Here is a 70,869-nt window from a genome sequence, read left to right on the forward strand (position 1 = left end):
TATGTCTTCCATTCAGCCTAAAGGCTTAATTTATAGAGTTTACAAAGGTCAAATTCGCAGCTCCATGGGCCCCATAACCTAATAAGCCCATTTAGCCTTATTTAAGTACTAATAAGCATAAAACAAAGGACCAGCCCAATACAAACCGTTTTGGGCGTTTTAAATAACATGTCTTGGCCCAAATAACATAAACTGAAAATAGGAAAATAGGAATAGTTTGACTAATTCAATTCAGCCCAAATAACGTTCTTCATTGTTGTTTCTTGGCTTCCTTGAATCCTCTCCTTTGCGAGCTTGTCCCCTTCTTCATCTTGGAGCTTGATGATCAGATTGTTAAGCTCCTCCTTGAATCTCCTCGCTCGAGCTCTCGTCACGGGTCCTTCCGGCACTTGGTATTTTGCTTGCGGCTCTTTTTTGGGGCATGTCCTCATCAGTTGTCAATGGTGCCCACAAGAAGAGTTGTATTTTTTAATTTTATACATTTGATGTAATAAAAGTCTCACGAAGACTCTTGCTTGTAATTTCTTATTTATTAATAAAAGTTGAAATGTTTATTCAATCTTCCTTGTCTGAAGATTTATGATAAAACCTTAGTCTTTTAGTCCATAAACAAACCTAACAGCACATTAATAGACAAATGTAGATTTGCATGAACAAACTCTTCGTAGTTTGCTTAAAACGATATATTCGCAATCTAAGGGTCAAAGGACTATTGACCTCAGTACGATTGTTAGGATAATCTATGATGTCTGGTTATGGGGCATTGAGAGTTGGAGACTCTATAGTTCTTCTAGGCATCTTCTGGAGGTACTGAATTGACCAGTGCACTTCTAGAGCCAAAATAAGAACAAACCATTTAACCTCTTATGTCTCGAAATCACTACGTATGAATTGCATCGTGCTTACCTTAATCCTAAAACGAGACATGCCATTTCATAGCTTACGTATTCTCATTTGAGAAAGTCAGAGTTCGGACTCACTATGTGATTCCGAACAGGACCTATTGGTGAAGTACTAAGTTATGAAGATGTCATGACTAACTTTGTGAAGTTCTCATAGATATTGAATTCATGTACAAGATTGCTGAAATGCAATGTATATCACATCATGCTTTATTCCTTGGAATGTGAACAAATGAACTGGCCAGTGTCCAAACTGAGTCTTGACTCTTTTGGATGAAACAATGTGACTTGTTAGCTCCTCGTCAATACATTGTTTCTAACTTATTCACAAACGACAAAGGAGTTGAGGAAATAACAGCTATAAGCGTAAAATGGTAATTTCGTAAATCCCGACTAGCTGATGATATTCATGAAGGGTAAAACATAGATATATTCAGTGGATTCGCTCATCATAATTTGGTTGAATTCTTGAGTAGAAAATAAATTCATTTGAACCGAGAGATTTTCAGTGTCAACTCTTTAGTGGAGTCAGTTGACATTAAGCTAAAATTGGAGAAGGTTTGTGAACTTTTGAGTCCAAGTATTTAGCCCAACCTTTGTTCATTTGGATCCATGAGGTCACTGTCACAAATCACATCGAGTAGGAATAGTTAAACTAGAAGCTAAGTCAAAACAAGAACGAGAAAAGTTTTACGAAAATTGTCAAAAGGGTATTTTGGTCTTTTTGGACACGAAATGAATGTCAATAATTTTTTTTTGATGTTGTCGCACGAAAATGAACAACTATTTAAAACCTCGGGCGGTTCGATCCAAGGCCGGACCAAGTGATCGCACCCGGGCCAAGAGTGTGAACTCGATAGTCTCGAGCTAGGGTTTTCTCCGATTAACCCGCCTCTCGGGAGAGGTAGGGGGTGAGGAGGAGGAGTGACCGTGCCTTGGTTGTCGGCTGCCTACGTACCCGTGTGTGGGATCAGGTCAGAACGTAGTTCAAACGTGTAGGACGTTATATGAGCCACGGAGCCTTGGTGGAGGAGCGTGCTCGACGAAGGAGACGGGGCGCGAGGAGTCCTCGGCGGCGTCTCAGGACTTCGGAGATCGTGAGCGCGAGAGAGAATGTGTGTTTTTTCTCTTTTGGAGACGTGGAAGACTCTAAGTCAAGAGTTCCTTGTTGTGGCGGAGATTCCGGACGCGTAGGCGATTCCTAGTTGGAAATGCCGGACGCGTAGGTCGCGCGTGTGTCTAGTGTGTTAGACGCGCGAGGGGAACTCTAGTCGAGAACCCTAGGGGCGTGCTTGAGCACCGGAGAACGTTCGGTCAGAGGGAGCGACGTCCGGGAAGTCCCCGTGAGTGCTTCAGAACCTCTGAGAACGAGAGAGAGAGGAGAGAGACTACTTCAGGCCAAATATGGCATCCAGAGAAGTAGTTGTGAGTAAGAAATCGAGCGTGTCGATAGGAGATGAAAGGATTTATTGGATCGCTTTCCCCTCAATGGGATGGGGTATTTATAGGTGTTTGGGGGCCTTAGAAGGCTTCTTTTTCGTCCATGTGGGACTAGGAACGCATGTGGCATCAAGTGGAGGCGCACGGCGCGCGCGGCGCGCGGCGCAGGGGGCGCGGCACGCGGGTCACCAGGCGCGGCGCGCGATGCGCGGCGCTGGATGTGCGGCGCGGGATGCGCGGCGCGGGCGTGTCATCGCGCGGCGCGCGGTCTGCCTGGCGCGGTCTGCCTGGCGCGACGCGCGGCCTGTCTGGCGCGGCGCGCGGGCTGCTGCGCTTGGTTGGCCGGCGCGGCTGCGCGCGCGGCGCATGGCCCATCTCGTCAGGCTCTTGCGGGCCTTCGAATACCATTCTTGCCACATGAAATATGAAGGTTTCCCCTGGGCGAGAGTGACTCGATTCGAGGAGCGACTCGAGGCTCGACTTGAGGAGTGAAGCTCGACTCGAGGAGACCGACTCGAGGCTCGATTTGAGGAACAACCCAAGGCTCGACTCGAGGAACGACTAGGGGCTCGACTCGAGGGGCATGAGGATTTGGCACGAGGACTTGTCAGTTGACTCGTGAGAGAAGGCTCGCCGCTCTTTAGGACCTCCGGCCTGACCATCGGCCCTTTGAATGGCGTGTCTTCTTGGCGTCTCGGGTTTTCCGAAAACGACCGACAACATTAGCCCCCCAAGTTCATTGCTCGGGAGGCCCCGGGCGGTCAACTTTTAGTTGTTTCCGCCGGGTGTTTGAGGAAAATAGACTCCCCAGAGCTTCACTGTTGCGAAGCCTTTGTGATTATAAAGAATACTCTCACAATTGTAAGTGCTCTTTCTCGCTTTTCCATCTTTCTCGACACGAGTGTGTGATCGACACGTGGAGGAGGATCCAATCGGATAAGAGACGTAGCTCGACGTGGACGAGGCAAACGCGTTTGCGTCCGTCGCTCTAGCCCCGGAGCAAATGGGATATGCATGCGCAAGTGGGGCATGCATTTGTGTAGAGGCGTATCGGCACGTTACGGCCAGTTGATCTTTGGGCGAGGTCATGCCCAAGTCTTTCTTCGATGGCGTTTTGTTTGATGATATCATCAACCCGGAGTCCATGGGACTCGACGGTGACTAGCAGGGTGACGATTGCGTAATCGTGACCCCTTAGGGGAAGATCATGGCTTCCGTCTCGGCCAGCTTGGAAGGCGACTGCACTTTTTCATTTTGCAAAGGCGTGCTCATTCCGAGGTCTCGAAGACGGAGGTTGATGCTGCGGGCTGATGCTTCGAGAAGACGAAGTGGCACCTGGCGGAAGGCTCTGCCGCACCGGAGGGCTTCGACTGCTCGGGGATAAACGCTAAAAGTTTGACCATGCATCAAGCATAAGTCGGCCTCACGGGGCATCCGCCATTCCCGCCTTGGTGACACTTCTTCGTCTGCGTTCGGAAGATCGGCCTTTATTCCCCAGGCGCGAGCGCGGGTCTCTATTTTGGCTGACCTGTTCTTCAGGTCGCTCCAGGTGTTTGTTCAAGGAGTGGGACTCGACTCGAGGAGACTGACTCAAGGCTCGATTCGAGGAGCGGAGCTCGACTCGAGGATACTGACTCAAGGCCCGACTCGAGGAGCGAAGCTCGACTTGAGGAGACTGAATCAAGTCTCAACTCAAGGAGCGAAGCTCAACTCGGGGAGCCGACTCGAGTCTCAACTCGAGGGGCTAGGCTCGACTCGGGGAGCCGACTCAAGTCTCAACTCGAGGGGCTAGACTCGACTCAAGGAGACTGGCTGGTCATTAAGGAATATGACTCCACTCGAGGAGCGATGCTCGACTCGAGGAGTATAACTCGATTCGATGAGCAAGACTCAACTCGGGGAGAATGACTTGATGAGTGATGCTCGACTCGAGAGGGATGACTCGAGGAGAGTGACTTGACTCGAGGAGCATGGCTCGATTCGAGGAGGGTGTGACTCGACTTGAGGAGGATGTCTTGACTCGAGGAGCAGCGCTCGACTCAAGGAGAATGATTTGACTCAAGGAGCAAGACTCGACTCAAGGAGCGTGACTCAACTCGAGGAGCGAGGCTTGACTCGAGGAGAATGACTCGACTCAAGGAGCGAAGCTCGACTTCGAGGAGAATAACTCGACTCAAGGAGTGAAGCTCGACTCGAGGAGGATGACTCGACTCGTGGAGCGAAGCTCAACTCGAGGAGAGTGACTTGTCTCGAGGAGCAAAGCTCTACTCGAGGAGACTCGACTCAAGGCGCGAAGTTCGACTCGAGGAGAATGATTCGATTTGAGGAGCAAGGCTCGACTCGAGGAGACTCACTCGACTCGAGAAGCGAAGCTCGACTCGAGGAGGATGACTCGACTCAAGGAGCGAAGCTCGACTCGAGGAGACTGACTCGACTCGAGGAGCGAAGCTCAACTCGAGGAAAATGACTCGACTCGAGAAGCGAAGCTCGATTCGTGGAGGATGACTCGACTTGAGGAGCGAAGCTCGACTCGAGGAGAATGACTTGACTCGAGGAGCGAAGCTCAACTCGAGGAGACTGACTCGACTCGAGAAGCGAAGCTCGACTCGAGGAGCGAAGCTCGACTCGAGGAGAATGACTTGACTCGAGGAGCGAAGCTCAACTCGAGGAGACTGACTCGATTTGAGGAGCAAGGCTCGACTCGAGGAGAATGACTCAACTCGAGGAGCGAGGTCTCAGCTAGTTCAGGCCGAGCGAGGTTCTTGCTCAGAGGCGGGTGTGATTGTGCTTAGTCGGCGGTGGTGAAGATGACATGAGTTGCGCCTTGTATGGCTGTTCAGGTGCGTTCCGATTAGTCATCATACATAGCGCCTTGCGGTGACTCAGAGCGCATCATTAGAGACGGCTGCGTGCGTTGTTTTAGGCATCGTAGGCACGTCGTGAGGGATGGCCTAGATGCGGCATGTAGGTTACTTAGGTGTGTCACGAGGGACGACTTGGTTGCGCCATGTGGGCGTCTTAAGTGCGCCATGTAGGCGTCTTAGGTGCGTCATGTAGGCGTCTTACGTGCCCCATGTAGGCGTCTTAAGTGCGCCATGTAGGCGTCTTATGTGCGCCATGTAGGCGTCTTATATTGCGCCATGTAGGCGTCTTACGGGCTGCGCCTTTACGCGTCTTATGTGCGCCATGTAGGCGTCTTAGGTTGCGCCATGTAGGCGTCTTACGGGTTGCGCCTTTACGCGTCTTACGTGCGCCATGTAGGCGTCTTAGGTTGCGCCATGTAGGCATCTTACGGGTTGCGCCTTTACGCGTCTTACGTGCGCCATGTAGGCGTCTTAAGTGCGTCGCGAGGGACGGCTTTAGCCTGCATCTCGGGGATGTCTCTTGGGCGCGCCGCGGAGGCGTCTTTAGCCTGCATCTCTGGGATGTCTCTTGGGCGCGCCGCGGGGGCGTCTTTAGCCTGCATCTCGGGGATGTCTCTTGGGCGCGCCGCGGGGGCGTCTTTAGCCTGCATCTCGGGGATGTCTCTTGGGCGCGCCGCGGGGGCGTCTTTAGCCTGCATCTCGAGGATGTCTCTTGGGCGCGCCGCGGGGGCGTCTTTAGCCTGCATCTCGGGGATGTCTCTTGGGCGTGCCGCGGGGGCGTCTTTAGCCTGCATCTCGGGGATGTCTCTTGGGCGCGCCGCGGGGGCGTCTTTAGCCTGCATCTCGGGGATGTCTCTTGGGCGCGCCATGGGGGCGTCTTTAGCCTGCATCTCGGGGATGTCTCTTGGGCGCGCCGCGGCGGCGTCTTTAGCCTGCATCTCGGGGATGTCTTACGGCGCGCCACGGAGGCGTCTTACGTGCACGCCTGTTCCCGTTTTGTGTTCGGGTGTTTTGTTTGGATGGAGCGTGCTTTCTTTTTGTGGAGCGTACTTTCTTGAGGATTTTGAGCGTACTTTCCATTGCCTATGGCACTAGCCCCCCGAGTTTTGGGTTTACAAGTGTAATCTTTGATGATTAAAAATCTTTGATAAAGTGGATTTTGAAAGAAAAACATTGAACTTTATTAATATTGCAAAAAATTTGAAATCCTAAAACGTTGGCTCGTAGGCCTTATTGAATGTTTAGAAAGCAAAGAAATAAAATGGGGGGATCGCTGGCTAGTGGTAGTACTCTCTTCCAGTGTTCCGCATTCCACAGGCGATAGATCGGTGTCTCGTCCATGTATGACCTGGTAGACCGTGTGGGCTCCCTGATGAGGACGCCGTTACCTTGCACTTGGGTGTCATGCAGGTGTCTTTATGGACTTCGCGGAGGACCTTGGTCGACTCGACGCTATCTCTAAGTTGAGAGATCGTGTTAACCGTCTTTTTAGCGGTCTTTCCATCGATTCCTTGGATGTAACATATTCTGGCTTGGGATTGGTCTCCAGCCATGATGCCGATTCCATTCTTGGTAGGGAACTTCACCAGTAGGTGGTATGTTGAAGTGATTGCCCTTAGCCGGTTCAACGTGGGTCGCCCAACGATTACGTTGTAGGGGGACTCTTGGTCGACCACTAGGAATGGGACCATGAGAACGACTTCAATGCTTCCGGGAGTTCCGAAGGTGACCGGTAGATCGATGATGCCTTCGGTCATGACTCTCTCCCCAGTGAACCCGAATAGAGGCGTTTGGGTCGGAGTTGGGCGTAGCCCCCCGAGCTTCATGCGCTCTAGGGTGGACTTGAAGATTATGTCGGCAGCACTGCCGTTGTCGATGAGAACTCTTTTCACCAAGTTATTAGCTACTTGGGCTTTGAGCACAATCGCGTCATTGTGCGGATGCACAACTCGCTTGGCCTCTTTTTTGGTGAAATGCATTGTCTCGTGAGGCACGGACAGAGGTTCTTCATACGTGAGGTTGACGTGTATAGCAGCGTCTTCTTGAGCCACGGCCCTTAGGAATTTTTTCCGTTGTCGGGCCGAATCTCCATCTTGTGGACCTCCCAATATGGTGGTCACAACGTGGAGTTGTGGATTGGCATTGGCAGTAGCCGTGGTTCGGTTGGCAGAAGCGGCTGTTCCTCCTCCCCTGCCAGACTGTGGTCTGCTCGAGGTGGGGCCCGCAGCGCTAATCATGCGTAACACGAACTCTTTTAGCTCACCCCGTTGGATCAATGCCTCGATCTGCCTTTTAAGACTATAGCATTCAGAGGTCAAGTGACCGTATTCCTGATGGAACTCGCAATATTTAGATCTATCGCGAGTCGCGGGATCTTTGTTTATTGGAGCCGGGGGAGTGAACTTGTCACGCGCTAAAGCTAGGATTTGCTCCGGCGTTGTGTTCAACGGTGTGAACGACGAGTAGCCCTTAAAGTCTTCCGCAAGTCGCGGCTTCTAGGGCATCGGAGGTCGTCTATTAAAAGTCTGACCTCCTCTGTTTCGCCTTTTACGGGAGTTTCCTTGCTCGTTGCTAGGCTCGTCTCGGTGGTGAGGGCTTTGATCATTGCCCTTGCGACCATCGAGGTAATCTTCGACTCCCATGAAGGTCTTGGCTCGAGTCATTAACTCGGCCATGGTAGAAGGGACACGGCCGACAATGGACTTAAGGAAGTCACTTGTGCGCAAGCCTTCAGTGATGGCGGTGATTGCGTCTTTGTCGTCAAAGCGGTCGACCTTATTCGATTCTTCAGTGAATCGGGCGAGGCATCGTCTAAGAGACTCGCCATCCTCTTGCCTGATTGACCACAGGTACATCTTGGTCTTCTTTTGGACCATAGACGTAGCGAACCGTGCTAAGAACATGTCCTTCAGGTCTTTGAACGAGCGGATGCTTCCCGGCCTTAAGTTCTTGAACCACTCGAAGCCGGGTCCGACGAGCGTAAGACTAAAAGCTTGGCACATAGCGCCAGGAGTGACACCCTGCATCGTCATCCAGGTTTCATAGTGCTGGATGTGGTAAACCGGATCTGCTTTTCCATTATATGGAGCGAGGTTCGGGAGTTTGAAATTTCCTGTACATACCTCGGCCAATATCTGAGCCGTGAAAGGCGAGGACTTCTCCTCAACGACCCCATAGGCACTTCCGCCTATTCCGTGTTCTCGGAGATCTCGTACTTCATTTCGAAGATTGTGGATCATTGTGATCACATCGAGACCGGTAGTCGGAGTAACTCCCTGTTCGGGAGGAGTCACCTGTCGTCTTTCATTTGACCCTTGACCCGTGCGGCGGTTCCCGTTAGTTGGGGCTGCTACGGGGACGTTTGGCCGAGAGCTTAGTCGCTCTCTTAAGTCATCGCCACGCTCAATGCGTTGGGCGGTGAGGTGATCCCTAAGATCGGGGCTGGACATACGGAGGCGCAGGCTTCGTCTGCGACGGCGCGCTCTCCGCGTGCCCTGACTCTCCGTAACATTCTCCCTTTGACCTAGTCGGTCGAAGGCCGAGCGTCGGGAGTTTCCCTCTTGAGAAGCAGCCGGTGCGTCGCCTTTCCGGGGTAGGGGATTCGAAGGACCGGCTTCAAACACGGCGGGGGGTTCCCCGTCCTTCGTGAGAGAAGTCTCGATACCCTCCGAATCGCCAGTACCCTCGTAATCAGGGTCGCGGTCACGGCTTTCCTCGTTGAGGTTCTCAGGATCCTTGTTGGGGATTACCGTGTCATGCATAGGTTGCTTCGCAGCCAGTCGGCTGTGGTACCTCGCGTTCTTCGCCTTTAGTTGGCGGACATTCTTCTCCAACTCCATGATGCGGTGGTCCCTGCTATCTGGAGATGGAGATGGTGAGCGGGTCGAGCTCTCTTCATGGAGCGACTCTTCGTCACCATGCGCTCGGGAGCGCAAGAAGTACTTTTTGGTCCCAGTGACGTTATCGGGGTTGTTAACGCCCTCAGAACGTACGGGTGGTTGGCTACTCATCGTCTCTCAAGTTCGAGAAAGTTGAGTTTGTAGAAGAAAAGAAGAAGATGAACAGAAGGGATTTCAGGCTGAACAGGTCGGGAAGTCCCCTCCTTCTAGCGTCAAAATGTTGTCGCACGAAAATGAACAACTATTTAAAACCTCGGGCGGTTCGATCCAAGGCCGGACCAAGTGATCGCACCCGGGCCAAGAGTGTGAACTCGATAGTCTCGAGCTAGGGTTTTCTCCGATCAACCCGCCTCTCGGGAGAGGTAGGGGGTGAGGAGGAGGAGTGACCGTGCCTTGGTTGTCGGCTGCCTACGTACCCGTGTGTGGGATCAGGTCAGAACATAGTTCAAACGTGTAGGACGCTGTATGAGGCACGGAGCCTTGGTGGAGGAGCGTGCTCGACGAAGGAGACGGGGCGCGAGGAGTCCTCGGCGGCGTCTCAGGACTTCGGAGATCGTTAGCGCGAGAGAGAATGTGTGTTTTTTCTCTTTTGGAGACGTGGAAGACTCTAAGTCAAGAGTTCCTTGTTGTGGCGGAGATTCCGGACGCGTAGGCGATTCCTAGTTGGAAATGCCGGACGCGTAGGTCGCGCGAGTTAGACGCGCGAGGGGAACTCTAGTCGAGAACCCTAGGGGCGTGCTTGAGCACCGGAGAACGTTCGGTCAGAGGGAGCGACGTCCGGGAAGTCCCCGTGAGTGCTTCGGAACCTCTGAGAACGAGAGAGAGAGGAGAGAGACTACTTCAGGCCAAATATGGCATCCAGAGAAGTAGTTGTGAGTAAGAAATCGAGCGTGTCGATAGGAGATGAAAGGATTTATTGGATCGCTTTCCCCTCAATGGGATGGGGTATTTATAGGTGTTTGGGGGCCTTAGAAGGCTTCTTTTTCGTCCATGTGGGACTAGGAACGCATGTGGCATCAAGTGGAGGCGCACGGCGCGCGCGGCGCGCGGCGCAGGGGGCGCGGCACGCGGGTCACCAGGCGCGGCGCGCGATGCGCGGCGCTGGATGTGCGGCGCGGGATGTTAGGCGCGGGCGTGTCATCACGCGGCGCGCGGTCTGCCTGGCGCGGCGCGTGGTCTGTCTGGCGCGGCGCGCGGCCTGTTTTGGCACGGCGCGCGGGCTGCTGCGCTTGGTTGGCCGGCGCGGCTGCGCGCGCGGCGCATGGCCCGTCTCGTCGGGCTCTTGCGGGCCTTCGAATACCATTCTTGCCACATGAAATATGAAGGTTTCCCCTTGCCGAGAGTGACTCGATTCGAGGAGCGACTCGAGGCTCGACTTGAGGAGTGAAGCTCGACTCGAGGAGACCGACTCGAGGCTCGATTCGAGGAACAACCCAAGGCTCGACTCGAGGAACGACTAGGGGCTCGACACGAGGGGCATGAGGATTTGGCACGAGGACTTGTCAATCGACTCGTGAGAGAAGGCTCGCCGCTCTTTAGGACCTCCGGCCTGACCATCGGCCCTTTGAATGGCGTGTCTTCTTGGCGTCTCGGGTTTTCCGAAAACGACCGACAACATTTGACATTGTCATATGATGACAAATGAAATAAATATTACTCAGCCATATTAGTGTAATTGGGCCTTGAGGATTAATTTCATTTCATAGAATTTTACTTGAAAATTCTTAATGGGATTTTCTTATGTTGTCATGAGCAAATGAAGAAACATCTAGAAGCTCAAATTTCGTCCAACCCAAGGAAAATAAGGCTGAATTTCGTTTATGCCATAGTACGAAATAGAGTTTATTTTGTGCATTGATGTATGAAGATACTTGCCAAAAGAAAAAGAGGAAACAAATTTCCTTTAGAAGGAAAGTGCATTTTCGGCCAACTAAGAGAGAAAGCAAATGAGGAAACAAATCCAAAGGCTTCTAGAAGCTCATTTGGACGTGCAAGGGGTATAGAAAAGAGGAAACTACCTTTTGAAGGTAATCCTTCTCTCTCTAGACATTATGGCCGATCCTCTCTATGACTTGCTCTTCGACTCTATGACTTGTTCTCGAGTCGTCGTGTTTAAAAGTGTCCACTCACTAATTCCTTTCTTTCTCGAGTGATTCATGTGATAAAAACTTTCGTGGTTGCTCGAGTTCTCGAGGAAAGAAGAGAGACGTGCTGCGAGGGGAGACAAACGTTATCAACCTTCCAAAGGCTCATCAACGTTCAAGCTTCTAAAAAGGTTAGTAAATTTATTATGCTCATAATAGTTTTTATTCACGTGTACTTGCTCTTTGTCTAGGTTAGTAAAATCGTTTTACTTGTTAAAAGAAAATTTTTAAAATTCCACCGCTTACCCGAAGCGTTAAACTTTTTCTTAAACCCTAGATCAATTCCAACATAGAGCCAGCACGAGGAATCATCAGTTGACTCGTGGACTCGGAACTCAACTCGAGGAGTCGTGTGTAGAGTCGGCACAAGGAATTATCGGTCGACTCGTGGACTCGGAACTCGACTCGAGGAGTGACGTCAACTCGAGGAGTCATGTGTAGAGTCAGCACGAGGAATCTTCAGTCGACTCGTTGACTCGGAACTCGACTCGAGGAGTGACCTCAACCCGAGGAGTCACGTGAAGAGTCGGCACGAGGACTTATCAGTCGACTCGTGGACTCGAAACTCAACTCGAGGAGTGACTTCAACTCGAGGAGTCATGTGTAGAGTCAGCACGAGGAATCATCAGTCGACTTGTGGACTCGGAACTCAACTCGAGGAGTGAACTCAACTCGAGGAGTCATGTGTAGAGTCTGCACGAGGAATCATCAGTCGACTCATGGACTCGGAACTCAACTCGAGGAGTGACCTCAACACGAGAAGTCATCGGTCGACTCGTTGACTCGGGACTGAACTCAAGGAGCGAACTCAACTCAAGGAGTCGTGTGTAGAGTCGGAACAAGGACATGTCAGTCGACTCGGGGACTCGGTACTCAACTCGAGGAGTGGCCTCAACTCGAGGAGTCGTGTGTAGAGTCAACACGAGGAATCATCAGTTGGCTCGTGGACTCGGAACTCGACTCAAGGAGTGGCCTCAACTTGAAGAGTCATGTGCAGAGTCAACACGAGGAGTCATCAGCCGACTCGTGGACTCGGAACTCAACTCGAGGAGTGAACTCAACTCGAGGAGTCGTGTGGAGAGTCGGCACGAGGACTTACCAGCCGACTCGTGGACTCGGGACTCAACTTGAGGAGTGAACTCAACTCGAGGATTCGTGTGTAGAGTCAACACGAGGAGTCATCAGTCGACTCATGGACTCAGAACTCAACTCGAGGACTCAACTCAACACGAGGCGTCATTTGTTAACTCGTGGACTCGGGACTCAACTCAAGGAGTAACCTCGACTCGAGGAGTCTTAAGTAGAGTCGGCACAAGGAATTATCGGTCGACTCGTGGACTCGGAACTCGACTTGAGGAGTGACCTCAACTCGAGGAGTCATGTGTAGAGTCAGCACGAGGAATCATAAGTCGACTCGTGGACTTGGAACTCGACTCGAGAGTGACCTCAACCCGAGGAGTCACGTGACGAGTCGGCACGAGGACTTATCAATCGACTTGTGGACTCAGAACTCAACTCGAGGAGTCATGTGTAGAGTCAGCACGAGGAATCATCACTCGACTTGTGGACTCGGAACTCAACTCGAGGAGTCATGTGTAGAGTCAGCACGAGGAATCATCAGTCGACTCGTGGACTCGGAACTCAACTCGAGGAGTGACCTCAACACGAGGATTGATAAGTCGACTCGTGGACTCGGGACTCAACTCGAGTAGCGAACTCAACTCGTTGAGTCGTGTGTAGAGTCGGCACGAAGACTTATCAGTCGACTCATGGACTCGGTACTCAACTCGAGGAGTGGCCTCAACTCGAGGAGTCGTGTGTAGAGTCAACACGAGGAATCATCAATCGATTCGGGGACTTGGAACTCGACTCGAGGAGTGACTTCAACTTGAGGAGTCACGTGAAGAGTCGGCACGAGGACTTATCAGTCGACTCCTGGACTCAGAACTCAACTCGAGGAGTGACTTCAACTCGACGAGTCATGTGTAGAGTCAGTGTTGTCGGCCTGTCAACGGTCGACAAGGGCAAAGTCACAACGCCGACTCTAGGCCGGCCAAATCCCGACCGGCCGGCCAAGGCCCGTCCGGCCGACTCCCGGCCGGCCAAGGCCCGTCCGGCCGACTCCCGGCCGGCCAAGACTTGTCCAGCCAGCTCCCGGCCGGTTAGGTCCCGTCCGGCTGGCCAAGGCTCGTCCGGCCGAATCCCGGGCGGCCAAGGTCCTGTCCGGCCAGCTCCCGGCCAGTAAGGTCCCGTCCGTCCAGCTCCCGGCCGGCCAAGGCTCGTCCGGCCAGCTCCTGGCCGGCCAAAGTCCGCCCGGTCAACCCCCGGCCGGCAGCCTCCCGGGCGGCCAAGGCTTGCCCCGGCCATTGGCCGGCCCAAAGGTTATCCGCGGCCATTGGTCGGCCCTTATCCCCGGCCATTGGCCGGCCCTAATATCCGCGGCCATTGGCCGGCCCTAATATCCGCGGCCATTGGCCGGCCCCTATCCCCGGCCATTGGCCGGCCCTAATCCCCGACCATTGGCCGGCCCTAATCCCCGGCCATTGGCCGGCCCTAATATCCCCGGCCAAATCCCGTCTGGCCGACTCCCGGCCGACCAAGTCCCATCCGGCCAGCTCCCGGCCGGCAGCCTCCCGGCCGGCCAAGGTTTACCTCGGCCATTGGCCGGCCCAAAATCCTTCTCGGCCAAGGGGTGCCTCAATGACCCGTTGGTCGCCTATAAATAGAGAGGTCCGCCCTCTCCCAAAGGTAATCCATTTTTTAGTCCCGAAAGGCTGTCGAACTCATACTTCACTCGTTTCGCTCATCTTTGGCCTCTCACCACCTCTAAAACCTCTATACTCCACCTCAATCCTACTAATGTTGAGCGTCGGAGAGGTAAACAGAGGCACCCCCTCTGTTTTCCCTTCCTAGTTCACCTGGTTTTTCTTCTTTTTCAGGTACTTGGACGAACTCAAGGAACATTCACAGCTAAGGGACGACATGGGATACCATGTCCGACACGCTCGAGCCGAAGTGAGACCACTTGGTCCGGCCTTGGGTCTAACCACTTTGGGCTAGTAATTAGTTGTCCGAAAACGAGCGACAACATTTTGGCGCTAGGAGGGGGCCTCCCGACTTTGGCGTCGCTCTCCCTTCCATTCCTCTTTCTTGCTACTTCTACGACTCTCGAGAGATGAGTCAAGTTCCCGCCACCTCTGTGGGCACCCGAGCGACTAGCTCGGGGTACGGCCTCAGGAACCTAACGTATCGTCTAGGAGGGAAACCTCGTGACAACGAGAGCCAGCCCCAAGACTCGGAAAATGACCCCGAGGCCACGCTCCGAGAGGACGCGGCTCGAGGGCTTGCCGAGCTCCTAGACCGCCCCGGCATCGATGGCGCACTCAATGCCGACCTCCTCGGATACCGCATCGAGGACCATGTCAACCATGACAAGAAACATTTTAATCTTACACATCATGTTTATAATCATATGAAAAACATTTTTGCTCAAGAAAATTTTCTCATTTGAGTTCTATAACTCATGGTAGTGGGGTTTGAAAATCCGGATTTCTAAAAAACTGGAGTTTCAGACAGCCGCGCACCTCAGAGTAAAATCGCCATATCTGGCGGCTCCGATGTCCATTTCAGCCGAAACCGGTGGCATTGGACAGAGGACAGACAGAGCTTTAATTTGATTCAAGAATCATCAAATTTCGATTTCTTAGCAGAGAGTTATGCCACTTTTAATGCGGGTTTACTCCAGCTCTAAGAAAAAGAAATAAATTAAAGCTTGGTCCTACTTAGGTGCGAAAAAGAATCAAGTGTAACGGAACGTTTTAAGATGTTGTTTAAAGCTTTTATTTGTGTTTTATTAGCAGGGTAATAACATAGAATAAAAGAGATAACAACAAGCATAAAACGAATACGGTAAATAAAAGAAACTAGAAAGACAAAGTAACTAGTCACAAAATTTACCGAAATTTCTCAAACCTTTAAAACACGTTTTTCAATATAAAAAATTAAAAACTTTTAGAACTGATTCTAATGTGTTTTAAAAACATCCCAAACTCATAGAAAATCAACATGCTTTTTAATTTAAAGACAAGAGCATTAAATTAAAAAAAAAATCTAAGATTACAATTCTAGGAGTTTCGAGTCCACGAGTCGACTAATGCTCCTCGTGCCGACTCTTCACGTGACTCCTCGAGATGAGTTCATTCCTCGAGTTGAGTTCCGAGTCCACGAATCGACTGATAAGTCCTCGTGTTGACTCTACACATGAGTCCCCGAGTTGAGGTCACTCCTTGAGTTGGGTCACAAGCTCATGAGTCCTCGTGCCGACTCTACACATGACTCCTCGAGTTGAGTTCACTCCTCGAGTTGAGTTCTGAGTCCACGGGTCGACTGATAAGTGCTCGTGCCGGCCAACAGTAGACTCACATGACTCAATGATAAATCTAAATGCCCTCCCACGAGCAACAAAAATCGTCCTCAACGACATACTTAAGTCGCCCCTAACGGCGCGCCAAAACTCACTCTACGACGCTCTCATATGAGAAAGAATTGCCCAATTAAGTCCCCAAACGTGACACGCATGCCACGGCGTCACGCTCATAAGGGCACAAGACTCGACCCAAGAGACTCAACCCGAAAACGCGACCAGCGCACTATGTGCCACACTCGCCGGGGGATCAAGTCTACGCCTAACCCCGCCTATCACATGACACGCGCACCCAATGGTGCCACGCTAATAAGATGGTGTGGTCACGCTCGCCACCCAGCTCATGGGCCAATAGGCAGCGAGTCACAAATGGGTTTCAAAGGCCTGCTTCCGCCGGACGAAACTGGTCTAGCCAGCGTCCACGGAAAACTTGGTCACACAAATGTGGCACCACGCTTGCCGCCCAACTCGTGCGCCAACGGGCAGCGAGTCACAAATGGGTTTCAAAGGCCTGCGTCCGCCGGACGAAACTGGTCTAGCCAGCGTCCACGGAAAACCTGGTCACACAAATGTGGCACCACGCTCACCGCCCAACTCGTGCGCCAACGGGCAGCGAGTCACAAATGGGTTTCAAAGGCCTGCGTCCGCCGGACGAAACTGGTCTAGCCAGCGTCTACGGAAACCCTGGTCACACAAATGTGGCACCACGCTCGCCGCCCAACTCGTGCTCCAATGGGTAGCGAGTCGCAAATGGGTTTCAAAGGCCTGCGCCCGCCGGACGAAACTGGTCTAGTCAGCGTCCACGGAAAACCTGGTCACACAAACGTGGCACCAAGGCCCCGCGAGGCCCAAGCCGTGCAAATCGATCACGCCTTCATTAGTAGGTCGAGAAAATAAGCCACGCACAACCAAGCCGCGCAAATCGATCACGCCCTCGTCGGCAAATCGAGAAAATAAGCCGCGCACAACAAAGCCGTGCAAATCGATCACGCCTTCATTGGTAGGTCGAGAAAATAAGCCACGCACAACAAAGCCGTGCTAATCAATCACGCCTTCATTGGTAGGTCGAGAAAATAAGCCGCGCACAATAAAGCCGTGCTAATCGATCACGCCCTCATTGGTAGGTCGAGAAAATAAGCCACGCACCCCCAAGACGTGCAAATCGATTACGCCTTCATTGGTAAGTCGAGAAAATAAGCCGCGCACCTCCGAGACGTGCGAATCGACGACGCCTTCGTTGGTAAGTCGAGAAAATAAGCCACGCAAAGCAAAGACGTGCAAATCAATTACGCCTTCACTGGTAAGTCGAGAAAATAAGTCGTGCACCGACAAAACCGTGCGAATCGACTACGATAGTATGTCGGGAACATAAGACACGTAAAAAGCCGTCCCTCGCGACGCACAAAAGCCGTCCCTCACGACACACAAAATCCATCCCTCGCGACGCACAAAAATTGTCCCTCGCGATGCATTAAAAGCCCTTCTACGATGCGACCACAAACTCGAGAGCGTTTGTCTTGGGTCCGCACGTCAGCTCAAGTACTGAGTTTCCGCTCGACCCACGCTAGACCAGAAACTCGGGGGGCTAATGCTGTCGGCCGGTCTCGGACCGACAAGGACAAAGGCGTCACTTCGACCCACGCGACCGGCGCGAGGCCTCGGACGGCGAAACCTTGCCTCGGCCATTGGCCGGCCCAAACCAATGGTCGGCCCAAGGTTGACTCAGCCATTGGCCGGCCCAAACCAATGGCCGACCCAAGGTTCAGCCGGCCAATGGCCGGCCAAATGCTCAGCCGGCCAATGGCCGGCCCAAGGGTCAGCCGGCCAATGGCCGGCCCAAGGTTCAGCCCTTTCACTCGGCCAATGGCCGAGTGAACCTTCAGCCAGCCACAGTTCACTCGGCCAATGGCCGAGTGAACCATCCAGGCAGTTCACTCGGCCATGCAGTTCACTCGGCCGAACCTCCCAAGCAGTTCACTCGGCCATTGGCCGAGTGAACCTTCAACCGGCCAAGAACTTCACTCAGCCAATGGCCGAGTGAGCCTTCCAAGAAGTTCACTCGGCCAATGGCCGACCCAAGAGACTCACTCGGCCAAGGGGTTCCCCAAACACCCCTTGGTCGCCTATAAATAGAGAGGTCCACCCTCTCCCAAAAGGTAATCCATTTTTGAGTCCCAAAACGCTGTCGAACTCATACTTCACTCGTTTCGCTCATCTTTGGCCTCTCACCCTCTAAAACCTCTATACTCCACCTCAATCCCACTAATGTTGAGTGTCGGAGAGGTAAAAAGAGGCACCCCCTCTGTTTCCCCTTTGTAGTTCACGCGTTCTTTCTTCCTTTTTTAGGTGCTTTGACGAACTCAAGGGACATTCACAGCTAAGGGAAGACTCGGGATACCGATTCCGACACGCTCGAGCCTGAACGCGACCACTTGGTCCGGCCTTGGGTCGAACCGTTTGGGGCTCCTAAATCGTTATCCGAAAACGAGCGACAACGCTATCTTCCGAAGGTACTGAATTGACCAGTGCACTTCTAGAGACAAAATAAGAACAAACCATTTAACCTCTTATGTCTCGAAGTCACTACGTATGAATTGCATCATGCTTACCTTAATCCTGAAATGAGACCTGTCATTTCACAGCTTACGTATTCTCATTTGAGAAAGTCAGAGTTCGGACTCACTATGTGATTCCGAACAGTACCTATTGGTGAAGTACTAAGTTATGAAGATGTCATGAGTAGCTTTGTGAAGTTCTCATAGATATGGAATTCATGTACAAGATTGCTGAAATGCAATGTATATCACCTCATGGTTTGTTCCTTGGAGTGTGAATAAATGAACTGGCCAGTGTCCAAATTGAGTCCTGACTCTTTTGGATGAAACAATGTGACTTGTTAGCTCCTCGTCAATATATTGTTTCTAACTTATTCACACGCGACAAAGGAGTTGAGGAAATAACAGCTAGAAGGGTAAAATGGTAATTATGTAAATCCCGATTAGCTGATGATATTCATGAAGGGTAAACATAGATAATATTCAGTGGATCTTCTCATCGTAATTTGGTTGAATTCTTGAGTAGAAAATAAATTCATTTGAACCGATAGATTTTCAGTGTCAACTCTTTAGTGGAGTCAGTTGACATTAAGCTAAACTTGGAAAAGGTTTGTGAACTTTTGAGTCCAAGTGTTTAGCTCAAGCTTTGTTCATTTGGATCCATGAGGTCAATGTCACAAATCACATCGAGTAGGAATAGTTAAACTAGAAGCTAAGTCAAAACAAGAACGAGACAAGTTTTACGAAAATTGTCAAAATGGTAATTTTGTCTTTTTGGACATGGCATGAAATGAATATCAATAAATTATTTTTTGACATGGTCATATGATGACTAATAACACTCCGCCATGATATGTTCATTGGGCCTTGTGGATTAATTTCATTTCATAGAATTTTGCTTGAAAATTTTCTGATTCCTGATCCGACATTAATGCCAGGATGGTATCTTTCATTATTTATGATATTAGTATGAAGTGCATTTTTATATGAGTACACCATATTAGTACACATAAGTAAATATTTTTTAACTTTAAGACGATATTCTACTTCACGATGCAAGTTTAGTGCAATATAAGTACAAGGGCCATATAGAATATACCAAGCATATATGTTGTTAGATAAGATGAAGTGGTTCATTGTAGAACTAGAACTATCATCTTGTCTAGAACTTTTCTTGGGTTCTTCTTGGCTAGAACTAGTATTAGGTTCTTCTTGGACCTTATTGTTATTAGAATTGCCAATAGAAGAATGAAAAGAAACGATGCAGTTAATACGGCTTGTTAATAGAAGCCAGAATGAAGAATAATACCATGGGAATCAATGCTTCATAATGTTTGTTCGTGAGTTGATATAACGGACTCTATCATTAATGTATAGAATTGTTATCATGATAGTCTGTATATCTTAATTAAAACCTCTAGATCTTCTTAACATATGAGTTATTCTCTTAATACCTATGTCTAATACTTGTCCTCACCAGTTGATATAATGAGGCATTGCAATTTCATGGATGGGCTTTTCTTATGTTGTCATGAACAAGTAAAGAAAAATCTAGAAAGACTTTCTAGAAGCCTTTTGGCCGTCCAACCCAAGAGAATGGGAGACTATAATTTCGTGCAGCCCTAGTGTGAAAGAGAGATTATTTTGTGCATTAATGTATGAAGATATTTGCCAAAAGAAAAAGAGGAAACAAATTTGCATCTAGATGCATTAGGGAATTCGGCCAAGTAAGGAAGGGAACAAAAGAGGAAACAAATCCAAGGGCTTCTAGAAGCACTCTTGGCCGTGTGACTCTAAGGGAAGGAGAGCAATATTTGCTCATGAATATATGATATTCAATAAAAGAGGAAACTACCTTATTGAAGGTAAAACCTCTCCTATAAATAGAGCCCTCATTCCCTTCATTTTATTCATCCAAAGTTTTAGAGATTGAGGGCTTCTCTCTCTAGACTTGGTCGATCCCCTCTCTCTCTCTCTAGTTATTTTTCGTTTTTGTTTTGGCACTTAGGTCCACATTTGACCTAGTGTTTTAGCTCTTCGACTTTGAGACTTGTTCTCGAGTCGTCGTGTTTAAAAGTGCCCACACACTAATTCCTTTCTTTCTCGAGTGATTCTTGTGATAGAAACCATCGTGGTTGCTCGTGTTGCCGAGGAAAGAAGAGAGACGTGCTGCGAGGAGAGACGAACGTTGCAACTTTCCGAAAGCTTCTCAACGTTCAAGCTTCTAAAAAGGTTAGTAAATTTATTATGCTCATAATAGTTTTTATTTACGTGTGCTTGCTCTTTGTCTAGGTTAGTAAAATCGTTTTACTTGTCAAAAAGAAATTTTTTAAAATTCTGCCGCTTACCGAAGCGTTAAACTTTTTCTTAAACCCTAGATCAATTCCAACAGAAACTTCATCGCCACTTTGGCTGCTCCAAGGATTCGACGACCAGGACTTCATCCTCACCGTCAACGATTTTCAATCGCTCATCTCCGCCATCTCCGACTTGAAATCCCACCTACAATTCGTCGTCGCGCCCTCGCCGTCGGCTTAGTATCTACCGCCTCGCGAATCCCTAATTTTTTTTTTGCATAGGTTAGGTCGAAGAGAGAGAGAGAGAGAGAGAGAGAGAGAGAGAGAGAGAGAGAGAGAGAGAGAGAGAGAGAGAGAGAGTAGAAGGTGAAGTGAAGATGGAAACAAAGAAGAGAAAAAAAAAAAAAAAAAAATAGGGAGGGCAAATTTTATTTGTGCATTGGACTTGTATATTTGTTCAAATTATACTTTTGGTGGCAAACGAGAAAAATGTTATCAAGGATAGTAATAATAGTCACTCTCTCTAGATTATTAGATGGTTGTGAGTTGTGTGAATACGTAAGAGCAATCATTGTCTCTTTTATTACGAAGACCACCGTGTGTGTTGCATCATGTTTATCGTGTGATACCAGCCAGATTTGTACCTGTAGGTTCAGCTAAAATTGGAAAATAAATTATAAGTCTAGTGATGATTTTTTGCTTGTACATGCCCCCATGAGGTGATAATGTTCTCCAGCAGAATTGGAACATATATTTCTTTTCCGTGCATATTTATATGTTTGTCAATAGTGGGTAATTTATGGTCATATTCGTACACGCTGCTATAAAGTTTCTGTGATACTTTACTCTTTGATCATATGAAAATAGAGCCCACTTTAGGCACATAAGATACATCTATAAAAATGAAACAAGTATTCAGTACATCTGAGCAATAAACTTGAGCCACCATAATCTTCAAGCTCGTGTTCACTCCTTAGGCCCTCATTTCTGCGCAGGTCTGTTCAAATCAACACCGAACTACACTGGCACCGGTATCTGATAAGAAGATGACATCTAGATTAGTTGATTACAACGAGCATTTCCACAAAGATTTTATCGATTTTCTCGGCAGTATAGTATATACCTTCTACAAAGAAACTAAACAGCATCTACAACTTTAATCCCAGCACCCTTGTCCCAGTCCTCTGGAGGCGCCACGTCAGACATTACTTTTTCTTGACCGCGCCAAAGAACCTACATGTATATTAACACATTTTGTGGGTCACTCTACCAACCGAATTGTAAAAGACGGAGACTCGCCTCGTGAACATACCTTGTCAATTACTCCGAATTTTTTAGCTTTTGTAGCATCCATGTAATACGGTCTTCTCATCACAGTGGCAACGGTCTCTTCGGACTAATATAAGATAACATGAAAATATGTTACTTAGGACTCGTATTTATTTATTACATTTGAGATCTGTAGCGATGCTTACATTTCCCGTGTGTTTAGCCAGGAGTTCTATGAGAGTATCCCTATTCGTAATTACCTGCAGAATTGTGGGAATCAATATTGTAATTTTGAAGTAACTTACAAAAAATAAACATAAAATAAAAATTTGAAATAATGCGGTGGTCAGTGTTTTCAACCCCAAGACTGTATAATCACTAACCTCCTTTGCTCGAATAAGTACATCACTAGCAGGCATCAATCCAGATGATGGGACACGAGGTTGTTGGATCATCGCTAAAACACGAAAGTGAAAGAAATGAAAGCTGATACTTAAACTTATAACCTAATCTTAAGTAGAAGAACAACGAGTCACACACACATGTATATATATATACATATAATCTAAACCAGAGTGAGTAAGCATACATATCTGCCAATCAGCGTCATTTTTTTCAGGGAATTATTATCGAGCACTTGGTGGGCCAAGCACACCATTTTTGAATCAGAGAAAGAAAAGCCGGGAAAAAATAAAAACAAGAAGAGTAAGTATATACATGTACCAATCCTTCGTGTTCCAATTTATCACCCTAAAACTTCCAAGACAACATTTGAACCGAAACTTTAATGTGTCAATCTATCTTATTTTCTCTACTCTTAACATGTTTATCTAGACCCCAAGTAAAAAATAAAATTAAAAACTATTTTGATATACATGTTCCAGACTTGTGTCAAGATACATTACACTATAAGAACCTTAAAAAAGCTTGAACAAAAGACTAAGATCCTATACTGCAAAGTACACGAATCGAACTTCAAAATATTCGCATAAAAGGGAAAACGTCAGTGCAAGAGAAGCTTGGACGAAATTACAGAGATATTCTTAAACAGTCACAACAGCCATATAAAAGCACATATACTTTGTCTAAAACACAGAGCACAAAAAAATTAATGGGGACACATAATTGGTAGGGAAGGAATGGAAGGACCATTGATGAAAAAAATAAAAATAAAATAAATTACGTCCTCCATATTCAAGTATTGATGTGATTTTATCTTCTAATGCCAAATTGTGTTACATAAATCCGGCTAAAACTAATGTTTTTTTTTTCACCAATATATTCCAGAAAAAACACACAATATTAGTCACAAGTGTCAAAGTGAAATCCAAGAAACGAAGAATCCATGAAATCACTGATCGCTCAATTTTGGAAATAGTTTAGATATAACAGCGAGAAGAGAAACGAAATTAAAGAAACAGGATCAGAGAAAAACCACTGATCGCACAATTTTTTTCCACTGAAATGAAGAATCCATGAAATCCAACGATTTAAGAACCCAGAAATAAAAAGGAAAACATCAGTGCAAGAGAAGCTTGGATTCACATTCTTACGTGATTGCTCGGACACCGTAGCTTGGTTAACGCTGAAGAATTTTGAAGCAAAAAGAGGAAATAAAAAATGGAGTGGAGATTAAATTAGGGAGAGAGAGAGAGAGAAGATCGACGGAATTAGAGAAAATGGAAACCGATGATGGAGAAAGAGAGATAAAGACAGTTATTTTTTTCTTTTAATGATGCTAAAGGTTTTTGTTTTGTTTGAAAAATAATTAGAATACGAAGAGTGGCGTCTAAATGATAAAAAAAAAAAAGCTACGATGTGTCGTGATGTAATAGGTTAAAAGGATAATGAACAGTCTATGAACAGTGATTTTGTTATTCTCACTTATAATATATTATAGATATATATTTATATATACCTTTGGCATGTGGCATCATGAACCTTTTACCCTTTGTCCCTGCTGAGAGCAGTAGACATGCTTGCCCAGTCGCAGCCCCAACCCCAACTGTGTGGATCTAACAAAACCCAGAAGAATAACATAATGGGATCAATCGAATACAGTGTTCCTGCGAGGAAGGTAATTCGACAGTGCAACTAGAAGCACAGCAAGAGGAATGTTATGACAGGCTCTGATTTAGTGTCCACCGAAATAAAATAATAAGCTTGTGATGTATTATTCATTCCTCTGTTGCTCGTGAAAATATTTAACCAATTTTTTACTGAAAAAAAATTACACCCATCGCATGGTAATTGCTTCCAATTGCAGTCACAAATACAGCACACTTTCGGATCACCATAATCCTATTCGTATCCAACAAATTCGATGAAACGGAAACTGGAAGTGACACTGCTATTTGGAGAATTCATGTAACCATGAAAAAAAATAATAATTTGAGAAAACAATGCTAACCTCGTTTTTCAGCTGCATCATAGCATCATATATAGCGAACCCCTCCGTCTCCATCCCAACCTAATTAGTTTTTTATTTTCAAGATAATAGACCAGTAAGTTAAAAAACAGCAAAAGAGAGAAAAGATCTTTTATTCAGTACCTAAAAAATCAAAACAAAAAAGATGAACTTATAAAAATGGCCAAGGCAAATCTTACCGTTTCGCCGTCATCACGAGTTGTTCCTGTAGAGTTTATATATATATAGATTGGTTCTTTAGCATCGACCCATTGCAGATACATCAATTCAGCGACCACAAGCTCTGTGACTGCTGGCACCAACTGATGCATTATAAATAGTTAGGCAGTTGTACGAACTTATCGACATACCAAAATCACTTGTCAGGTTCACAGAGCTACTATTTCGAAATGTCATGAAACTAGTAAGTGTAGATAATAAATACTTTACATCATTATCCCACATTGTCCCGGATTAAACAGTTTCAACTCGTTTATAAATCATCGAGTAATTTGTTTTCAAAGTTCACCGAACTTCTCTGTCCATACCGGAAGGCAAAAGCCACATTGCATTTTGTTGCTAGTTTTTTTTGTTGAAATTCCAGCAAAGTCCGAGTTTTAGCATTTTTTTTGGTTATTTTTAAAAGCTTACTGTTTTAAACCGGCGAAATGCCATACAAAACCAGCGAAAAATTAGTAAGAGAAAAATCAGCGCTATAAATTTCCACCGGCTGCCGCATTTTAATCCTTGCTATAAATGTCGCAACATACAAATAAGTAATGATGATTCAAATACAATCGCATAAGGAAAAAGGATAACAGCAATGATAGACCCACCCGCACTGCTGGCATATCATACACGCAAGGGCAAAACGGTCATATAAATATGCTTTATTAAAGTTAAGTCTATCAATTAAGTTTTGAGGATTATTATGTTATTCCTATATATAATAGGGATTTAATTATGCAATTAGTAATAAGATATGTTGGTAGTAAATAGCCATCGGCCGCTATAGAATTAGGTTAAGTTTTGATTAGCCACTACCACTTGGTATTTGAAGTTTCTAGGGAGTCTAGGTCTTACACTCGACGGGAAGGCGAAACCTTTTGTATTTGAAGCTTGTGATGTATTATTCATTCCTCCCAGAAATTCGATGTTCTTTTGACAGTAAATTGCCCTGAGTCCTATCGAATTAGAATTTTGAGCAACATGTTCCAGAGTCGTGTTCTTAAAAATAAAAAAAATAAAAAAAAAATAAAAACGAACTTACATACGTGGAACAGGATTACCAGAAACCCTACCGCACACCGAAGCATCCAGAAGAGGAAGGAGAATGCAGCCGGGGCGACCGAATCGGACGACGGCAACCAAGAGTCCGATTTCTGACCGCGTCATCGGCCAACAATAACTACAAGAGCAATTGAAGACGTTGATGGCCCGATTGGCGGAAACTCTCCGTGTCATCGACCAACGAGGGGTCTGTCTCCACCAGTGATTGCTGGGTCCCAACCAAAAACCCAACGAAAGTCCCGACCATCGAAGCAGCAAACTGCGAGCACATTCAAGACTCACGTAGACCATGTATGCTACCAAACCAGCCTGCGACCTATGCTTCCGGTGCGACAACAAACTCACCCTAGGACATCGCGGCATAAACCCTTCAATATAAGTGCTCATGGTAGAGTGGGACGCGACACCAATCGGCAAGGAGGAGCTCGACATTGAAGCCACGGCAGAGTAGATGATCCACCCACCTCAACCGCATCCAAGACTCGCTGCGCTCAGCCACGGGATTTACAACTGGACAGACCATCAAGATGCGGAGCTCCATTCACAACCACAAAGGCGGACTTTGAGCGGATTTCCTCCCACTGGAGTTTGGCGAAACCGATGTGGTGTTGGGAATGCAGTGGCATCAGCGTCTTCCGGAGGGAAACTGGTGGCCTTGGACCTATGTTGCTCCATATTATCCGTGAGAGCTGTGCACGTTAGATTCTGAAGGCCGTGTGTGGATTTCTGTTTCAAACTCCGACAAGATCCAGCCCGATGAGGGAAGCACAGTAGCAGCAGATGGCGCCGATCTCATTGCCAAATATGCCTTGCCTCCAGGACTATTGCCGCAGCACAATCACGACCACACCATTGTCAGGAAAATCAGTGCCCAACCATCAGTGTGCAACCCTAACATATCCAAATAGATGAAATTTAATGCTTAGTCTGCGAGATACTCGAGGCCAGCATTGTTCGACCCAGCGTGAGCCCGTTTTCAAGCCCTGTACTATTGGTCAAGAAGGACGGATGTTGGTGCTTATTCATTGATTACCGTGCTCAGAAGGAGACGGTCCTCGATAAGAAGTTGATCCCTGTCATCGACAAGCTGTTAGATGAGTTCCAGGAGTAGATGGTCTTTACAAAGATCGACCTCAAGTCCGAGTATCACGAGATCCAAATGCGACCTATCAACATCAAGGTCTACCGGACCCACGACGGCCACTATGAATTCCTGGTCATGTCGTTCAGCTTGAAAAATGCCCGACAACATTCCAATCACTAATGAACGATGATTTTCGGTCCTACTTGCGCAAATTCGTCCTAGTCTCTTGGATGACATCCTCATCTATAATAGGACGCGGGCTGAACACCTGCAACACCTAGAAGTGACCATTCGCATGGTGAACCACCAGCTTTAATCCAACCAAAAGAAATGCTCCTTCGTACAATTCCAGGTGGAATATATCGGTCACGCGGTGTCTAGTGCTGGAGGTCACAAACCTGCCAAAGTAGAGGGATACAGTTCTACAGCGGGGCCATTAATGGAGCAACTAAATGGCCCTGTCCATTCTTTTATAGGGTCACTCAATCACTCATCATGGTTGGTGGCCCTGTCCATTCTTCTATGCCTTGACCATGATGAGTGACTTTGTCTAGCGATTAGCGTCGACAAAATCAGGCCAGGGCGGACTTCGAAGAAGAGGTGTTGGTGGCATGGAAGAATCTCCCACAACACGACGCGGCATGGCAGGTGACAGCGTGAAAAAGTAGTTTAAATATGCTTTATTAGGGTCAAGTCTTTTAATTAGGTTTTGAGAATTACTATTTTATTTCTTTATTAATTATGGATTTAACTATGCAATTAGTGATAAGCCCTCGGCCACTATTGGATTAGGTTATGTATTTATTAGCCTACTTGGGATTTGAAGCTTCTCGGGAGAGTATAGATCTTACTCTCAAAGGAATGGCCAAACCTTTTGTATTTTCTTAATCAATTAATAAAATAATTACGGGAACATCTTGTTCGTTTTCCCCAGATGTTCGAAGTTCTTTTTTACAGTAAAATGCCCCAGGTTTCATCAAGCTCTTATAACGTCTATGACAAAACCCAGATTTAAATGAAGAGAAAAGAATTAGCTTTTGGATACTCTATATATATAATATATATGTATAGCCAAACACAGTAGGTCGAAAAACTCACAGGCATGCCAATGTACACAATTCTACCGTGGAGCAACAGCGACGGCAAGTCTGGAGGTGGCCTCCTCGGCCGATGCTCATTGTATGAAACTGATCTTTCAACCTATTTAGGGCATTCAATGTCATCACTATACAAAATACATATACAGAGATTAAATTTATATACAATGCCAAGTTACGCATTTTCTTCCGAATTCCATTACTCCTTTTACCTAGAAAGCATTGGAGCACCAAACTCTACCTTGTTTTATTCGAAACCATCATCTCACAAACAAGAAAATGGGATACTAAAAAAATAAAAATAAAACCCGTTTAAATTCTTTTTATAAGACGTTTTTTTTATCGTGGCCATCAGCAGCGAAAAGAGACAATCAGGACAAAGAAGACAAAGAATATATGTACTTGAGCGAGAAGCACATGTTCCATTAGAAACACAACCAAATCCTAAAACTAGAGGTTATAAAGTGCGTATGAGAGAGAGAGTATATGTACTTGAGCAGGCATGGCCATGAGCTTGGGAGATTCGAACAAGTCCAAGTACGGAGGTGTGTTGGAGTTAACAGGGCGGTTCAGAAGCGTCTCCGGCGAGCTCTCCGCCACGGAAGCGAGCTTCGACAGAAACGGGTCTTTAGGGTTAAGCGGAGGGAATGGAATATTGGCTTTGGCTTTGGCGTTGAGGGAACAGGAAGCTCTCAGGCTTCTGGGACCGAGACATGTTGAGGAAGACGATGAAGAGGGAAGCGAGGTAGAGATGGGTACTTGCAAACCGAACACCATTGTTGGTGGTGTGGGATTCTTCGTTTCTTCTGGGGTATGAATATTGAAGGAAATGGCTGGACGACAACGAAGGAGTAGAAGAAGAAACTTGCTTGGGCTAGGAATTCACCGGCCTAGCCCACTTAAGTTGTCGTATCTATTCAGAACCCAAGCTAATTAAATGGGAAATTTGCGTCAATGTCACAAATTCGTCGGGTTTTTGCATTTGTGTCACAAAATTGTCAAAATTGCATTTGTGTCACGTATTTACATTCGCGTCACATGTGCAAATTTCAAATTACTCCCTCTCATCATTTAATCTTTTTATTAGTTACTCAATGTCTTCTGAATTTTTACAATACCTCATTAAAAATCACTTCATCTTCCTCTAAAACTTTCTAAAATTTTTGCATGTGACTTATTTGCAATTGGATTGCCAATTTGTGACATAAGATGCAAATACCACTAATTAAATTGGGTTATTAAGTTAGTGAATTGAGATATAGCTCACTTTTCGTTAATTTCTTGTAAATAGTTAAGTTAACTTATTAACAAATTAATAAAAGACTTATTTAATCCAGTCAAACATGTAAAAAATGTAGTTAATAGGTTGCCACGTATGCAAGTTGACTATTTACAAAGTATTTACCAAAGGTTGGCTAATTTACAATTCATATAGTTTAGGTGGCTTACGTAGCCAATTTTTTGAATTAAATTTTGTCAAAAAAAGTTTAACAAGTTCACTAAAAAAAAAAGATGTTACAACTAGTCACTCTCACTCTCACTCTCATTTAGCACAAATTTTATTTTATTAAAAATATAGTAAACCTAAAGTAAATTAAATTATTAAAAAAATTAATAGAGTTAATTCAATTAATTTTTTAGAGGACTAGCCATCTAACTTAAATTGAGCACCTCTTTTAAAATTTTAGTCCAACTATCACTTAAATTAGGTAACTAGTCCAATCTACTTATAAACAATAACATATTCCTATATTGCCCCTGGTTAATTCGTGCGCACAATTCTCCAAACCATCAGAACTTCAAAACACGATTCCAGACTTCTCGAAACGAAACCCTAACAACAATCTCCCCGACCGCCTCTTTGGCCAGCGATTTTCTGATTTAACCACTTCTGAACTCTAGAAGTCATTTACGACCTCCGACACGACGAAAATGGTAAGCTATTCATATTAACTATGCAATTAATCCTGTAATACAGTATCGAAACTTTAGAAATTATCGCAGTCCTCCGATACGACGAAAATATTAAGTTAATATCATTTAGTGTTAGATTCACCCTAGAATCCAATTATCGAAACCATAGAAGTCGTCTCCGGCCTCTTTTTCTAGGGAAATGTTTAGTTAATACTATTTACTGTCTGATTAACCTTGGAGTATATTTTGTAGAAACCCTAGAATCATCTCCGCCCTCTGACATATCGAAAATGATAAGTTAATCCTATTTACTGATTGAGCAATTGTTAATCAGAATGATATTTGGTGTTAATCTTATATACTATCTGAATTAACTATTAACGTGAATTAACTTTGAATTTGAATTTAGGATGAACTGATTGATTGTGTTAATATTAAGTTAATCTTATTTACTATCAGTTTTGATGCGAGGATCAAAACTATTAACGTGTTAATATGTGTTAATCTTTTATTTACTGTCTAATCAAAATAATTAACTCTCTGATTTACTGTCTCTTGTTATGTATTAATATATGAATGTTGTTTTTACTTATTGATTATCTGTTTTGATGCGAGGATAAAAACTGTTAACGTGTTAATATGTGTTAATATTTGATTTATTGTCTGATCAAAATTGTTAACTTTGTGATTTACTGTCTCTTGTTATGTGTTAATATGTGAATGTTGTTTTTTTTTATATATGTAGGGATGAGAATATGTGTTGGATAAAAAAATGATATAAGCACTAAACGATCAGCAACTAGAGATGTTCAGGGACAACATATTTGGTCATATAATGACAATTCGCAAATTCCCCAAGGAAGCTGACAAAAAGTATTGTTACCGGTAGTTTTCGGAAAACCGGAAAAGCAAAAACAACATTCCGCCGGTCGGGCTTCGCCAGCCGGACCACCTGCCGGGCCCCGGCCCGCGCGCGCACGGCATCGCCGGGACCTCGGCCCGCGCACACGCCAGCGCTCCCGGCCCACGGGCCCGCGTGCGCCTAGCGCCCCCGGCCCACGGGCCCACGCACGCCCTAGCACTCCCGGCCCATCGGCCCGCGTGCGCACCTGTGCCCTCCGGCCCACGCGCGCACCTGTGCCCTCGCGCCCCTGGCCCTCGCGCGCGCACCTGCGCCCTCGCCCTCGCGCGCATACCTGCGCCCTCGCCCTCGCGCGCGACCTGCTTCCTCGCCCGTGCGCACCCCCTCACGCGCATCCTGCTCCGTTGCCCGTGCGCGCCCTACTGCCTCGGCCGTGCGCCCCAACGCCGGTCGGACCTCCCTCGGCGAGCGTCGGCACATCCCTGCCGGGATGCCGACCTGATCATGCTCCCGACCGGGCTCCAGGCCCTGCCGTGCCCCGCGCCCGGCAGGGCCTCACGCCCGCGCGCGCCCCTGGCCAAACCGGGCGTCATGCCTCGCGTGCCCCGCGCCCTGGCCGAGGGCGCCCCCCGCGCGCACGCCGCGCCCCCCGCCCTGCCATCCGATGGGCCTCTAAGAGGCCGGCCCAAGGCCTCCTCCAACTCTATTAATACCCCTATCCTCTTCACTCGAGGGGGACCTTTGGCTTTGAGAATTGTTGTCGCAGTTTTTCGGACAACGATTTAGGAACCGGAAATGGTTAGACCCAAGGCCGGACCAAGTGGTCTCACTCCGGCTCGAGCGTGTCGGACTTGATATCTCAAGTCGTCCCTTAGCTGTCTGTAATGTCTATCTCGTCCAAGCACCTGAAACACAAGCGAAAAGGTGTGAACTACAAAGGGGAAACAGAGGGGTTGCCTCTGTTTACCTCTCCGACGCTCAACATTAGTAGGATTGAGGTGGTTGATAGAGGTTTAGTGTTTAGGGGTCGAGAGTTGAGAGAAACGAGCGAGTTGTGAGTTCGGCAGCGTTTCAGTACTCAAATTCGGATTACCTGGGTCGAGGGAGAGACCCTCTTATTTATAGGCGGCCAAGAGGTGTTTGAGGAACCCCTTGGCCGAGGGCCGGTCTTGGAAGGCCGGCCTTGGAGCGCCGGCCGAGGAGGGCCGGCCTTGGAGCGCCGGCCGAGGAGGGCCGGCCTTGGAGCGCCGGCCGAGGAGGGCCGGCCTTGGAGCGCCGGCCGAGGAGGGCCGGTCCTGGAGCGCCGGCCGAGGAGGGCCGGCCTTGGAGCGCCGGCCGAGGAGGGCCGGCCTTGGAGCGCCGGCCGAGGAGGGCCGGCCTTGGAGCGCCGGCCGAGGAGGGCCGGCCTTGGAGCGCCGGCCGAGGAGGGCCGGCCTTGGAGCACCGGCCGAGGAGGGCCGGTCCTGGAGCGCCGGCCGAGGAGGGCCGGCCTTGGAGCACCGGCCGAGGAGGGCCGGCCTTGGAGCGCCGGGCTCAGGACGGCCGCCAGCGTGGCCGTCGTCGATCTACCGGACCGAGACGGACCGGTAACATTAGCCCCCCGAGCTTATCACCGATTGTAAATCGTGTGGTAAACTCAAAGTCCGACGTTGGCCCATCGGAGAAGCCCGCCGTCAAGAGGTATGCTCCGACGTCCTTTCATGTTGTTTTTATTTTTATATTTTTTGTCGAACGTGCTCGCTTCGTTATTCGCGCCATGGACCCCATTGACCCGGGATGTGGGACCGTTGACGATGGCTTACATGATTTGTTTGAGGAAAACCACGTGGATTTGGATGCTTTTTGGGCTCAATTTTCGCCACCATCAACACCACCCAACACTCGACACTCATCGCGTTCGTTCAACGCTATTGAGATGACCGGAGAGGATTTTTCGCTGGTTGAAGCGTGGCTGGCCGACGAGGGTGAGGGCGCGAGTGCCGGAGACGGCCAGCGTCGGCAGGAGAGCGCCGGCCTGATGACACCAGCCGCCGGGGACGGCCGGGCCGACCAGCACGAGGCCGGCTTGGCCGAGGGACGCGCCATGGAGGCCGCGCGAGCGGGGGCGGCCACCCAGGAGACCGGCGGCGCTGCGCAGGCCGCCGCCAACGCCGGGGGAGTCGCGCCTGGCTGGGTCGGCGCCGTCTGCGCTGGGCCCAGCCCCGGGATCGCGCCAGAGGAGCCGCGCGCGACGATCCCGACCGGGGAGCACGCCGACCAGGCCGAGGAGGCCGACGCCGGGGTGGAGGAGGCCGGGCCCGGCCGAGTCGGCGCCGTCTGGGGCGAAGCCAGACCTGGGGGAGACGCCCCTCGCCCCGGGGGGACCGAGCCGGCCGTGGGGGACGCGGGCGACGCGTCTGGCGAGGCCGACGCCGGCGAGGACGCGCTGGCGCAGAGGAGTGCCGCCCGGGGCGGCGTTGGCATCAGGGAGGACCCCACCCCCTCGGGTGGGGCTGCGCTGCAGGTGGCCGGCGGCCGTGGGAGCCCAGGCGGGTCGGCCCCAGCCGGGCCGGAGCGCGCCTACGTCGGGGGGGCGCCGCCGGCGGCGGCCGACGCTGCAGGAGGGGCCGCCGGCGCCGGACAGGAGGAGCGCCGGCCGTCCAATGCCGGAGAGGGGGAGGCGGCCCCCCTGGTGGCCCTGCAAACCCTAGGACCCAATGGGCCGGGCCTAGGGGCTGAGATTGCAGCCGGCCGGGAGTCGGGCCGGGCCGACGTGCGCGAGGAGGGCCCAACCGGCCGAACGCCGGACAGGGCCGCTGGGCGACAGGCGCGCGAGGAGGACCCAGCAACCCGCGAGCTGGGCCGGGCCGGCGGGCAGGACGCGCCTGGGCTGAACGCCGGGACGCCCGGGCAAGCCACCAACGCCGGAGACTTGACCGGCCGAGAGCTGGGCCGGGCCGACGGGCCTGGCGCGTGCGCCGAAGGCCGGACGTCGCCGGGACCGCGCGTGGAGGAGCCACCCAGCCAGGAGGCGGGCTGGGTCCTCGGGCTTGACGCACACGCAGGCGAGGGCGTCGCCGGCCACAGGACGAGCCGGCCCGATGACAGTGACCCGGCCGGCCGGCAGCCGATCGAGCGCCCGGGCACCGCCCCGGACTCCGGACACTCCGGCGACTCGTCGAGCCGCCGTGCAGCACCCGCGGCGAGGGGACTTTCCTCTACTGCGCAGGAGGAAACGCGGACCTCGGCCTTCCCGGTAGGGGAGTCAGCCGTGCGGGGTGACTTTGACTGCTCGGGCGTCGATGTCCCGAGCCTGATCTCCATCGTCAGCTTCAAGAGCCTCAGGAAGCGCTACAGCATCCCGGACTCTGTGTCAATCCTCAGACCGTTGCCCGACGATCTACCGTCCCGCCCTCGAAGGGGGTACGCCGCGGTCCACGAGGCGAGCCTCCGCGGCGGGCTAAGGTTGCCTTTCCAGCCGGTTATCCAGGAGCTACTAGTTCGACTGGGGGTGCACGCCTTACAGATGTCTCCGGCCTTCTACCGGGTGGTCGCAGCGTGCCACATGATGCTTTACCGGGCGAAGAAGAGGGTTGTCACTGCCGACGACATCCAGGACCTCATGACGATACGAGGGGTGCCGGGGAAGCCGGGCTTCTACCAAGCGCTACATCGCAAGCGCTTCGTTATTGTCAGCAACGTTAACTCGAAGCACCGATATCCTTGGATATGGGTATCCGAATCAGCCTTCGGGGTCGCGCCTCTCTTCTTTGGTCTTGCGGCTGATTTTCCACCTACGGGCGATATCGAAAGCTCTGAGCTTCATGCGGTGATCAGGGCGCTCCCGGAATCAAGGCGACAAGGACCGCACTTCGAGTCCCCAGACCTAATGGCAAGGACTGGGTGGTTCCCGCCTGGAGACGACGCCCTTCCGAGCTCGGGCTTCGCCGCGGAGGCTACGGAGGACCCCGAATCAGAGGCGGGGGGCTCGTCTGCTCCTCCCCCTGACGTGGGGGGTACCAATCGCACACAAGCTTCTAGTTAGTGTATAATCCATTGTATTGCACTCTAACCTGTCATCTCTTCGTCTTTTTCAGATACGATGACCCGGCGACACCGACCACGCACGCAGGCACCGAGGGTGGCGCCCGACGCCGAGGCCGTGGTCGCGGCTCAACCACAAGCTGAGGCCCACCATAGGGGGCTTCCAACACGGGCGAGGACCGAGGTGAACTCCTCGAACAAGCGACCGTCGTCGACGATCCTTCCCGGCTCGTCCTCCGGCCACAAGCGCGCTCATACGTCGGCGGCGCCAGATGGCATGGAGTCGATGCTCCTGGCGGAGGCGGCGGAGCTGAGGGCCCGATGCTCTCAGGGGATCCTTGAAACCTCACTACGGGATTTCAAGAGTCTCCTGACGGTGAGCGACCTTGAGCATTTCCAAAGCGGGATTGGCGACGCTCGAAAGGTATGACTCGCTTGTTTTCCTCATTTGCGATTTGTTGTGCTTATTTCGATTACATGTACGTTTTTTGTTTCCACAGATGCTCGCACGCCAAGAACGGAGCGACCGCATTCTCCGGGATCTGTTGCGCCGCATGCAGATCATGGAAAAAGACAAGGAGGATACAGCGGCCGCCCATGCCGCTGCCTTGGCGGGGGCCCGCCCCGTCCAAGAGTTCCAAGCGCTTGAGGAAGAACTAAGGCGAGCTCGTGAGAAGGCGGCGGCCGAGAAGGCGTCTCGGGAGAAGGCTGAGCAGGCGGCCGAGACTTTCTTAGGGGAGACCAAGAAACTCCAGGCGGCCCTCTCGAGCCGAGATGAAGAGCTGAACATCATCCACGCCCGACTGTCGGCAAGCGAGATCTCCCGGGTCAGGGCCGAGAGGGAGAGGGAGACCCTGCGGGCGGAGGTGCAGACCCTCATCGAGGAGAAGGACGACGCCGTGCGATCGAAGACAGAGCTGGAGGAGGACTGGGATCTCTCGCTAGAGGTGGCCCGTTACGAGGTGGCCATGCGGGTCAAAGACGCGACCGCGGAGGAGAACGCGTCTCGAGGGATCACATTTTCCTTCTTCGACGCCATGTTTCCTCCCTTGGAGGACGAGCTGCCGGAAGACGACCTGCCTCCCGAAGTCCCTACGGAGGCCGCCCAGTCGTCAAACTGTCAATCCGGCGGAGGAACCGTTGGCGGGTCGGGCGCCCCCCACCTTGAGGACGACGAAGAGCAGGTCGATTATGGTTCGGAGTGATCGAGTTCTCTTTGGTTTTTTCGCGCACTTGTTTAGCGCTTGCTTTATGCTTTCTTTCGGATTCTTGCTATGTTTGTGTCGTACTTTCGTATTTTTCTTATCGGGTTGTTTACGCAACATTGTTTTGCCTTGATTGAAGCTTTCTTTTCATCGTGCGTCTTATTTTCTCGACTTGCTACGCTTAGCGTAATCGATTTGCGCAATTCGAATAGTACGTGTCTTACGAGCCCGGCTTACTATGCTTAGCGTAACCGGTTGGCACGGCTTACTGCCGCATTTGGCGGCGAAGTTTCCCACGGACGCGGGCTAGACCAGTTTCATCCGGCGGGTGTGATTTCCGGCCATCCATTTGTGACTCGCTGCCTATCGGCGCGCGCGAGCTGGGTGGCCGTCGCATTAACCCTCTGGCGAGTACGCTACCTATCGGCGTGCGTCTCGGGGTGGTACTCGTTGGTACGCGTGTCATGTTTTGGGTTTTGACTGCCGAGATCGACAATCCGGTGCGCGGACGTGATCCATCGATGACTTGTCGCCTATCGGTGCGCAAGGTGCATCGGTGCGCGAGAGGGTCGCAGCAAAAGACGTGCGAGGTTGGAGGTCCGGTGCGCGGATCCGGCTCATCGACGTTTTGCTATCTCTCGGCATACGGCCTCAACCCGTGCGAGAGCGTCGCGCGGGGAGGGTACGAATTCGGAGGTCCGGAGCGCGGATCCGATTTATGGGTGTTTTGTTGCCGTTTGGCGCATGGAAATATCCTCCTTAGCCCCCCGAGTTTCTTGGGTGCTCGTAGAGGAGGCTAGAAACTAAGATACCAAGTGTATTGAAGTGAAATGTAATTTATTAAATTATCGAAATGGTTCAAAAATTACATCCCAGGCCGTTGGCCAAACTTGAAATTGTAAACTGCTTTTGCTAGAATTGAAAATTACATGAAGACAAAAAGCGGAAAAAGGACGAATGAACGTCTACTGGTAATACTGCCGGAGGTGTTCCGCGTTCCATGGGTGTGTGAACACGAGTCCCTCCAGGTTCTCGAGCTCGTACGTGCCATTGTGGATGGCTCGGCGCACACGGTACGGGCCTTCCCAGGTGGGGCCTAGAACTCCCGCGCCTTGCACCTTGGTGTTTTGGAACACCCTTCGAAGAACGAGGCTTCCGTCGGCGAACTTCCGCAGCTTGATCTTCGAGTTGTAGTACTTCTCGACCTTCCTCTTCTGCGCGGCAAGCCGGGTAAGTGCGTCCGCCCTCCTTTCGTCTATGAGGTCTAGCTCGAGCCTGATCGCGTCATCGTTGGCGGCTTCGTCGTACTCCTCGATGCGCAAGGTTGGCAGCTTGATCTCGACGGGTACCACAGCCTCGACGCCGAACGCGAGAGCGAAAGGGGTTTCGCCGGTCGCGTTTCGGGCGGTGGTGCGGTATGCCCATAAGAGGGTGGCGTCCGCCTGCCCCTGCATAGCCATCCACGTCTCATAGTGTTGGACGTGGAAGTGGGGGTCCGTACGTCCATCGTAGGGAGGAATGGACGGTAACTTGAAGTTCCCCACGCATGGTTGCGCGAGGATTTGCGCGGCGAAGGGAGAGTATGACTCCTCGATCCCTCCGTACGGCCTTTGCCCCCCCGACTCCCTCATTTCGATGATTTGATTCTGGAGGCTTTGAATCATTGTGACCATGTCGAGCCCGTTAGCGGGGCCGATCGTCGGGGCCACGGGAGTCACCGGTTGGCGTTCGTTGGACGCTTGGTCCACGACATTGGCCTGCGGCCGGCCGAGAGTTGCGGCGGGGAGCGCGTCCCTTCGAGAGTTTAGCCTTTGGCGGAGATCCTCCCCTCGGGAGTTTCTCTGCGCCGTCAAGCGCTCTCTAAGGTCCGCACTCGGCGCGGGGCGAGGTGAGGTCGCTCTTGGTCGGGCCGTCCGGCGGGCGCTTCGGCTGTCGGCCCCATCATCTACCAGAGTCGCTCTCTCCTCGGCGAGGGGCCGTGTCCGGCCACCTCTTGAAACCGAGGGGGCGAGTCCCCGGGAATGTGACCGTGCCTGCTGCCGCACTATGTGCGACGGTCCGGCCAAAGCGTCGTTGGGCCTCTCGGGCCGCGAAGGGGCGAAGCTAGGCGTTGCCTCGTTGGTCCTCGACTCCCCCACATATTCGGAGTCAAAGTAGTCTTTGGCGGACCTATCCTCAACGTCATAGCCGAGGAGGTCGGCTATGAGCGAACCGTCGACGCCGGGGCGGTCAAGGAGCTCCGCAAGCCGCCGGGCCGTGTCCTCTCGGAGCGCGGCCTCGGGGTCAACCATCGGGTCTTGGGGCTGGCTCTCGCTATCGCGAGGTTGCCCTTCAAGACGATGTGCGAGGTGCCGAAGACCGTACCTCGAGCCCGTCGCTCGGGTACCCGCGGAGGTAGTGGGAATATGACTCATCTCTCGAGAGTCGTGAGAACAAAAGGGAGAAAACTGGTAGAGGGAATGCGTCGTCAAGGTCGAGAGATCCCCTCCTTCTAGCGCCAAAATGTTGTCGCAGTTTTTCGGACAACGATTTAGGAACCGGAAATGGTTAGACCCAAGGCCGGACCAAGTGGTCTCACTCCGGCTCGAGCGTGTCGGACTTGATATCTCAAGTCGTCCCTTAGCTGTCTGTAATGTCTATCTCGTCCAAGCACCTGAAACACAAGCGAAAAGGTGTGAACTACAAAGGGGAAACAGAGGGGTTGCCTCTGTTTACCTCTCCGACGCTCAACATTAGTAGGATTGAGGTGGTTGATAGAGGTTTAGTGTTTAGGGGTCGAGAGTTGAGAGAAACGAGCGAGTTGTGAGTTCGGCAGCGTTTCAGTACTCAAATTCGGATTACCTGGGTCGAGGGAGAGACCCTCTTATTTATAGGCGGCCAAGAGGTGTTTGAGGAACCCCTTGGCCGAGGGCCGGTCTTGGAAGGCCGGCCTTGGAGCGCCGGCCGAGGAGGGCCGGCCTTGGAGCGCCGGCCGAGGAGGGCCGGCCTTGGAGCGCCGGCCGAGGAGGGCCGGTCCTGGAGCGCCGGCCGAGGAGGGCCGGTCCTGGAGCGCCGGCCGAGGAGGGCCGGCCTTGGAGCGCCGGCCGAGGAGGGCCGGCCTTGGAGCGCCAGCCGAGGAGGGCCGGCCTTGGAGCGCCGGCCGAGGAGGGCCGGTCCTGGAGCGCCGGCCGAGGAGGGCCGGTCCTGGAGCGCCGGCCGAGGAGGGCCGGCCTTGGAGCACCGGCCGAGGAGGGCCGGCCTTGGAGCACCGGGCTCAGGACGGCCGCCAGCGTGGCCGTCGTCGATCTACCGGACCGAGACGGACCGGTAACAAGAATTTTGGAGAAAACTCTTCCTTGAAAAATTCTCTCTTCTCTCACCACTCTCTTGTGACATTCCAAGAGCTCCCTCCTCCTCTCCCGGCTCGGCTCAAAAATCTGAGAACCCCCCTTGACCAGAGGGAGCGCGTTCCAATTCTGTGACCCGAGTCTTCACAACGCACAAAGTGCGCCCCAGCTTCTTGACCCTTGAGTCAGAACTCTGAGCTACGAGTCAAGCGACCTCTCTAAAGTCTTCACTAGAAGCTACGAGCCGGGTCCTTCTCTATAAAGTCTTAGATTCTCAACCTCCGAGTCCAAGATAGCCACGACACCTACATTGAACTACGTTCTGACCTGATACCGGACTACGGGTACGTAGGCAGCCAACATTTGGCACGGTCACACCCTCCAATACACACCTCAGGATCTAGAGGGTGCAACTCGGCCTTAGAGTTCACATTTTTGGCTCGGGTGCGATCACTTGGTCCGGCCTTGGATCGAACCGTCCGTAGTTTTTAATCGTTGTTCATTTTCGTGCGACAACATTTTGGCGCTAGAAGGAGGGGACTTCCCAACTTATACAGCCCGAAATCCCTTCTACATCACGACCTTTTCTTTCTCGGCTTGTGAAAGACATGAGCGATCAACCCCGAGAACCCCGAGAATAACCCCGAGAACGTTTGTTCTGAGCAATAAACTTGAGCCACCATAATCTTCAAGCTCGTGTTCACTCCTTAGGCCCTCATTTCTGCGCAGGTCTGTTCAAATCAACACCGAACTACACTGGCACCGGTATCTGATAAGAAGATAACATCTAGATTAGTTGATTACAACGAGCATTTCCACAAAGATTTTATCGATTTTCTCGGCAGTATAGTATATACCTTCTATAAAGAAACTAAACAACATCTACAACTTTAATCCCAGCACCCTTGTCCCAGTCCTCTGGAGGCGCCACGTCAGACATTACTTTTTCTTGACCGCGCCAAAGAACCTACATGTATATTAACACATTTCGTGGGTCACTCTACCACCCGAATTGTAAAAGACGGAGACTCACCTCGTGAACATACCTTGTCAATTACTCCGAATTTTTTAGCTTTTGTAGCATCCATGTAATACGGTCTTCTCATCACAGTGGCAACGGTCTCTTCGGACTAATATAAGATAACATGAAAAATATGTTACTTTGGACTCGTATTTATTTATTACATTTGAGATCTGTAGCGATGCTTACATTTCCCGTGTGTTTAGCCAGGAGTTCTATGAGAGTATCCCTATTCGTAATTACCTGCAGAATTGTGGGAATCAATATTGTAATTTTGAAGTAAGTTACAAAAAATAAACATAAAAAAAAAATTTGAAATAATGCGGTGGTCAGTGTTTTCAACCCCAAGACTGTATAATCACTAACCTCCTTTGCTCGAATAAGTACATCACTAGCAGGCATCAATCCAAATGATGGGACACGAGGTTGTTGGATCATCGCTAAAACACGAAAGTGAAAGAAACGAAAGCTGATACTTAAACTTATAACCTAATCTTAAGTAGAAGAACAACGAGTCACACACACATGTATATATATATATATATATATTTATATATACCTTTGGCATGTGGCATCATGAACCTTTTCTACACGACTTAAGGGAGATGTTCATGATCCTCCGCCGATATAAAATGAAGCTCAATCCCAACAAATGCGTGTTCGGGGTTGAATCCAAGAAATTCCTCGGATACATCGTCAGCCGACGAGGGATAGAAGCGAATCCCGAAAAAATCAAGGCACTCCTTGAAATGAAGTCTCCAAGACGAGTCAAAGAGGTGCAAAGCCTGACCGGTCGGGTCGCCGCTCTAACACGCTTCGTGTCTAAAGCCACCGACAAGTGTCAACCGTTCTTCAAAGCTCTAAAGAAGGCGGACGGCTTTGAGTGGACGGACGAATGCGAAGATGCCTTCCAGGAAATGAAGGCTTACTTTGGGTCCCCACCATTCCTCTCTAAACCTAGAGAAGGCGAAATGTTGTACGTATATCTCGCCATCTCTGAAAGAGCCGTAAGTGTTGTTCTTGTCCGCGAAGAAGACAAGGTCCAATGGCCGGTCTACTACGTGAGCAAAGCCTTACTCGACGCAGAAACGCGCTACACCGAGATAGAGAAACTTTCTCTGGCTCTCGTAACGGCAGCTAAGAAGCTACGGCCATACTTCCAAGCTCACGCAATCGCGGTGCGAACCTGATACGAACCTCGATCGACTTGCTCCGAGACCCGATACCCCAATAGCACAGCGACGGATCGTCTACAATTTAGGAAGGAAGGTGGATCGAATGACGCCACGAACGGTTGCGAAAGACCGTCTGATGAGTCGGGTTTGAACGCCACAAGACTAGTCTTGATAAGTTCGATAAAAGTTCATAAGAACTCAAGAGAAGACTCTCATATTTTTTTTATTAAAATCTGGATGTTCTTTCATTCAGCTTGAAACCTCCTTTAAATAGGAAAATACAAAGCAAATTCGGAGTACATTGTTGCCCTAGTTTAAATGGGCCTAAAAAAACATTATTTAGGCCTAATAACATTAAAATTAAAAGCCTGACTTAATACCTAACACATATGGGCTTCATTAAGCATAACTAAAGCCCAAAAACACTTTAAAAAAGACACTAACTTCATCTATTATTTTTAACAACGAAAATAACAAATAAATAACTCAAACGGCTTAAAATGACGTGAATAAGCTTTCCTTTATTTGTGTCGCCCTTTGCCTCGTGGTTGGGTTTTCTTCTTGCGTCGTTTTTGGCTCTAGCTTTATATTTCTTCCATTCAGCTTTGTTCAAACCATGAAACTCTTTGTTGAAGTCTTGTACTCTTGAATTAGGATTAGGCTCGATGAAGCGTCTTTGCTCCTTTGCACGTGGGATCACATCAGAACCGAGCATCCGATCGGTAAAGCTCTTCAATTGGGAACATCGACTCGCATGGCGATCTGATCCCAAGAATTGAGCGAGTACGGGATTGAGTGTTAAAGTATTATGTTAATTCCGTGTATACTCTCCAGAATAGTCTAATTAACGTGTAACATTGTTAAAAGGCCCATTAGGTTGATTGTTAGATGGACTTTATTTTTCTCCTTGTTAGTTAGAGCTGATTAGTGTGTGGGATTAATTCCCTTAGCTGTACACGTTTTTCTTAGCTGTCCTTAGTTGTCAACAGCTGATTATTTGTTTCCTTGTATAGTAGAATTAGGTTTCCTTATTTGTTTATTTCCCTTTCCTTGTAATGTGTATAAATACACGTCTGATGCTAATGAGAAAATATCAATTCCGCACATCTCTTTATCTCTGTTTTACTTATATGGTATCAGAGCTACACAAAACCCTAAAACACATATAGGTACTCGTGATCATACACCATGGCCGAGTCCAATAATACCAGTTTTACTGGAAATTCTTCTTCTTCTCAACCTGGGATTAATCCTATTATCTCAGCTGACAATTCTTCTCATTCCATCACTTCCCATAAATTGAATGGGAGTAATTTCATGGAGTGGTCTCAATCAGTCAAACTCTTCGTTCAAGGGAGAGGCAAATTTGGCTATTTGTCTGGAATCACAACCAAACCAGACGTGAAGGAAGATGCAGCCAAATATGGCGTTCGGGAGGCTGAAAATTCCATGATTATGTCATGGCTCATTAATTCTATGGATGCAGGTCTAGGGAGGACGTATCTTTTTCTTCCTACAGCAAGTGACATCTGGACGGCGGTTAGAGAGACGTACTCTGATCTTGGCAACGATGGCACACTCTTTGAGATAGAAACTCAATTGAGCAAGGCTAGACAAGGCGAGAAGTCAGTGACAAAGTACTACACCGACCTGAAGATGCTTTGGCAAGAGGAAGACCTTTATTGCAACCACGAGTGGAGCTGCCCAAAGGACAGCGCCTTGTACCAGAAGCTCGTGGAGAAAGGAAGAGTTTTTAAATTTTTGGTTGGCTTGAATGCAGATCTTGATGAAGTCAGAGGAAGGATTCTTGGCCGAGACCCTCTCCCAAGCACCCGGGAGGTTTTTTCGGAAGTCCAGAGAGAGGAAACTCGTCGCCAAGTCATGCTGGGATCCGGAAAGAATGAGGCTGCACCAACACATTCAGAAACGAGTGCAATGGTGTCTTCCAAGCCTAATTACAACAACAACAATAACAACAACAACAACCGGAACCCAAGAAATTCCTCTGGCCGCTACAACAACAATGCTCCAACTTGTGAGTACTGCAAAAAGATAGGGCACATCAAAGCAAAGTGCTGGAAGCTTCACGGCAAACCTGATGATCTTCCACAGCCCTTCAACAACAACAACAAGGGTGCCTTTCAAGCCTCTCAGTCCACGGCACCCAAGTCTCAGCCAAGCAGCCCTAGAGCCTCTTCATCAACTCAAGATCAGTCTTCTTTCACTAAAGGAGATTTAGAGCAAATGCTTAAAATGTGGTCCTCTCATCAATCAACATCAACCTTAGCTAAAAAAAGGTATTCATGTAGCAGCCCTTAAAACAACCTTAGAAAACTCCAATCCTTGGATTTTAGATTCTGGTGCTACAAACCACATGACTGACTCATCATATCTTTTCCATACATATTATCCTTGTTCTGGTCATGAAAAAGTGAAAATTGCAGATGGATCTCTTTCAGCCATCGCTGGGAAAGGTTCAATTATTTTATCACCATCCATTACTCTTTCTAATGTTCTCCATGTTCCTAAACTTGCCTATAACCTCTTATCCGTTCATAAATTGACAACTGATTCACAATGCAAACTCACTTTTATTCCTTCTGGTTGTGATTTTCAGGATCTAAGTTCGGGGAAGATGATTGGCAGTGCTGAAGAAAATGTAGGGCTCTACTACTTCACATCCGAGACCACCTTGAGTAAACAAATTCAGAAACCTCTTTGTTCTAGTTTATTTTCCGTATCTGATGACATTATGTTGTGGCATTTTCATTTGGGACATCCAAGTTTTGGTTATTTAAAGCATTTGTTTCCCTCTATGTTTCATAATAAGAATATTGATTTTTTGCAATGTGAAATCTGTCAATTGGCAAAACATAAAAGGTCTCATTTTCCTACTTTGAAATATACACCTTCTAAACCTTTTGCTTTAATTCATAGTGATATTTGGGGGCCATCTCGTGTAAAATCTTTAACCAACACTCGCTGGTTCATTACCTTTATTGATGATCACACTAGAAACACGTGGATATACCTTTTAAAGGATAAATCTGAGGCTGAAAACACTTTCAAATTTTTTTACAAAATGGTTGAAACTCAATTTGATAGCCGTATTCAGATTTTGAGAACTGATAATGGTAGAGAATATTTTAACAAAATCCTTGGTGAGTTTTTAAATGAAAAAGGCATAATCCATCAAAGTTCTTGTGTTTATACACCTCAACAAAATGGAGTTGCCGAAAGGAAAAATAGACATCTACTTGAAGTTACTCGAGCTATAATGTTTTCTATGAATGTTCCAAAACGTTTTTGGGGAGAAGCTTTGTTAACTGCTACATATCTAATTAATAGAATGCCAAGCAAAATCCTTAGCTATAAAACTTCCATTTCTACACTTAATTTTTTTTTTTTCCGGAGAACAAATGTTTCACACATCTAAATCCTAAAATCTTTGGGTGTACTGCCTTTGTACACGTTCATGATCATGCTAGAGTAAAATTGGATCCTAGAGCAATTAAATGCATTTTTCTTGGTTTTTCACCAACTCAAAAAGGTTTTAAATGTTATGACCCTAGCTCGGGTAAATTCTTTGTAAGTATGGATGTCACATTTTTTGAAAACCAACCTTTTTTTGACAAAATCCCTCTTCAGGGGGAGAATAATATTGAAGAGTGTTTTCGGGATTTAAATCATTCTCTGCCTATTTTGGATCTGCCTAATATTTCTAGCCATGTACAAAATGTCCCAAATGCTCAAAATGATCAAAATGAAATGTCATCATATAATGAAAATGGAACTGATTCAAATGAGGAACCAATATCTGATTTCCGTGTTTACTCAAGAGTGCAATCAGAAAGTGAAGTTGAAACTCCAGCACTGTCATCATCAAAACCAAACACGAATCAAGGTAATTCTTCTCCTTTTATCTCAAATTCAGCCATTCTTGATGAATCAGCCGAGAGTATAGGTACACTTGAAATTCTAGATGAGCCAATTGCCCTTAGAAAAGGAACCAGAAATTGCACCACTAGACAAGCCGAGAAGTTTCCCATGTACCCCTTGTCTAATTATGTCTCATATAAAAATGTGTCTTCTGCCTTTAGAGCCTTTACCACAAATTTGTTGATTGATGAGATACCTAGTTCTATATATGAAGCTCTAAGTATTCCTAAGTGGAAAGAGGCTGTTTTAGAGGAAATGAGAGCTTTAAAAAAGAATGAGACTTGGGAACTGACTGTGTTGCCTGCAGGAAAAAGAACAGTTGATTGCAAATGGATATTTACTATCAAGTATAATGCCAAGGGAGAAATTGACAGGTACAAAGCAAGGCTGGTTGCTCGTGGGTTCACTCAAACCTATGGGCTGGATTACGAGGAGACCTTTGCTCCGGTTGCCAAGCTAAACACCGTCAGAGTCCTACTCTCTCTTGCCGTGAATCTTGACTGGCCACTACGACAATTTGACGTCAAGAATGCCTTCCTCAACGGAGAACTAGAGGAAGAAGTCTTTATGCAGCCACCTCCGGGATTTGATCACACGGCCAATGGGAAAGTGTGCTTTCTTAAGAAGGCACTGTATGGACTCAAGCAATCTCCACGAGCTTGGTTTGGCAGATTTACTAAGGTGATGAAGGATCAGCAATACACGCAAGCCCACAGTGATCATACCATGTTCTACAAACATTCTCTAAATGGTAAACTCGCCATATTGATTGTTTATGTGGATGACATTGTGATGACAGGTGATGATGAGGCTGAACTCAGCAAGTTGACAAGATTCCTAGCTCAGCAATTTGAAGTGAAAGACCTAGGAAGTCTCAAATACTTTCTAGGTATGGAAGTGGCCAGGTCCTCAAAGGGGATTGCAATCTCACAACGAAAGTACGTGCTCGATCTACTCAAGGAAACAGGTCTACTCGGCTGCAGACCTACCTCTACTCCAATTGATCCAAATCATAAGCTCACAACGACAAATGATGATGAGGATCCGGCAGACAAGAAAAGGTATCAAAGGCTGGTTGGGAAATTGATTTACTTGGCTCACACACGGCCAGACATTGCATTTGCAGTGAGCCTTGTAAGTCAACACATGCACAATCCATCCAAGAATCATTTAGAGGCTGTGTATCGCATTCTACACTACCTCAAAGGAAGTCCGGGAAAAGGAGTTTTATTCAAGAAGGATGATGGGAGGCAGATTGAAGTGTTCACAGATGCTGACTATGCTGGGTGTTCAGATGACCGGCGATCAACCTCAGCCTATTGTACCTTTGTTTGGGGTAATCTTGTGACGTGGAGAAGTAAGAAGCAAGCTGTTGTGTCTCAAAGTAGTGCAGAGGCAGAGTTCCGAGCTATGGCGCAAGGTATTTGTGAGATCATTTGGATCCGAGGCATCTTAAATGAGCTCCGGGTTAAGTTCACAGCTCCCATGAAGCTGTTTTGTGATAACAAGTGCATGATAGATATCTTTGCACCAACTTGAGGGGGAGTGTTAAAGTATTATGTTAATTCCGTCTATACTCTCCAGAATAGTCTAATTAACGTGTAACATTGTTAAAAGGCCCATTAGGTTGATTGTTAGATGGGCTTTATTTTTCTCCTTGTTAGTTAGAGCTGATTAGTGTGTGGGATTAATTCCCTTAGGTGTACACGTTTTTCTTAGCTGTCCTTAGTTGTCAACAGCTGATTATTTGTTTCCTTGTATAGTAGAATTAGGTTTCCTTATTTGTTTATTTCCCTTTCCTTGTAATGTGTATAAATACACGTCTGATGCTAATGAGAAAATATCAATTCCGCACATCTCTTTATCTCTGTTTTACTTATATTGAGTTCCACCCAAGAACGGCTGTAAAGGGGCAGGCCTTAGCCGACTTCGTGGCAGAATTCTCCTATACTCCCGATATGGGAAGAGCAGAAACTGACCTAAACGATGATGCGTTAACTCGGAAAAGAAAGGTAGACCCGACGGGTCCCATCTGGGAGTTGTACGTAGACGGAGCATCTAATGCTCGGGGGGCTGGCGCCAGAATAATCATGATTAACCCCGACGGGGAAAGGTTACGATATGCCCTCCACTACGGCTTCCAGGCCTCCAATAATTAAGCCGAATACGAGGCGCTCATTGTGGGAACAGAGCTAGCTCAAAAGCTCGGCTCCCATAACCTGCGAATACACTGCGACTCGCAGTTGATCGTGAACCAGGTTAAAGGGGATTACACTGCCAGGGAACCTAACATGGTTGCATACCTGGCTAAGACAAACTCCAAACTCGATGCCTTCTCTTGGTTCGAGATTCACCAAATCCTGAGAGAACAAAATTCAGAGGCTGACGCGCTTGCTCGCCTTGGATCTGGCATCGACGAAGACAGATTGGGGACCGTACCCATTGAATTTCTACCACGGCCATCCGTCTCCCGAAACGAAATCGGGACCATAGAGGTGGCATCTCAGCCGACTTGGATAGAATCGATTGTCGAGTTTCTGCGAAGAGGTGAACTCCCCGAAGACCGCAAAGAAGCCGATAAGCTGAGGGCCTTAGCATCCAAATACACGCTCCGTGAGGGCGTACTCTATAAGCGCGGTTACTCAACACCGCTGCTCCGATGCCTCTATAGCATTGAGTCGACCAAGGTCCTCCGCGAAATTCATGAAGGCATCTGTGGGAACCACGCCGCTGGAACTTCCCTCGCGCTCAAAGCGCTTAAGCAAGGCTATTTCTGGCCTACCATGAAGCGAGATGCTTGCGAATGGGCAAGGCGTTGCGACAAATGCCAGCGCTTCGCGGAAATTCTGCGACAGCCTCCGACCCCATTAAGCAGGATCATTAACCCACGTCCCTTTGCTAAGTGGGGCGTGGAAATCATTGGTAAGCTCCCTAAAGCGCCAAGGCAATAAGAGTATGCCATTATCGCCATTGATTACTTCACTAAGTGGGTAGAGGCCGAGCCGGTTGCCAGAATAACTGAAGCGAACACGACAAACTTCATCTGGAAAAGCATCATATGCAGGCACGGTATCCCCGCCTCGATCGTGACCGACAATAGCACCCAATTCGACAACGCGCGAGAAAGAGATATTTGCGATCAACTAAAGATTAGCAAGACCTTCTCCTCGCCGCGTCACCCTCAGGCCAACGGCCAGGTCGAAGCAGTCAACAAGACTATCAAGGGCAATCTTAAAAAGAAGCTCGAAGATAAAAAGGGCGCCTGGGTCGAGGAATTGCCATTCGTCCTATGGGCGTACCGGACAACCGCACGAAACGCCACTGGCGAAACACCATTCTCCCTCGCATACGGGATCGAGACTGTGGTCCCAATCGAAACCGAGATACCCACGTTCCGAGTCGATACATTCGACGAAGCGAACAACGATGAGGCCATGCGCCTGGAGCTGGATTTGATCGACGAAAAGAGATCAGAAGCGTTCAGACGCCTCGCCACACAGAAGCACAAGGTCGAAAGATACTACAACTCCAAGATCAAAAGGTGAACCTTTGCCGTCGGAAGCCTTGTACTCAGACGAGTGTTCCAGAATACACAAGTCCAAGGCGCCGGCGTCCTAGGCGCAAACTGGGAAGGTCCCTATAGAGTCCACAAAGTCATTCACGACGGGACATACTACATCGAGCACACAGACGGAACTCCGATTCGCCACCCGTGGAACGCGGAGCACTTGAGGCAGTACTACCAATGGCTAGCGTTCCCCGCATTTTTATCGCTTTTATATCCCATTTTCAATAAGGACTATGAGCCAATGTTTTAGGATTTTAAATTTCTCGCAAGTTTTTTGCAAAAGTAATAAAACTCGAGTTTGCCGTTTCAAATTTCGTTTTGTGCAAGTTTTCCGGATATCAAAAATCAAACTTATAACCCAAAAACTTGTGGGGGGGGGGGGGGGGGGGGGGGGGCTAGCTACGGTAAGGAAACCCTCAAAAGAACAGGCTCCACAAAAAAACCTAAGACGCCTACATGGCGCACTTAAGACGCCTACATGGCGCACCTAAGACGCCTACATGGCGCAACCTAAGACGCCTACATGGCGTACGTAAGACGCCTACATGGCGCAACCTAAGACGCCTACATGGCGCACTTAAGACGCCTACATGGCGCACCTAAGATGCCTACATGGCGCACTTAAGAGGCCTACATGGCGCACCTAAGACGCCTACATGGCGCACTTAAGACGCCTACATGGCGCACCTAAGACGCCTACATGGCGCACTTAAGACGCCTACATGGCGCACCTAAGACGCCTACATGGCGCACGTAAGACGCCTACATGGCGCGACCTAAGACGCCTACATGGCGCACGTAAGACGCCTACATGGCGCAACCTAAGACGCCTACATGGCGCAATCGGGACGCCTACCTGGCGCGACCTGAGACATCTACGAGCACAATCCGACGCACGTAAGGCGCCTATGTGGCATGGCTGACTCGTAGTTGAAAAAACTTACAGAGCACAAACCATCCAAGTGACTGGCGCGTCTGAAAAGGTATCCTGCTGAGGTAAAAGAATTGGCAAGACCATTGACACAAACACTTGCCTATCTAAACACGCCATAAAAAGTGAATGTGCGAAAACGTTCATAAAAATAAATAATGTCTCACAAAAGAAAAGGGCAACTGCCCCAAAATCCTAGAAAGCATGCGCTAAGACAAGTGCGCTAGAGGGAGAAAATCCTAGTAAGCAAGCGCTAAAACAAGTGCGCTGAATGGAAAAAACCTAAAGGAAAGCTGCTCGCGGAGACTCGCAAACTCCGCCTTTGAGTGAGAACCTCGCTCGGCGTGGGCCAGCTGAGACTTTGCTTGAGCAAGCTCCTCCTGAGCACAGCTCATCCGCCTGATGAGGTCGTGAAGGATCTTCTCGCCCCGGGTCGCTCGAGCAAGCACTTGAGAAGGCAAAAGGGATAATTTAGCAAAAAGATAGGTTCCTAACGAACAAGGCAAGAGAAACTTACTCTCTATGCATCAGAAATGCCGTGACGGAAGAACTCCACGTCGCTGCTGGCCACGACGCTCTTCCACATCTTCATCGAAGATTGAGCAAGGCCCAGGGAACATTCCCCCTAACCTCCACAGCCTCCACGTCGACCATCGAGTTTACGCCCTTGGAGTCCGAAGACGTGTCTGGTAGAGCCGAGGAGGAGGGTCGCTTCAAAGAAGCGCGAGGGCCGTTCTCCGTCGGATGACCAATGTCGAGTTTCTCCGTCGCCACGGCTAGGTGGAAACGGTGGGAACCACCCAGTGGAAGCCATCAGCTCAGGGGAACGAAATCGTTCGACGGCCTTCGGAGCCTCCGACATTCCCCGGATCTCCTTCACGAAGTTGAGATCATCGGCCCCCGCGTCAGCAGAAAACTCGGTCAAGGGACCGAACCGGAGCGGCGCGTCGCCAAAAGCCTCCACCGAGACCCACACCCATGGTCATCGGTTATACTTCTATGAGTCCATGATCAGCTTAGTGTTCCGGCGATCGCGGGCCATGAAGAAACTGGGTTGCCCGAGCGCAGGGAAGACCGCGATGAGATTACGAAAGTCGCTCACGGTCATCACCCGCTCAGTCTGGCAATGCCACTCCATGTGGCACATCGCCACGATGCGGTAGAACGCCGGACTCATCTGACATGCATGCACCCCCAGACGGGCGAGAAGTTGCTGAACGATGGGTTGAAACGGCAATCGCAACCCGCAGTTGACACTCGCAACTGAAACTGCGGCAAACCCACGGCGAGGGCCGAAAGGACGGTCGCCTTGTAAGGGACGGAGAAGCGCCACGGACGATGGAATGGCGAATGCCTCCCTGAGACCGATGAATGTTCGGTAGGTGAGCGAGCTTGAAGCATCGACCCCCGAACAATCGAAGTCCTCGGGAGAAGCAAAGCCCTCCTTGGGATACCCCTTTGTCCTAGCAAGTGACGTCGCCGATACTATCGCCTCTGCGTCAGGGGTCTCGGGCTGAGAACCCCCTGGCTCCACGGAAGGGCCCCTACCCTCCGGCACGGCGGCGGCAGCCGCCGACGGCGCCTCGGGACACTCCGATGCGAGGCCTTCGGCCCCCGGACATGTCTCCGAATCACCTTCGGGATCTTCAGACTCGGGACCAAAGTCGTCGACGCAGTCAATCTCGTCGAGGACCGACTCTAGCGGAGTCGCTGCATCCACGCCCGCAATGTCTCCCGGCGTGCCGCAAGAATCCAAGCCGGTCTTTGGCACGTCAGGGCAGGCCATGTCGCGAGCCCCCTCGCCGACCAAGTTGATCACGAGGCGAGGAATGGGATCCCCAGACGCGAGATGATCAACCCCCTCGCTTGCTCCACACCCGGTTGGCGCGCACTCTCCTTGAGGCTGAGCAACATGCACGGTCATGCCCAGCTCGCCTTCTTCGAACCACTGCTCTACTCCGCTTGGATTCTCTTCCACGTGCAGAGGAACTTCCCCTAGTCCCGCGAAGAGATCATCCTCTACATGTTCAGAACCCTGAAACAAGAGAGATAAATCAATCTCGGGACTCTCAGTTGAGAAAAGGGAAGGAACATCCATAGTGCAAGCGTAGAGAGAAAGAAAAAATAAAGTGGAAAATAAGAGAGAGGGGGGGTCTATTTATAGACTCCTAGAGGGGTAGGAGTCGAAATCCTACTCCCACAAGGAGAAAAAACGGAGAAAAACTCCAAAAAGTCACAGTTCCCCCGCGCAAGGCGAACCAGCCCCGCGCACGGGGCGCGCTGCACAAATAGTGCGCCGCTCGGCTACGCCAAAAACAAAAAAAAGAAGAAGAAGAAAAGAAAAAAGGAAGATTTTTTCTCGGGTGGCGGGAGTTTTAAAATATTTTCCTCAAACAACCCAACGGGAAAAACAAAAAGTTCATCGCTGGGAACCTCCCGAGCGACGAACTTGGGGGGCTAATGTTGTCGGTTGTTTTCGAAAAACTCGAGACGCCGAGAAGGCACGTCGCTCAAAGGGCCGATGGTCAGGCCGGAGGTCCTGAAGAGTGGCAAGCCTTCAAATCCTCGCCCCAAACTCTTGACTCCTTGAGTCGAGCGGAATCCCTCGAGTCGAGACTTGAGTCGGCTCCTTGAGTCGAGCCTCGGCCCTCGAGTTGAGACTTGATTCAGTCTCCTCGAGTCGGGCCTCGCTCCTCGAGTTGAGCCTTGAATCAGTCTCCTCGAGTCGAGCTTCGCTCCTCGAGTCGAGCCTTGAGTCAGTCTCCTCGAGTCGGGCTTCGCTCCTCGAGTCGAGCCTCGCCCCTCCAGTTGAGACTTGATTCAGTCTCCTTGAGTCGGGCCTCGTTCCTCGAGTTGAGCCTTGAATCAGTCTCCTCGAGTCGAGCCTTGAGTCGGTCTCCTCGAGTCGAGCTTTGCTCGTCGAGTCGAGCCTCGAGTCGATCTCCTCGAGTCGAGCTTCGCTCCTCGAGTCGAGCATCGACTCGAGCTCTATCCGTCGACAAAACATTTGTGTCATAAACCCGAAATACCGAGCCCACAATAGCTCAACGGGCCCGGAAGCGAGACGATCGCGAAAAGCCCACAAAGACGGAGCCCAGCGCGCGCCGCGCCGGCAGGGCCGCACGCTGCGCATTGAGCAGCGCTGCCCGCGCGCCGCGCTCGGCCAAGGCCGAGCCGCACGCCGCGGGTCGCGCGCCGCACATGGTGCGCCGCTGCTCCTTTGTGCGCCTCCTCTTGAAAAGGGGCGCGTTCCTAGTCCCACATGGACTCCAAAGGACCCCCTTAGGGTCCCCAAACACCTATATAAACCCCCTCTCACTGAGGGGGAAGCCATCCCTTCATCTCCTATCGATACGCTCTATTCCTCACTCTTCTCTGCTTCTCTTGATGCCATATTTGGCCTGAAGCATTCTCACAAGTCTCTCTCGTTCTCAGAGGTTCCGAAGCACTCACGGGAACTTCCCAGACGTCGCTCCCTTTGACCGAACGCCCCCCGGTACTCAAGCACGCCCCTTGGGTTCTCGACTAGAGTTTCCCTCGCGCGTCTAACACGCTAGGCGCGCACGCGATCTCCGGAGTTCTGAGACGTTGCCGAGGACCCCTCGCGCCCCGTCTCCTTCGTCGAGTACGCTTCTCCACCAAGGTTCTACGCCTCATACTGCGTCTTACACGCTTGAACTACGTTCTGACCTGATCCCACGCACGAGTACGTAGGCAGCCGACACCCAAGGCACGGTCGCTCCTCATCCTCACCCCCTACATCTCTGAGAGACAGGTTGATCGGAGAAAACCTAGCTCGAGACTTTCGAGTTCACACACTTGGCCCGGGTGCGATCACTTGGTCCGGCCTTGGATCGAACCGTCCGAGGTTTTCAATAGTTGTTCATTTTCGTGCGACAACACACGATACACGAGAAGTGACGAGAAATTTAAGACAAACCTCGGTCTCGAATAACTGTGAGTATATTCGCTTATTAGCGTTGAAATTCTCTCGTGTGACGTCGAGGGTTGACGAGTTAATTAATTTTATTTTATTTTTTATAACGTTCAAAAATTTAATTGGTCGATAAATCTAAAGATCTCGACTTGTAAGAGTTTTTTTAGATTTTTATTTAAGACCCAATTAAGGGTTACACGGTTAATTTATAATCGCTCGAATCTTATAAGTTATGAATTATTTTTCGTACCTTTCTTGGTACATTTGAATGATTATGGGTCTTAAATAACGAATTAATTTCCGAGGGCCGGAAATTAATAAATTAATTTTTTTAACACTAAATTAAAACACGTCTATTCCGTCAACGAACTTGAAACCAATTCGTCATTCTTTCCAAGCCCAAGAATTAATAGAACCTCAAGCGAGGATTCTAATTTCTCTAAACGAACTCCAGGACGTGCTAAGTCTTTCGAGGAGAGCACGAGGACGAATATCGCGAAATGAAGTGTCGAGGAAATAAAGTCAAGCGGTTTTACTATTCCAAGTAAGTGAGGAGACACTAGTCAACTCATTACCAAGGGAATAACCCTGTTTGTGTGCATTTATGTGATAGTAAACAAGAGTAGGTAAAGCCTTAAAAAAAATAGGAACCCCGAAGATTAAGGCTTCGGCCACTCTTAGTGTAAAACTTGGTTCGGATTTTACCCGTAGGTTCAAATTCTAACTTGAACTAGCTACGTTGTTATTTGTTGTAGCTAGATCCCTTTACTAACCATAGGGATAGGTTAGATCAGAGGTGACAGGAGAGCAGAAACGGACTCTCGGATTCGAACCGATAGTAGAAGTACCGGGAGTCACATCCCGAGTCTTCAACTTAAAATACTTAACGAGCAAGAAGATGGAAACAATAATTCTTTCGGGATTACGCTCTCCTGCATACACTTAGTTGTGTACTCTATGAGCTAGACTACCCAAAGATTAAAAACATTGTCGGTGGTACCCACAAGTCAATGACTTGTATTTAACAGACTTAAAAGTCCGTGCGCTGAGTACTCATTACGGAATGGGTGAAGGTCGCGATTCGCGAGCTCGTTGCGAGACTGGAGAATGGGTGAAGGTCACGATTCGCGAGCTCATTGCTGTCAGAACCCAGTATGCGATGACGTCATAATAAAAATGGTACCACTAGTGGATCCCAGACAAAATGAAAACTCTTAGACCAGCGATAGACTGCTGCTGAAGTCTGAAGTTGGTCTCTTGTCATTCCGGAGGTTATGAAAGAGAGATGTATAACCTTGCGGAGTGACAGGTGTTAGCTAGGATGTGATCACACTTTATGCATGCTATAGAATTAGCGGCATTTGCATCCTGCATTCTTTTGTGATTGTTTGCACGTCCCATGGCTATGCATTAGATGCTTTCCTTTCATAGGTCAGACTCCTGCTTATTGAGTCAATCGACTCATAGTTTTATGACCCTTGGTAATGTAGAAAAGGGGTACTCACCCGGGAATAAACTACTATATAATAGTATTTTGTCAAACTCTGTCTAAACAACGCTCTCAGACTATCTCATGTATATATATATATATACATATATATGTATGTGTGTGTGTGTAAAAAAATTGGGAGCTTGTGAATAAATAAGAGTCTCTATAAGACTCAAAGTTCTAAATTAAATCGCGAAAAATTTCCCGGGATCTTTATAACCGCATATATGTGTATAATATGCCGCACTTTTAATTATGTAAAATATTTACTTATCGTATGTTTAATTAATCATATTTCCGCCTTGTTTAAAATTTATTTAAATTATGACAGGTAACCCTTGTCACACGTTGACCGTGGTTCGGTGGCCTTTGCCATACCTAAACCAAGGTATGGTGACCTCGATCAATCTCGGTGGCCCCAACAATGAATATTTCCGGCAGGGCAAGCACCATGCCAGCTCGTGACCTTAAGAAAAGAACATTTTTGGGCGGCGCAAGCACCTTGCCGACTCGGTGACCCCGAAAGAACACACTCATGGGCCGGGCGAACCCCCGTTGGCTTGATGACACCCATCAAAACTCATTCCCAGGACGGTGACGCACATTGAGACTCATTCTCGGGCCGATCGAGCCCCTACCGGTCTGGTCACCCCACTTTCGACACATCTCTGGGACAGTCACACTCATGCTAGTGCAATGACTCCCTTCTTTATACATTTTCATGCCGACAAAGATGGGATCACCTTCTTTCACCAAAATTCAGGCTGACCACACCCTTGTCGTCCTAAGAGTGCTTGACCATGCCTAAATTCGAGTCGGCCAACCTCATTTTGGCCCTAATTTCCTTGCCCCAAGCTGCCACATGGCCAAAAATAATCTAAATGGGTCAAAACCCCTTATTTTTTACCCCAATGCTTTGGATGGGCCCCACAACTCACTCCATATCTCAACACCTCAAAAACTCTATTAAAACTCTATATTTCACCACATTGGGAGCTCTCAATTTTCCATACAAAAACTATATACAAATTCTCTGTCAACCACTTTTCTCTTCTTCCATCACATCAACACTCAAAACCATCATTTTTCTCTCATTCCACCACAAACCCATAATTTCTCTTCTCTTCCATCACTTCGAGAACATTCTCACCACCTAATCCACCACAAATCTCCATGTTTTCACTCATATTACCATATACTCTCATAAATCTCCACATTTTTCCACTCATCTTCATTTCTCACATCCACAACCGCAAAAAGCCCAAATTTTACCACACTACACTCAATAACACAACAAGCATCACTAAAAGAGTCACATTTTCCTTCTCTTTTCTCTAGATTTGTAGGAAAATCACTCTCTACATATTTTCTCTCGGATACTCATCCATATCATACAAGATGTTACCAGACCAATTTAGTCTGATGCATATTCCACACCAATGGGCCAACGAAACATCGTCGGTTTCGCGGCCCAATGGATCTCACCCGCCAATTCTTAGCCAAGGAGAAGTCCCACCTGGACTCAAGAGGTTTAGCCCGCTACCTCCAGGTCGGTGAAAAGTCTCGCCCGCCAGCTCCAGGTCGATGACAAGTCTTGCCGAGACTCGGGAGGTCCCGCTCATCGACTCCCGGTTGGAGACGAGTCTCGCTGGGACTCAGGACGTCCCATCCGCTGACTCTCGGTCGGGGATGAGTGTCGTCAAGACTCAAGAGGTCCCGCTTGTTGACACTCGACCGGGGACAAGTCTCGCCAAGACTCAAGAAGTTTCGCCCGTCGATTCCAAGCAGGTGACGACTCTCACCGGGACTTAAGAGGTCACAACTGTCAACTCCAGGACTGAAGAGAAGTCTCGCCGAGACTCGGGAGGTCCCGCCCGCTAGCTTTCAGCCTGCAGGGTCTCATCTGGCACCCGTGGACAGCTGAAAGGGGGGAACTTGCCTCATTTACATAGGACCCAAGGCCGATATATACCAGCCCTGTCACACCATTCAAGATAACGAATACTCGAGTCCTAAAAACATTTTCCGAAGGTCTACTGACGCTCGTTTCACTCAAAATTCACCCTCAAACACTCTAAACCCTCGAAATTAGTTCATATCAACTCTCCTAATGTCAAGCGTCAGAGAGGTAATTAGAAGAACTGCCTTTTGTGCCTCTTTGAAGTTCATTTCCATTCTTCCTTGTTTCAGGTGACTCGGCGAACAGATTTTTCAACCATTTTACAAAGAGGAATCGAGTCCTCAAGTCCTAAGCACCATCGGCTCAAGCGCGACCACCTAGTCCGGACTCGGATCTAACCGGTCGCGCTGTTAAATCGTTGTCGGAAAATGAGCGACACACATGATGGTATCACAAATATCTATTTTATCAAATCTCTAAGTGTGTTTATGAGCTTGTTGAAATCATATTCACAAGCTCCTCACTCAACATAGAGGAACATTCCACTATTGGCCCATTTTTCTCCTATTTCAGTACTTTGACTTAGGAAAAGGAGCAATGAGAAGCCATCCCATCCAACCCGAAGGAGGAAGCAACTTAGACATCCATCACCACCTAGGACCACTCTCCTAAGAACAATAGGAGATCTTGGCTATTTCGTGCTTGTCCTCATCCACCTTGATCCGTTTGTGACCATTGGAAGTCGTCTCTAGCCTCAAGATCGCCTACCCGAAGAGCCTTGAAAATATACTAACGGCGTGTTGAATCGGATCTCTATGTGGGATGCATGTTGCAAATGTTATGCGATAAAACCACAATAACAATAATCATAAAAACCCCATTACCGTAATTTCTAATGGTTTCATCCCTCATTTAAACTCTTTAAAATCACCCTTATGAATTCAGCTCATAAAAACGAAAATAAACAATTCCTAATGGATTCAACCCATTAAAAGGCACCAATTGGAGTTGAAACAACTTTAGAACAAAAACAAATGTAAAATCATGCCTATTTAATACCTAATTATGGATAAAATGTTTTAGACGTCTTAAATATCTTTTCAATTTCTTTCATGATGAAGTAATCATTTTGCTTCTAAAAGTATAGATCAGTCCATACTATACTTTGTATTTTCTCCATTCATCTTCTTTTAAACTATAAAATTCTTCTTTAAAATCTTGAATACTCGAATTTATAATTGGGTCAAATTACTTGTATTTTATCTCCCCAGATCATATCATATCTCCTCTAAATCGTATTCTCATTTGTCCTCATATAAAATTTTGATTTTTTTATTTCGTTTTCCTCCTTTTTTTTCATTTTTATAGCGTATTTAAACATTCCAAAATGTTCTAAATGCCGTTTTCGATGTCGTTTCGAGCCCTCTGATTTATGGAAAATCGACACGCTGATGGAAAACCGAACGGAAAAATTGTGGAAAAAGACAACTGATATGCCGTTTTAAAATGCCGTTTTCGATGGAAAACCGACGTGCCGATGGAAAACCAAACGTAAATAATGTTGCAAAATATGTTATATATATACACACACATATATATATATATATATATATATATATATATATATATATATATACACACACACACAGATGTATCTTTCAATTATTAAAATTGTAATATAGTAATAGCAATACATTTAGTACATATTATTTACTATATGTTTATCCTTATTTTATTTTATTTAATACATATTCTATATATCCAGCTATATAATTTAAAAATACCCGTGTTTATAACTTTATATATGTCCTAAAAATAAGTAATAAATATTCAATGATAACATATCAATTTTTTTATAATATTTATTTCTTTTATAAACATCCGTTTTTATCATTTTATTTTTTTTTATATTGTTGTCGCACGAAAATGAACAACTATTTAAAACCTCGGGCGGTTCGATCCAAGGCCGGACCAAGTGATCGCACCCGGGCCAAGAGTGTGAACTCGATAGTCTCAAGCTAGGGTTTTCTCCGATCAACCCGCCTCTCGGGAGAGGTAGGGGGTGAGGAGGAGGAGTGACCGTGCCTTGGTTGTCGGCTGCCTACGTACCCGTGCGTGGGATCAGGTCAGAACGTAGTTCAAGCGTGTAGGACGCGGTATGAGGCGCGGAGCCTTGGCGGAGAGGCGTGCTCGACGAAGGAGATGGGGCGCGAGGAGTCCACGGCAGCGTCTCAGAACTTCGGAGATCGCGTACGCGTCTAGCGAGTTAGACGCGCGTGGGGAACTCTAGTCGAGAACCCTAGGGGCGTGCTTGAGCACCGGAGAATGTTCGGTCAGAGGGAGCGACGTCCGGGAAGTCCCCGTGAGTGCTTCAGAACCTCTGAGAACGAAGGAGAGAGAAGAGAATCTGCTTCAGGCCAAATATGGCATCCAGAGAAGCAGAGGAGATGAAGAGAACGAGCGTGTCGATAGGAGATGAAGAGAATTTCTTGAATTGAATAGGATTCAATGGGATGGCTTTCCCCTCAATGGGAGGGGGTTTATATAGGTGTTTGGGGGCTTAGAAGGTCCCTTTTTCGTACATGTGGGACTAGGAACGCGCATGCCATCAAGTGGAGGCGCACAACGCGCGGCGCGCGGCGCAGGGGGCGCGGCGCGCGGGTCACTAGGCGCGGCGCACGATGCGCGGTGCATGGAACGCGCGGCACGGGCACGTCCAGGCGCGGCGCGTGCCTGCCCGGCACGACGCGCTGCCTGCTGCTTGATTGGCCGGCGTAGCATGCTGTGCGTGCGGTGAACGGCTCGTCTTGCCGGGCTCTTGTGGGCCTTCGAATATCATCCTTCCCTCGTGAAATATGAAGGTTTCCACTTGACGAGAGTGACTCGACTCGAGGAGCGAAGCTCGACTCGAGGAGACTGACTCAAGGCTCGACTTGAGGAGCGAAGCTGGATTCGAGGAGACTGACTCGAGGCTCGACTCGATGAGCGAAGCTCGACTCGAGGAGATTGACTCAAGGCTTGACTCGAGGAGCGAAGCTCGACTCGAGGAGACTGACTCAAGGCTCGACTTAAGGAGTCAGGAGTTTGGGCGAGGGCTTGAAGACTTGCCGCTCTTCAGAACCTCCGGCCTGACCATCGGCCCTTTGAGCGACGTGCCTTCTTGGCGTCTCGGGTTTTCCGAAAACGACCGACAACATTAGCCCCCCAAGTTCGTCGCTCAGGAGGTGTCCCAGCGATGAACTTTTTGTTCTTCTAATTGGGTGTTTGAGGAAAATATTTCCCGTGTCTTGTGACCCCGAGGAAAAATCTTTTCCTCTTCTTCTTTTTTTTTTTTTTTCAGGAGGGCCGCGCGGCGCGCGGTCTGTGCAACCCGACCCGCGCGGCGCGCGGGATTGGCGGGCGGCGCGCCCCGTGCGCGGGGCTAGTTCGCCTTGCGCGGGAGAACTCCGACTTTTTGGAGTTTTTTCTCCGATTTTGCTCCTTGTGGGAGTAGGATTTCGACTCCTACCCTCCTAGAAGTCTATAAATAGGCCTCCCCCCTTCTCTTTATCCCTCACTTTATTTTTTTTTCTCTCTTTTCTACGCTTGTTTTCTCTTTTACACTTGCATTATGGGTGTCCCTCCCCTTTTCTCAGCTGAGAGTCCCGAGATTGATTTCTCTCTCTTTTTTCAGGGTTCTGAACACACAGAGGATGATCTCTTCGCGGGATTAAGGGAAGTTCCTCTGCACGTGGAAGAAAATCCAAGCGGAGTAGAGCAGTGGCTGGAGGAAGGCGAGCTGGGTGCGACCGTGCCCGCTGCTCAGCCTCACGAAGAGTGCGCGCCAACTGGACGCGATTCAGGTGGGGAGTTTGATCGTCCCACGTCCGGGGAACCTGCCCCTCGCCTCGTGATCAACTTAGTTGGTGAGGGGGTTCGTGACAAAGTCCGCCTCGACGTGCCGCAGTCCGACTTGGACTCTCAAGGCGTGCCGGGAGATGCTACGGACGCGGATGCGGTGACTCTGCTAGAGTCGGTTCTCGACGAGATAGACTGCGTGGACAACTTTGGTCCCGAGTCTGAAGATCCCGGAGGTGAGTCGGAGACATGTCCGGGGGCCGAAGGGCTCGCATCGGAGCATCCCGAGGTACTGTCGGCGGCTGCCGCGGTTGTGTCGGAGGGCAGGGGTCCTTCCGTGGAGCCAGGGGGTTCTCAGCCCGAGACCCCTGACGCAGAGGCGTTAGTATCGGCGAGGTCGCTTGCTAGGACGGAGTGGTATCCCGAGGAGGGCCTTGCTGCTCCCGAGGACTTAGATTGTTCGGGGGTCGATGCTTCAAGCTCGCTCACCTACCGGACATTCGTCGGTCTCCGGGAGGCATTCGCCATTCTGTCGTCCATGGCGCTTCTCCGTCCCTTTCCGGCCTCGTCGTAGGTTTGCCGCAGTTTCGATTGCAAGTCTCAACTGCGGGTTGCGGCTGCCGTTTCAACCCATCGTTCAGCAGCTTCTCGCTCGTCTGGGGGTGCACGCATGTCAGATGAGTCCGGCATTCTACCGCATAGTGGCGATGTGCCACATGGAGTGGCATTGCCAGACTGAGCGGGTAATGACCGTGAGTGATTTTCGCAATCTCATCGCGGTCTTCCCTGCGCCCGGGCAACCCAGTTTCTTTGTGGCCCGCGATCGCCGGAACACTAAGCTGATCATCGATTTAGAGAAGTATAATCGACGACCATGGGTGTGGGTCTAGGCGGAGGCTTTTGGTGATGCGCCGCTTCGGTTCGGCCCCTTGGCCGAGTTTTCTACTAACGCGGGGGTCGATGACCTCGACTTTGTGAAGGAGATCCGGGGAATGTCGGAGGCTCGGAAAGCCGTCGAACGATTTCGTTCCCCTGAGTTGATGGCTTCGACCGGGTGGTTCCCGCCGTTTCCACCTAGCCAGCGGACCGAGAGTGTCCCCAGTGCCGCATCATCTCTCTCGAGTGGCGATCTTCAAGGTATGTCGATGTTTCACACTTCTTGCTCTTGTTTTTAGCTTAGGTTTTTGACTTTTGTTGCTTTTGTAGTCTCTTCGGCTAGGGCGAGGGCTCGAGCGCGCCTAGCGAAGGCTTCTCGGGACCCGAAGTCGGAACGGTCGAGAGAAACCCGATACCGATCATCGGACGGGGAGCGGTCCTCGCACTTCTTTGAAGCGACCCTCCTCCTCGGCTTTACCAGACACGTCTTCGGACTCCAAGCACGTAAACTCGATGGTCGACGTGGAGGCTGCGGAGGTTAGGGGGGAATGTTCCCTGGGCCTTGCTCAATCTTCGATGAAGATGTGGAAGAGCGTCGTGGCCAGCAGCGACGTGGAGTTCTTTCGTCACGGCGTTTCCGATGCACAGAGAGTAAGTTTCCCTTGCCTCGTTTGTGATGAACCTATCTTTCGCTAAACTATCTTTTTGCCTTCTCAGGTGCTCGCTCGAGCGACCCGGGGTGAGAAGATCCTTCACGACCTCATCAGGCGGATGAGCCATGCCCAGGAAGAGCTTGCTCAAGCGAAGTCTCAGCTAGCCCACGCCGAGCAAGGTTCTCACTCAAAGGCGGAGTTTGCGAGTCTCCGCGAGCAGCTTCAAGAGGCTCGCGTGGAATTGGGAGTTACCCGTGGCAAGTGCGACCGTGCTCAGGCGGCGGTGGCGAAGATGGCTGAGGAGCTAACGACGGAACGTCAAGCCCTCGAAGTGGCGACTCGATCGACGGAGGTCTTCCGGAGCGAAGCGCGGGACCTTCGACGTCAGTTGGAATCGCGCACAGAAGAAGTTGGCATTCTTCAGGGCCAGCTTACATCGAGTGAGGCTGCCCGTGTTCGTGCGCAGCGTAAGCGCGACTCCTTGGCGGAGGAGGTGGCTCGGGTCACCGAGGAGAAAGCCGCGGCGGAACGGCTTGCATCCGACCTTCAAGACGACTTTGATGTCGGAGTCGAGGAGGCAAGATATACGACGGTGGAGTGTCGGGATGCCGCAGCTACCGAGAATGTTTCTCGGGGGGTCACCTTCCACTTCTTCGACTCGCTGTTCCCATCACTCGACGGGGCCGATCCTGTAGACGACGCTCCCGCCGAGTGACCTTTTCTTTTCTTTATTTTTCTCGCGCAAGTGTTTAGCGCATGCTTTTTAGGTTTTTCCATTCAGCGCACCTGTTTTAGCGCTTGCTTACTAGGATTTTTCCCTTTAGCGCACTTGTCTTAGCGTATGCTTTCTAGGATTTGAGGCGGTTGCCCCTTTCTTTTATGAGACGTTATTCATTTATTCTTATGAATGTTTTTGCACATCCATCTTTTATGGCATGCTTAGATGGTCAATTGTTTGTGTCAATGGTTTTGCCCATCCGTTTACCTCAGTAGGATACCTTTTCAAACACGCCAGTCACTTGGATGGTTTGCGTTCTTAAGTATTTTCAACTGCGAATCAGCCATGCTACGTAGGCGCCTTACGTGTGTCGGAATGTGCCAAGTGGACGTATCAGGCCGCGCCAGGTAGGCGTTTTAAGCGCGCCATGCAGGCGTCTTGGATTCCGCCATGTAGGCGTCTTAGGTTGAACCATGTAGGCGTCTTAAGTGCGCCATGTAGGCGTTTTAAGTGCGCCATGTAGGCGTCTTAGATTGCGCCATGTAGGCGTCTTAGGTTGCGCCATGTAGGCGTCTTAAGTGCGCCATGTAGGCGTCTTAAGTGCACCATGTAGGCGTCTTAGGTTGCGCCATGTAGGCGTCTTACGGGTTGCGCCTTTACGCGTCTTACGTGCGCCATGTAGGCGTCTTAGGTTGCGCCATGTAGGCGTCTTACGGGTTGCGCCTTTACGCGTCTTACGTGCGCCATGTAGGCGTCTTAGGTTGCGCCATGTAGGCGTCTTACGGGTTGCGCCTTTACGCGTCTTACGTGCGCCATGTAGGCGTCTTAGGTTGCGCCATGTAGGCGTCTTACGGGTTGCGCCTTTACGCGTCTTGTTGGAATTGATCTAGGGTTTAAGAAAAAGATTAAACGCTTTGGGAAGCGGCGGAATTTTAAAAAATTTCTTTTCAAGTAAAAACAGTTTTTACTAACCTAGACAAAAAAGCAAGTACATGTAATTAAAAACCAATATGAGCTAAGAGTTTACTAACCTTTCTTGAAGCTTGAACTTTGAAGAAGCTTTTGGAAAGTTCGCAACGCTCGTCTCCCCTCGCAGCACGTCTCTCTTTCTTTCCTCGGCACCTCGAGCAACCACGAAAGTTTCTATCACTAAATCACTCGAAAAGAATGAATCAGTGAGTGGGCACTTTTAAACGCTACGACTTAAGAACGAGTCTAGAAGTCGCAGAGCTAAACACTAGGTCGAGTGAGGACCTAGGTGCCAAGACAAGAAAAAATAGAAAATATAAACTAGAGAGAGAGAGAGGAAGGGGCGGCCAAGTCTAGAGAGAGAAGCTCTCAATCTCTAAAACTTTGGATGAATGAAATATGAGGAACGGGGATCCTATTTATAGGAGAGGTTTTACCTTCAATAAGGTAGTTTCCTCTTCTATAGAATATCACATATTCATGAGCAAAAATCCTTTATTTCCCATTCCATCTTGGGCGCCCAAGGCTGCCTCCTAGAGGCTTGGATTTGTTTCCTTTTTTGTTCCTTGGCTTGCCCTTTTCTCACTTGGCCGAAATTCCCCATGCATGTATGGGAAATTTGTTTCCTCTTTTTCTTTTGGCAAGTATCTAAATACATTTATGCACAAAATAAACTCTCCTATTTCTCTATAGGGTAGGCGCCCATAATCTTCTAGAAAAAGCTTCTAGAATTTTCTTCACTTGTTCATGACAACATAAGAAAAGGCCCATTTAGAATTTTCAATAAAATTCTTATGAAATGAAATTAATTCACAAGGCCCAATGATCAAGTCATGGCCGAGTGACATTAAGTCATCAAATGAACTTGTCAAAAAATTTATTGACATTCATTTCATCCTTTGTCTCAAAAGACCAAATTACCCTTTTGACTATTTTCGTTCTTGTTTTGACTTAGCTTCCAGTTTAACTATTCCTATCGATGTGATTCGTGACAGTGACCTCATGGACCCAAATGAACAAAGCTTTAGCTAAACACTTGGACTCAAAAGTTCACAAACCTTTTCCAAGTTTAGCTTAATGCCAACTGACTCCACTAAAGAGCTGACACTGAAAATCTCTCGATTCAAATGAATTTGTTTTCTACTCAAGAATTCGACCTAATTATAATGAACGGATCCACTGAATATTATCTATGTTTACCCTTCATGAATGTCATCAGCTAGTCGGGATTTACTAAATTACCATTTTACCATTCTAGCTGTTATTTCCTCAACTCCTTTGTCGCTTGTGAATAAGTTAGAAACAATGTATTGACGAGGAGCTAACAAGTCACATTGTTTCATCCAAAAGAGTCAGGACTCAATTTGGACACTGGCCAGTTCATTTATTCACACTCCAAGGAACAAAGCATGAGGTGACATACATTGCATTTCAGCAATCTTATACATGAATTCCATATCTATGAGAACTTCACAAAGTTACTCATGACAGACTCACAACTTAGTACTTCACCAATAGGCCTTGTTCGGAATCACATAGTGAGTCCGAACTTTGACTTTCTCAAATGAGAATACTAAGGTGTGAAATGGCATGTCTCATTTCAGGATTAAGGTAAGCATGATGCAATTCATACATAGTGACTTCGAGACATAAGAGGTTAAATGGTTTGTTCTTATATTGTCTCTAGAAGTGCACTGGTCAATTCAGTATCTTCGGAAGATACCTAGAAGAACTATAGAGTCCCCAACTCTCAATGCCTCATAACCAGACATCATAGATTCTTCTAACAATCGTACTGAGGTCAATAGTCCTTTGACCCTAAGATTGCGAATATATCGTTTTAAGCAAACTACGAAGAGTTTGTTCATGCAAATCTACATTTGTCTCTTCGTAAGTTGTTAAGTTTGTTTACGGACTAAAAGACTAAGGTTTTATCATAAAGCTTCAAACAAGGAAGATTGAATGAACGTTTCAACTTTTTATTAATGAATAAGCAATTACAAGCAAGAGTCTTCGTAAGACTATAGTACATCAAATGTACACAAATAGACACTACTACTCTTCTTGTGGGCACTATTGACAACAAACTCCCACTTGACTCAAAGAAGATGTGAGTAGTCCTTTATGCCTAATCCCTCTCGATGTTGGTCGAAGACCAGGTTCGCTAGGGCCTTGGTGAATGGATCTGCCAGAGATCTACTTCACCTCCACGTCTCCGCGCTGCGCGATCTCTCGAATCAAATGGTATTTCCTCTCAATATGCTTAGAGTGCTTATGGCTTCTAGGTTCCTTTGAGTTAGCGATAGCCCCACTATTATCACAATAAAGGGTCATGGGCTCGTCGACGTTTGGAACAACTTCCAAATACTTAAGGAACTTTCTAAGCGATACAGCCTCTTTGGATGCTTCACAAGAAGCCACATATTCTGCTTCCATTGTGGAGTCAGCAATGCAAGATTGCTTAATACTTCTCCACACAACAGCTCCACCATTAAGGATGAACACAGATCCCGAAGTGGATTTCCTGGAATCCTTATCTGCTTGAAAATCGGAGTCGGTATATCCCGTCATAGTCAGGTCAGTACCTAAGTATGTAAGCATCAAGTTCCTAGTTCTTCGAAGATACTTAAGAACATGCTTAACAGCAATCCAGTGCTCGGGTCTAGGGTTGGATTGGAAACGGCTAACTACGCCAACGGCGAAACAGATGTCAGGTCTAGTGCAAAGCATAGCATACATAAGGCTTCCTACGGCAGAGGCGTAAGGAATTTTCCTCATGTCTTCAATCTCTTGTGCAGTCTTGGGAGACTTGTACTTAGAGAGTGAAACTCCATGTCTAAAGGGTGTTTGGCCCTTCTTGGAGTCTTGCATCGAGAAGCGATCCATTACCTTATCAATATAAGATGCTTGAGAGAGCGACAGGGTCCGGTTTTTCCTATCTCGAAAGATTTGGATTCCCAGAATGTACGCGGCTTCTCATAGATCCTTCATATCGAATTGCTTTGCTAGCCAGACCTTAACCTCAGATAACTTACCCATGTCATTACCAATGAGTAGTATATCATCGACATATAGTACCAGAAACACAACTTTGCCTTCGTGTATTAACTTGTAAACACAAGGCTCATCTATTGACTGTTCAAAGCCAAAGCTCTTTACAGTTTCATCGAATCTAATATTCCATGACCTAGATGCTTGCTTTAGTCCATAAATGGATTTAAGCAACTCACAAACCTTGGTCTCTTGACCTTTATCCACGAAACCGTCTGGTTGAGCCATGTAAATGCGCTCGTCAAGATTGCCATTCAGAAAGGCTGTCTTGACATCCATTTGCCAGATCTCATAGTCGAGAGCTGCAGCTATGGATAGGAGTATGCGGATGGATTTAAGCATCGCGACTGGCGAGAAGGTTTCTTCATAGTCAATCCCTTCTTGTTGGGTATAACCCTTCGCCACAAGTCATGCTTTGAACGTCTCAACGTTCCCATCACGACCCCTTTTCTTCTTGTATATCCACTTACACCCTACGGGTTTAATCCCTTCAGAAAGGTCTACAAGTTTCCAGACATTGTTGACATACATCGAGTGCATTTCAACTTTCATGGCGTCAAGCCAAAGGTTTGATTCAGAACAAGCCATCGCTTGGCTATAGGAAACAGGATCATCCATGTCAGAGACGGCTACAAGAGAGTCTCCATAAGACATGTACCTGTCAGGCTTTTGAGTAGCCCTCCCACTACGTCTAAGTACTACTTGACGAGATTCTGATGAGTTAGGTTGTGTTTCAGTTGGGGTAAGAACAGTTCTTACAGATGAGGTAGAAGCTTCCTCACCCAACTTTTCTTCAAGCACAATTTTGCTTCTAGGTTTTGCATCTTTCATAAAGTCCTCCTCGAGGAAACGAGCATTCGTGCTAATGAAAGTCTTATCGTCCTCGGGACTATAGAAAGTAAAACCTTTGGTTTCCTTTGGATATCCCACAAACAGGCACAATTCTGACCTACTAGCCAACTTGCTAGTCTTTTGCCTCAGCACGTGTGCATGGCAACCCCAAATTCGGATGCGGCCAAGATTCACTTCACGGCCAGTCCATCGTTCATAAGGAGTACCAGGAACCGTTTTGGACGGAACTTGGTTCAGAATATAAGCGGCTGTTTCGAGGGCATATCCCCAAAAGGAAGGAGGGAGTGATGAGTAACTCATCATTGATCTAACCATCTCCATTAGAGTGCGGTAAGCTGAGAAGCGATACCTTCTTCTTTAAGAAAGTCATCGAACTCTCCAGACATATACTCACCACCTCGATCGGCTCGAAGGGTTTTGATCACTTTGCCAGTTTGCTTTTTCACTAAAGCCCTAAAGACCTTAAATACGTTAAAGGTCTCGGATTTGTGTTTGAGAAAATAGGCAAACCCATATCTTGAGTAATCATCAGTGAAGGTAACGAAGTATTCGTATCCTCCACGTGCCTGTTGGCTGAGCGGACCACATACATCAGAATGTATTAGTTCCAGCAACTCAGTGGCTCTTCGACCTTTATCAGAGAAAGGTCGCTTAGTCATTTTTCCTTCTATGCAGGATTCACAAGTAGGTAGTGATCCTATTGCAGAGGCTTGGAGTGGACCATCCCTCACAAGTCTCTTAATCCTTTCTAGACTGATATGACCAAGTCTTAAGTGCCATAGGTGTGTTGATTTTGTTAGATCGGAGGATTCAGAAAGTTTGATCCTCTTTGGCTCCCTAATTAGATCATTATCTATTTCGGTGTCTAAAAGAGAAGGTTTAGTGGGATAGATGTAGAAAAGAGCATTCTTCATACATGCATCAGTGACAAAAGAATTATCAGGAAACGAAATACGAATTCCATTCTTAATGAACTTTAAACAATAATCTTGCTCACGAAGACGAGCAACGGATATTAAGTTCTTCCCAAAGGTAGAAACAAAATAAACATTATTCAAGTTTAAAGTGCGGTCTTCAAAAGACAGCGTCACGGATCCCACAGTCTTCACGGACACCAGGCTCCCATCACCCCATTTGAAACAGAACTCGCCTTCCTTTAGGCTTTTGGTTTTCTTGAAACCATTCAAGGAACAACAAATATGGTTAGTAGCAGCGGAGTCAAGAATCCACGTTGATACATTATCAGCTACTAAGCATGCTTCGGTAACTAGTACAATACTATGTTCCTTTGCTTTGAGATAGGCGGGACAGTTCTTTTTATCGGCCTTGTAAGGTCCCTTCTCAGTTCTAGAGGCGGAGGCTTTGTGCTCAGTAGCATGTGCCTCTCCTTGATTCCTCTTTCTCTTAGTGAGACCTACAGCAGTGTGAAGTTCCTCCATAAGCTTGGTAACAGTGTACACTAGCTTGTTAATGGAGTAGTTCATATTGGAGGTATCAAGAGATGCGGGGAGAGTTTCTAAGATCGTATCTATGACATTCTTCCCATCAATCTCAGATCCTAGGATTTCCATTTTACTCAGATGACTAATGATCAATATCATAAAGTCTCCAACAGGAGTCCTAGCCTTCATGCGACAGTTCATAAACTGTCGGACTGCTTGTTGCCTTGTTTGACGCCTTTGCCCTCCAAACATCTCATGGAGATTGGTGAGCATGTCAGCGGCAGTCTCGATGTCACGATGTTGCTCTTTCAGCACATTGTTCATAGATGCCAAGATATAGCACCTCACAATCTCATCGGATCGAAGCCAGGCCGCAAAGGCGTCATTGTCCTCTTGAGTTGAATCATCATTCGTCAGAGGAGGACACGGGGTGGTGAGTACCCATTTGTGCTTGTTAACGGTAGGTATTATGTCGAGGTTACGTTTCGAATCTACGTAGTTTTCGTTTTCGAGTTTGATCGAGGAAAGAAAGATTGAGAGATGGTTGAGAGTCATATTGCCTATATAAGTTGAAACAAGTTTATGATTAGTCTTTGGTTTAGGATTTAAGTTTTATTAAGACTTTTATAAAATCCAAAGGTGTTATAAACCAAACGATAATTTACTCCCTCAAGAGAAGGCCGCAAAAAATCTCCTTTTATAAGTAAATGACACATCATTAATGCTAAGCCAAGATGTCAATACATCTATTTTGACTAGCCACCTTGTAAATTGGTTTGATCACTCACATCCTTTCGCAGGGCCTCGAGGGAGGATTACTAGGGATTGAGCCTAAGTGTGCAACCAACCACTTAGTCCAAAAGATCAACTTTGAAAAACAATCCCCCAAGGGGAGGCCTTGCCATCATCGTCTCACTCTCGGACGTAGCTCATTGAGCAATGATCAGAGCAAAGCGCCCTTGAGTACTCTCATTTAAGAGAGGGCCACGAGGGTGACTCTTAGTCTGGCGACACTTGCACTTTTCATTAGTGTTGGGGATCGTGGGTTACAAACAACAAGTATAACCCTCCCACTTAGTTTTTGGAGTTGGTTCATCGACTCTTATAAGTTCGGAAACAGATTTCCTAGTTAGAGAGCGACAGAGCGGACAACTAGAAGAGAATCCTAGATCGACATGTTCAGAGTAGTATTAGTGCATAAAGGCACAAGGTACATACTCGATCTTTTCCTATTTTCTATTTCGGGAAAGGGCGTGAGGGAAGTGTGAACTTCAACTCACTCGAACACTTGAAAGTTTGAGATTACACATCTTTTTATTTTTCGGCTTGTCTACAAGGAGACCTCCCACTCAAATTTTCAAGAGCATATAGATTTTGAACATATGTGATATAGATATAGTTTTGAAAACATTTTGAAAACTTATTTGATTTGGATGACAAAATATTTTCAAGTTTGAAAGTGAAAATGGTTTTTCAAAATTCAAACTAGTTTTGTAAAACTCAATTTCAA

General features: G+C 48.4%; 3 protein-coding genes across 3 annotated transcripts; 1 reads left to right on the forward strand and 2 right to left on the reverse strand.

Annotated features, from left to right (window-relative positions):
- Nucleotides 1–21,252: 21,252 nt before the first annotated feature.
- On the reverse strand, nucleotides 21,253–28,523 carry LOC149380604 (ATP-dependent Clp protease proteolytic subunit-related protein 3, chloroplastic-like). The gene is made up of 10 exons (XM_089630622.1): nucleotides 28,164–28,523; nucleotides 27,673–27,774; nucleotides 24,401–24,523; nucleotides 24,204–24,263; nucleotides 23,712–23,808; nucleotides 22,177–22,250; nucleotides 22,000–22,053; nucleotides 21,837–21,920; nucleotides 21,648–21,757; nucleotides 21,253–21,559 (listed from the first exon to the last, which is right to left on the reverse strand). The coding sequence occupies exons 1-9, from the start codon at nucleotides 28,446–28,448 to the stop codon at nucleotides 21,662–21,664; spliced, it is 975 nt and encodes a 324-aa protein (XP_089486748.1). The 5' UTR covers nucleotides 28,449–28,523; the 3' UTR covers nucleotides 21,253–21,559; nucleotides 21,648–21,661.
- Nucleotides 28,524–39,858: 11,335 nt separating this feature from the next.
- Nucleotides 39,859–40,603, reverse strand: LOC149380605 (ATP-dependent Clp protease proteolytic subunit-related protein 3, chloroplastic-like). Its single transcript, XM_089630623.1, has 5 exons — nucleotides 40,582–40,603; nucleotides 40,389–40,462; nucleotides 40,212–40,265; nucleotides 40,048–40,131; nucleotides 39,859–39,968 (listed from the first exon to the last, which is right to left on the reverse strand). Exons 1-5 carry the CDS (start codon nucleotides 40,598–40,600, stop codon nucleotides 39,873–39,875), a joined length of 327 nt encoding a protein of 108 aa, XP_089486749.1. The 5' UTR covers nucleotides 40,601–40,603; the 3' UTR covers nucleotides 39,859–39,872.
- A 1,782-nt stretch (nucleotides 40,604–42,385) lies between these two features.
- On the forward strand, nucleotides 42,386–43,849 carry LOC149380606 (uncharacterized). The gene is made up of 3 exons (XM_089630381.1): nucleotides 42,386–43,331; nucleotides 43,642–43,671; nucleotides 43,815–43,849. Exons 1-3 carry the CDS (start codon nucleotides 42,386–42,388, stop codon nucleotides 43,847–43,849), a joined length of 1,011 nt encoding a protein of 336 aa, XP_089486507.1.
- The last annotated feature ends 27,020 nt before the right edge of the window (nucleotides 43,850–70,869 follow it).

Source organism: Urtica dioica, chromosome 11 (genome assembly GCF_054948205.1).
Source record: "Urtica dioica subsp. dioica isolate 48M chromosome 11, U.dioica_male_clone48M_v1_H2, whole genome shotgun sequence".
Lineage (NCBI taxonomy): Eukaryota > Viridiplantae > Streptophyta > Magnoliopsida > Rosales > Urticaceae > Urtica > Urtica dioica.

What these genes read in the sequence shown, in the direction of transcription:
- LOC149380605 (XM_089630623.1), bottom strand. An exon ending in TACTTATTCGAGCAAAGGAG is followed by an intron (nt 40,266 to 40,388) that starts GTTAGTGATTAT and finishes ACAATTCTGCAG; the next exon opens with GTAATTACGAATAGGGATAC. An exon ending in AATTCGGAGTAATTGACAAG is followed by an intron (nt 39,969 to 40,047) that starts GTATGTTCACGA and finishes ATATACATGTAG; the next exon opens with GTTCTTTGGCGCGGTCAAGA.
- LOC149380606 (XM_089630381.1), top strand. Translation starts at nt 42,386, where the DNA reads ATGGCCGAGTCCAATAATACCAGTTTTACTGGAAATTCTTCTTCTTCT. An exon ending in CTTCAACAACAACAACAAGG is followed by an intron (nt 43,332 to 43,641) that starts GTGCCTTTCAAG and finishes TGAAAATTGCAG; the next exon opens with ATGGATCTCTTTCAGCCATC. An exon ending in TTCAGCCATCGCTGGGAAAG is followed by an intron (nt 43,672 to 43,814) that starts GTTCAATTATTT and finishes TGTGATTTTCAG; the next exon opens with GATCTAAGTTCGGGGAAGAT.
- LOC149380604 (XM_089630622.1), bottom strand. Translation starts at nt 28,448, where the DNA reads ATGGTGTTCGGTTTGCAAGTACCCATCTCTACCTCGCTTCCCTCTTCA. An exon ending in TTGTGTACATTGGCATGCCT is followed by an intron (nt 24,524 to 27,672) that starts GTGAGTTTTTCG and finishes ATAATGCATCAG; the next exon opens with TTGGTGCCAGCAGTCACAGA. An exon ending in CTCGTGATGACGGCGAAACG is followed by an intron (nt 24,264 to 24,400) that starts GTAAGATTTGCC and finishes AAAACTAATTAG; the next exon opens with GTTGGGATGGAGACGGAGGG.